The 72089-nt window shown below is 44.1% G+C and overlaps 1 long non-coding RNA gene across 7 annotated transcripts; it reads right to left on the reverse strand.

Annotated features, from left to right (window-relative positions):
- Positions 1-27182: 27182 nt before the first annotated feature.
- On the reverse strand, positions 27183-37030 carry LOC125536884 (uncharacterized). Of its 7 annotated transcripts, none has more exons than XR_007295287.2 (5): positions 36742-37030; positions 36106-36213; positions 35727-36020; positions 34929-35005; positions 27183-34808 (listed from the first exon to the last, which is right to left on the reverse strand). It is a non-coding gene; the product is annotated as an uncharacterized LOC125536884 (long non-coding RNA). The 7 variants fall into 7 exon arrangements; XR_007295289.2 differs by having other exon boundaries at positions 27183-34573; positions 34689-35005; XR_007295288.2 differs by having other exon boundaries at positions 27183-34578; positions 34689-35005.
- Between the last annotated feature and the right edge of the window lie 35059 nt (positions 37031-72089).

Genomic DNA, 72089 nt, shown 5'->3' on the forward strand with positions numbered 1-72089 from the left:
TGGTCATGGATGGAGTTGAAGCGTCCCTTGATGTGTTTTTTGTGAAATCTGGATTCCTTCGCTAAGGCAATTGCTCCAGTATTCTCACAAAAGATTTCATTGGACCTGATGCACTAGGTATTACACCTAGATCAGATATGGACTCCTTCATCCAGACTCCTTCATTTGCTGCTTCTGAAGCAGCTATGTACTCCGCTTCACACGTAGATCCCGCCATGACGCTCTGCTTGGAACTGCACCAACTGACAGTTCCACCATTCAATATAAATACATATCCGATTTGTGACTTAGAGTCATCCGGATCAGTGTCAAAGCTAGCATCGATGTAACCATTTACGATGAGCACTTTGTCACCTCCATAAATGAGAAACATATCCTTAGTCCTTTTCATGTACTTCAGGATGTTCCTGACCGCTGTCCAGTGATCCACTCCTGGATTACTTTGGTACCTCCCTGCCAGACATATAGAAAGGCACACATCAGGTCTGGTACATAGCATAGCATACATGAGAACCAATGGCTGAGGCATAGGGAATGACTTTCATTTTCCCTCTATCTTCTGCATTGGTCGGGCATTGAGTCTGACTCAACTTAACACCTTGTAACATAGGCAAGAACCCTTTCTTTGACTGATCCATTTTGAACTTCTTCAAAACTTTATCAAGGTGTGTGCTTTGTGAAAGTCCTATTAAGCATCTTGATCTATTTCTATAGATCTTGATGTCTAATATATAAGCAGCTTCACCAAGGTCTTTTATTGAAAAACTTTATTCAAGTATCCTTTTATGCTATACAGAAATCTATATCATTTCCAGTCAACAATATGTCATCCACATATAATATTAGAAATGCTACAGAGCTCCCACTCACTTTTTTGTAAATACAGGCTTCTCCAAAAGTCTGTATAAAACCATATGCTTTGATCACCTCATCAAAGCATATATTCCAACTCCGAGATGCTTGCACTAGTCCATAGATGGATAGCTGGAGCTTGCACACTTTGTTAGCACCTTTAGGATTGACAAAACCTTCTGGTTGTGTCGTGGAATTATCACGGCAGATATCCTAGAGAAAGGACTTAGTCGTGGAGCCATCACAACTAGGAAGCTTAAAGGGGTTAATCGGGACAAAGGACACAAGAGGTTTATACTGGTTTGGCCCCTTGCGGTGAAGGTAAAGCCTAGTCCAGTTGATGTGGTATTGCTAGGTTTCAATGACCAAGGAGCGAAATACGCTAGCTTGGCTCTCGATCTGCTGTTTCTTGCCCTAAGCCACCGCCGGGTCGTCCCCTTATATACACGGGTGGACGCCCGGTGGCCTACAGAGTCCCGGCTGGCTCATACAATGTGTACGGCTCGGTGGCTTCTCTTACATGCCTTTCTTTACAAGTCTTACTTATACATGGCAGCTTACAATTATGGGCCTTAAGCTGCCTCTGGGCTTGGGCCTACTACAAGTCTTATAATAAACCATCGCCTTGTATATTCGCTGGGCTTCTTTTAATAACCCGCCATGAAGATTGACCCGGCCCCTCTTGGGCGGGTCATACCTGGTAGTCATATTCCCAAATTAGGCCCCAGGTTGATTTGAACATTGTTCTTGTCAATCTCCAACACTTAGACGAAATCCATCTTCCGCTGTTTTGTAAAAGCTCTGTAACCCGCCATGACGTCATCTTCAGAAAATTTGGAGAACCGCCATGACGTCATCTTCAACGGATCCTTATCTTAAATGTTTTCCAAAAATCGAGGCGTCCATTTAGCTGGATAATCATTACTTCGGTCTTCCTCGATTTTTGCGCCTGCGCGTTCACTTATCCCCTTATAAATAGGCACGACCGGTCCTTCCTATTTCTTCTTCTTCCTCCTCTCGCAACTTCTCTGCCGCTCGAGCTCCGCCGCCGCCGCTACGCACCGTCGTCCTCAACTCCGGCCGCTGCATCACCCTGAGGCTGTCCAGAGAACGGCGACGATCTCCCACAGCAGCTCTGCATCCGTAAGCTCTTGCCTTCTCACCCCCATAGATCTGCATTAGGGTTTGTGAGGTTTCTTTCTTGTGTTCTTCGCTGTTCGTCGTAGATTCCTTGTAGCTTCTTCACTGCACCTTCCTTTGATCTAAAAGAAATATAGAATCTATGTGGTAGTTGTTTTACATCCATTTCAGAGGCTAACAGATCCCTTTCTTCTTGTACAAAGGTCTCCTTAGAACTGATGAACTCCTCTGTGCTGGTTTTTAGGTCTAGATTTATTTCCCTTTTTTGAGCCATCTTGATCCAAAATAATAGCAACCACTTGTGAAACCTGTTTATCTTAGTACTTAGCCAATTTTGACACATGCAACCTTTGAGTATTTTTTAGTCATGGCGGCTTATGACTCTGGCTCAGTTTTCCTTTATATATCATTAGCCCTTACTTAAACCGCTATTACTCATCTGTACTATAATCATGAACCTGTAACTCCACCAATAAATTGAACCGGTAAATTACTTTCTTTTTAGTTTGCCCTTTTTTCATCATGCCATCAAAAGCGCCAATAGTATGCAACTGGGCCCCTTCCACAGTTACTGAGGATACCTTGAAAGAATTTGTCACCATTGGATTTTTGCCAAAGAAGAACATTATGTCCCATCGTGCTCCTGACCCGGACGAAGAACGGCCTCAGCCCAAAGATGGTGAAGTTATCGTTTTCACTGATAACATGAACCGGGGCTTCTCACCACCCGGCTCAAAGTTCTTCCGAGATGTTCTGCATTTTTTCAAGCTTCATCCACAAGATATTGGACCCAACTCTATATCCAATATCTGCAATTTTCATGTTCTTTGTGAGGTATATCTTCAAGAAGAACCGACTGTGGAGCTCTTCAGAGAGTACTTTTATTTGAACCGCCAGAATGAGTGCACCAAGGGCCCTAGCTTGGAACTTGGCGGAATCTCGATTCAACGCCGACAAGGTGCTGTCTTTCCTTTAGTGGTCTTACCAAGCCATCCTAAAGATTGGAACCAAACTTGGTTCTACCGCCAAGATATATCACTAGCTGATGAAAAACCACTACCGGGTTATCGCGCAGAGCGTCTTGATTCTAAGTCCGTGCTCCCTGACAAGCTTACTACTGCTGAACACAAGAAGCTTATCCCATCTATCAAAAAGGATTCAAGCTTTATTGGGGAATGGCTTAACTGGAGTTGACCTGATCCGTTGCTGGATCGCATGGCGGGTCATCCCTCTAAGCCGCCGGTCCAAGTTAATGTATAAATATGGCGGAGGCCTAGATGATTCTCTATGTTATAGCCCTGTACAACTAACTGAAGAAGGCATTGTTGCAATGTCAACCATTCTCGTGAACGGCAAATATGAAGACTGCAGTAAGGTTGGATTAAACCCCTTCTGCAAACTTAACCTGGCACCAGAGGTAAATCCCCTTGACTTCCTTTTTTGTTTTCCTCAGTAGTTAAATACTTGCATGGCTTTTTAACCTATTTACTTGCTTACAGGCCAAATCTGATTTCTGGAAGGCCAAGTATGATCATGAAGCTGCCAAGAAGGCTAGAGCCGCTGCCATAGCCGCCAGGAGAACGACACGGAATCCCAAGAAAAAGAAGACTACATCTGACATGTTCCAGCTGGATGATGCTTCTGAGTCGGAGGTAGCCCTTGACTCCCTTAGCCAGTTTTTTAACAACCTTATTGACACTGACTATTGCCAGGACGACACAGGGGCCAGCCAGGCTATAGAAGAAGAGGTAACTATTCCCTCTGACTCAGCTCCTTTTCCAAGACAGAAAGTTCGACTGGTAACCAGGAAAGTAAGGTTTTCACACCCTCATTTTCTTTTGAAAAAGCAGCAGCATGAGAGCCGCCGTTAGGCCCGGACTAATGACGATAATGAACCGCCTACCGACTTACAAAAAATTCCTCGGAAACGCCAGAATGAGGTTTCTTTCACCTTTGTCCTTTGTTTTTATCCATGAATCTATTTCCTTATTTTCTTAACTTTATTTTAGCTTTGTAGGAGGTTTCTCGCTCTTCTGGCGACTCGTCACAAACTCAATTTCCGGCTTTCAAGACTGCCCCTGGGTAAGGACAATCATCTTTCTTTTGCATCTTTAAAAACTGCATTATTATACTAACTGTCTCATAAAATCTTTCTTAGTGGTCAAGCAAAATCCAAGAAAGCTAAGGTGACTAAGCCGGCAGAAAACCCAAAAGATCCTGCACCTGAACCGGCAGTCCCAACTCCTCCTGATCAATCTGAAGCACCAGAAGACCCGGCTATCCATGTTCAATCGGACCCTCCTGAGCCGTCAGCTGATGAAACCACTCTTAATCCGGCTATCACTGAACCATCTAGCTCTGCCAACCCGCCGACAACTTCTGACAATGATGCCTTAATTACTGGTAGTCGGTTTATTGAGCCAGGCAACCCCACTGTACTGGCCCGACACTCTGCTAAACAAGAAGCTTTAGAGAGGCAGAAGGTGTGGTTTGATGTCTCTCATTATGCTCATCTGAACGTTAGTGACGTGCTGTCTGGCTACCTCAGTCATGTGCATTCTAGCCGTGACTCGGAAATTGAGATGGTCAAGCAACTTCAGCTGAAATATGAGGTATGTTCACCGACTTTCACCATCTTATATATGCTCTGCCAGCCCCCAAGTCTCTGGATTATGATGAAGCTGAATGATCTGTAGACTTGTGATATAGGTTGATACTCTGTCTTAGATTTTCCTTAAATCCAGCTTAACTTTCATCTGTAGTCCCCAAGGGCCGGCTCAATTTATCACAAATGAGCCAGTACTTAACTTCATAACTGTCTTGAATCAGTCGAAACAAATATTGTGATCAGGCTCAATATGAAAAAACTTTCATAAGATCATGCATTAGCCCCCAAGTGCCAAGTGTTGTTACTTGTAAAATACTTGGGACTTTAAGCCTGGAAAAAAGGAACTTCTTTGGCAGACATTAGCCCCCAAGTGCCAAGTGGTGTTGCATTGCAAAGCATTTGGGACTTTAATCATTATAACTTTTATTTAAATTTTGACACACCTGTGCATGTTTGTAGACCGGCCTAACTGAATTGGGCTCTCAATTGACGGATGCAAAGACCCGGTTGGCGGATCAAGAAGTGGAGATAAAGATGGCTGAATCCAAACTTTAGTTGAGACTCTCTGAAGCTGAAAAATTGAAGACCAGTTTGGATGCGAAGAAGAAATCCTGGGCCGATGAGAAGGCCTTGCTGATACAACGTGCTGAAACAGCAAAGGCGGTTCTCGAGGAAGTTACCATAGAGCTCACCGGCTTAAAAAACCGTGTGTCTCAAATGGTCTTTGCAATCTTTGGTGAGTCATTTGCATTAATCACTTACACTCTATTTTGACCAGGAATATAAGCCGCCTGCTGAACCTTTGTTAAAACACTCACAGGTCCACGGAGTAACAATCTGAGTCAAAATAGTGTGACAAAACTGAAGGCGGTTTATACCTTGGTGGAGCAACTGTACACTGGTGCTCAACGAGCACTTGCAACTATCTCCCCTACCAACCAAGGACCCAACCGTTTGAGTGATGTTTTGAAGAAGCTATCGGTCTTACCCGCCAGATTTCAAGAGGTCAAACGGTCTTGTGCCAGAGCCGGAGCCTTGACTGCCCTGAGCCGCTCCAAAGCCTGGGTGCCGGATTTAGACCCGGTGGACGTGGCTAAGGGGTACCCTACCGTGAAGGAAGACGTGACTCCGTTTGAGCAGGATGACTTTATTGCCTGTGTGAGGGGAGTTCGTCCTCAGGCTACCATTCTTGGCGAGGAGACCAACTTCGATAAATATCAGCCATGTTTTGATATGGAGAATAAAAAGATGATGACTCCCTCTTATAAAGTGACGGATCTTATCCGGATGGTTCGCCAACACACTTTTGCCCCGGAAATTGACCCGGCCAGCCTAATTGACGATGAGGCTGAGTTCATTGCTCTGAACGGCTTTGACTGGTCCAATCCCAGCTTCCAACCAGTGGAGGGAGGTGAGCCAGCAAGGGAGGAGTCATAACCATCTGAATAATCCAGCCTTCAGCTTAATATCCGCTTAAAAGAGAAAACAGTCTAACCTTTTGGGCTCTCAAAGCCTTGTAATAGGTTAGTTTGAAAACTGCATATTTTTCCTATGCCATCTTGCATAGGATGCTGCATATGACCTTTTAGCCGTGATGTCAATATATGCATTATATCTGCCATCGCATCTGCAGTGTTTGAATCTGTTCCTGTATGCAAAAGATAAAAAACTGTCCTAGCAGTTGATCGCTGGACGGGTAAAAAACACCCGATACATAAGTATGAAATCATCATGGTGTAAAAAACAGGACCAGATGTAAGATAAACAAGGCTGAAAAAACCTTTGATTAACAAAAAGATACAGATAAGTCTGTTTATGAATAACAATGTCATACCTATGTTCTTTGATTCTGAATTGCCGGCTCATATGACCCGGACAATAAGGTTGACGACCCTAATGTTTGTAGAAGCCAATACCTTGATATGCCCGATGATTGTTATCCCTTGGCAACTCATTATCAAATAACCGAGCCGGTTCAAATTGAAACCATACGTGCAGTTATCTTTGAGACAACAAAAAACCAGTAAAACAAAATAGGATGTTTGAAAATGATGTAAATCAAGCATTAAGAGTAATTTGGAGGCTTCTGATTCAAATACGATCAGTAAACCAGACCAAAGGGGTTAAGCTAGGATTTGAATACGATCATGTAGCCCCTAGTGGTTTTGGCGTTGCGCCGATCAAGAGGGTACCGACAACTATGTTCTCTTTGGTTCGAATACGACCTATGTTTGAACAGGAAGCCCCCAAATGACCTTGAGTGGTTTTTAACGACCCTGATTCGAATACGATCCAAGTCGGACCCAAAAGGGGTGAAGCTATGATTCAAATACGATCAAGAAGCCCCCTAGTGAGTTTGGCTTTGCGCCGATCAAGAGGGTTACGACAGCTATGTTCTCTTTGGTTCGAATACGACCTATGTTTGAACAAGAAGCCCCAAGTGACCATGAGGTTTACGGCTAGATTCGAATATGATCACGAGCCGTACCAAAAGGGTTAAGCTAGATTCGGATACGATCAGCCCCCTAATGGTCGTTTAAATTATGAGAATAATAAAAATATATGACCATGGAGGAGGAAAACGACAGAGGTCCTGCTTTATTACTTATCATAACATATCAAAGTATGTACATGGTGAGAGCCGGTGGCTCAAGTATAGTATGGCCGAAGCTGAGCAATATTCCACGGCCGGCGGTTCTCCTCCTCCGACTTACGTGAGTCTTTATGCTCTCGAACGTCGATAAGGTAATATGACCCGTTGTTTAGGTTCTTGCTGACCACAAAGGGTCCTTCCCAAGGCGGGGATAGCTTGTGTGCATCGGACTAATCCTGGATGAGCCGGAGCACCAGGTCACCTTCTTGAAAGGTTCTGGACTTAACCCGGCGGCTGTGATAACGGCGCAGGTCCTGTTGGTAAATTGCTGATCGAGCCGCTGCCGAATCTCTCTCCTCATCTAAAAAGTCAAGTGCATCCTGTCGGGCTTGTTCATTATCAGCTTCAACGTAAGCTACCACGCGAGGCGAGTCATGCCGGATGTCACTAGGAAGGACTGCTTCTGCTCCGTAAACCATGAAGAAAGGTGTATAACCTGTAGACCTGTTAGGAGTGGTATTGATACTCCATAGCACCGAGGGTAATTCCCCTACCCAACAACTCGACGTCCGTTGTAAAGGAACCATAAGCCGAGGCTTGAGACCTTTTAAGATTTCCTGATTTGCTCTCTCATCTTGACAATTGGATTGGGGGTGAGCTACTAACGAAACATCAAGCCGGATATGCTCACATTGACAAAACTCCTCCATATCGCCTTTGGATAGATTAGTACCATTGTCAATTATAATGCTATGTGGAAAGCCAAAATGAAAGATCACCTTTTTCATGAACTTAGCCGCCATGGCTGCATCACACTTACTAACCGGCTCTGCCTCAACCCATTTTGTAAATTTGTCAAATGCCACCAAAAGATGTGTCTTTTTATTCTTGGATCTTTTAAAAGGTCCAACCATGTCAAGCCCCCAGACTGCAAATGGCCAAGTGATTGGAATCATCCGCAATTCTTGAGCCAGCACGTGCGCTCATCGTGCAAATTTTTGACACCCATCGCACCTATGGACCAGATCCTTTGCATCAGCATGAGCCATTAGCCAGTAAAAACCATGACGAAAAGCTTTAGCCACAAGAGATTTTGAACCGGCGTGATGGCCACAATCCCCTTCATGGATCTCACGAAGAATTTCTTGACCTTCTTCAGGAGAGACACAACGCTGAAATGCTCCAGTGACGCTGCGATGATACAACTCACCGTTGGAAATTGTCATTGACTTAGACCGCCGGGTTATCTGTCGAGCCAAGGTCTCATCCTCTGGCAACTCACCCCGGGTCATATAAGCCAAATACGATACTGTCCAATCTGGAATGACATGAAGAGCCCCACTAACTGTGCCTCCGGGTCTGGAACGGCAAAATCTTCCTCTGTAGGCAATTTGACAGAAGGGTTATGCAGAACATCTAGAAAAGTGTTAGGTGGCACCGGCTTACGCTGAGATCCCAACCGGCTTAAGGCATTAGCCGCTTCGTTTTTTCTGCGGTCAATGTGCTCCACCTGATTACCTTTGAAATATCCGGCAACAACATCAACTTCCCGAGGATAAGCCGCCATGAGAGGGTCCTTGGAGTCCCACTTGCCTGACACCTGCTGAGCCACCAAATCTGAGTTGCCAAGGCACCGTACCCGGCTTAAACTCATCTCCTTAGCCATTCGAAGACCATGGAGTAAGGCCTCGTATCCTGCTGCATTGTTAGTACAAGGAAACATTAATCGCAACACATAACAAAACTTGTCACCTCGTGGAGAAGTTAAAACAACTCCAGTCCCCGAGCCTTCCAACTGTCTGGACCCATCAAAATGAATCGTCCAATATGTGTTGTCTGGATTCTCTTCAGGTGTCTGCAACTCCGTCCAATCGTTAATGAAATCGACCAACGCTTGAGATTTGATCGCAGTACGTGGCACATACTTTAAACCATGAGACCCAAGTTCAATGGCCCACTTGGCGACTCGTCCTGTGGCTTCTCTATTTTGAATAATATCTCCTAACGGAGCAGAGCTAACCACAGTGATAGGGTGACCCTGAAAGTAATGCTTGAGCTTCTAGCTTGCCATGAACACCCCATAAACCAGCTTCTGCCAATGTGGGTATCTTTGCTTAGATTCAATGAGCACCTCACTGACGTAGTAAACCGGCCACTGAACCGGATGTTCCTTGCCAATCTCCTTGCGCTCCACCACAATAGACACACTGACAACATGTGAGTTAGCAGCCACAGATAACAGCATCGGCTCTTTATCAATGGGGGCAGCCAGAACCTGTGGCTCAGCGAGCTGCCTCTTTAGATCTTCAAAGGCAGAATCAACAGTGTCACTCCAGACAAAGTCATCCGTCTTTTTCATCATCTGATACAACGGCATAGCCTTCTCACCTAGCCGGCTTATGAACCGGCTTAAAGCTGCAACCCGACCCGCCAGCCTTTGAACGTCATTGATACACGCCGGCTTAGCCAAAGATGTTATTGCCTTAATTTTCGCCGGGTTAGCCTCAATGCCTCTGTTAGACACCCAAAAACCCAAAAGCTTGCCAGCGAGGACTCCAAACACACATTTTGCTGGGTTAAGCATCATCTTGTAGACCCGAAGGTTATCAAAAGTCTCCTTTAGATCATCTACCAGAGTTTCCTTTGCTTTGGATTTAACCACTATATCATCCACATAAGCATGAACATTACGTCCAATCTGGTCATGAAGACAGTTCTGCACACATCGCTGATAAGTCGCCTGGGCGCTCTTAAGCCCAAAAGGCATAGACACATAGCAGAAGGCTCCAAATGGAGTGATGGAAGCTGTCTTCTCCTGGTCCTTAACTGCCATCTTGATCTGATGATAACCAGAATAAGCATCCAAAAAACTCAAACGCTCACATCCCGCCGTAGCATCAATGATTTCATCAATACGAGGGAGAGCAAAAGGATCAGCCGGACAAGCCTTGTTTAAATCTGTGTAATCCACACACATACGCCAGGTGCCGTTCTTTTTTAGTACAAGCACTGGGTTAGCCAACCACTCTGGGTGAAAAACTTCAACAATAAACCCGGCAGCTAAGAGCCAGGGTACCTCTTCTCCAATAGCCTTACACCTTTCTTCATTAAACCGTCGAAGAAACTGCCTGACCGGCTTAAACTTTGGATCAATGTTGAGAGTGTGCTCAGCGAGTTCCCTCGGTACACCAGGCATGTCAGAAGGTTTCCATGCAAAGATGTCCCGATTCTCACGGATGAACTCGATGAGCGCGCTTTCCTATTTTGGATCCAAATTGGCACTGATAATGAACTGTTTGGATGAGTCGCCAGGCACAAAATCAATCATCTTAGTATCATCAGCTGACTTAAATTGCAGTGCCGACTCATGCTCCGTGGTTGGTTTTTTCAAAGATGTCATATCTGCCGGGTCAACGTTATCCTTATAAAACTTCAATTCCTCCGTTGCGCAAACAGATTCGGCATAAGCCGCATCACCTTCTTCACATTCCAGGGCTATCTTGTGGCTTCCATGTACTGTGGTGGTGCCTTTATAACCCGGCATTTTGAGCTGTAGATAAACATAACACGGCCGAGCCATGAACTTAGCATAAGCCGGCCGACCAAACAGAGCGTGATATGGGCTTTTGATTTTAACCACTTCAAAAGTTAAATTCTCAGCCCTAGAATCATACTCATCCCCAAAGGCTACTTCTAGCTCAATCTTACCAATTGGGTACGCCGACTTACCAAGTACCACCCCATGAAAAACAGTGTTGGATGTTTTAAGACTCTTATCAGTCAACCCCATGTGACGGAACATCTCATAATAAAGGATGTTGATGCTACTGCCTCCGTCCATGAGCACTTTAGTGAACTTATATCCACCAACCTGAGGTGCCACCACCAAAGCCAGATGACCCGGATTATCGACCCGGGGAGGATGATCTTCCCTACTCCATACAATAGGCTGCTCAGACCATCACAAATAATGTGGAACCGCCGGCTCAACAATATTTACAGCCCTCTTATGAAGTTTCTGGTCCCTCTTGCACAAACTGGTGGTGAACACGTGATACTGCCCACCGTTCAGCTGCTTTGGGTTACTCTGATACCCGGACTGCTGCTGCTGACTGCCCTGACCGGATTGCTGATTATAGCCGCCTTGACTACCTTGATGGCCCTGGCCATGAAAACCGCCACCGCTTGAGTCGGTGCCCGGGCCATGGAAGCCGCCACCGCCTGAGCCGCCGCCAGGTCCGTGGTTACCATCGAATATGTTAGAATTCTTAAAAGCCTTCCTGATCGTATAGTCTTTCCATAGATGGGTAGCGGGCTTCTCCTGGGTGCCGTGTCTTGGAGAAGGTTCGTTTAGCAGCTGCTCAAGGGTGGGACCTGACCCGCCAGACCGAGGAGGTGGCCTCCCCTTGCGTCGTTGATTGTTGCCCTGTGCATTGGTGCTAGCCACAAACTCCAGACTACCGTCAGCCTTACGTTTATTACCTCCTTGATTCACCGGGTTGTGCTGGTGACCTTTGCCATTGCCGTTCTTCTTTCCCTTCCATGTCTTCTCTTTGTCAGACGCGGGGTCCTTGGTACTGTCAGAATCGGCATACTTGACGAGAGCCGCCATCAGCTGGACCATGTCATTAGAGTCACGCTTGAGCCACCCCAGCTTCTGTTTCAGAGGTTCAAAACAGCAATTTTTCTCCAACATTAAGACCGCGGAGCCGGCATCCATCTTATCAGATGAATGTATTATTTCCTTGACCCGGCACACCCAATGGGTCATGGATTCGCCTTCCTCTTGCTTGCAGTTAGTCAAGTCCACGATCGACATGGGTTGTTTACAGGTATCTTTGAAGTTCTGAATGAACCGGGCCTTTAACTCCGCCCATGAGCCGATGGAGTTGGGCGGCGACCCCTTTAACCAAGTACGAGTTGTTCCATCCAACATCATGGTGAAGTATTTAGCCATTGCTGCGTCACTAACCTCTAATAACTCCATGGCCATCTCGTAACTTTCAATCCATGCTCCGGGCTCCAAGTCCTTTGGCAAACGCTCATTACGCAGAGCCGGCACAAGACAATGGACACCTTCTGTCCTTGTGGCCACCCCTGCTTCAACAGAGGTCGCTGGATAAACTGGAAAAGCTTGGTGAGCCGCCTGCTCAACCGCCAGCTGAACCGCCCGTTCAGCCTCTTGACGGATCCTCTCCTGGTCCACCAAGTTAAGGGCTCCGCCCGGGGTCAGGTCACGCTCGCATGGTTATGGCGCTGGGCGTTGCTTGACATGGCCGCTGAGTCCATATGCCTGCTATAGCTTGGGCTCCGGCTTGGGCGAGGGGTTGAATGGATTCTATCTCGACTATAATAATATGCATCCTATTGTGCCAGAGCCGTCTGAAGAAGTTTTCTGACCCGTCGCGTTTCGATCGCTGTCAGAGAGTCGCCTTCCATCGGGAGAGCCGCCAAATGAGCCGACGCACCGACAAGATTCTCCAAAGGGTTAGAAAAGTGACCCGATGGTATTGGTGTGGAATGAGGCGAAGCGGTATTTACATGGGGGGGTTCCATGGCCCACGGTTGAACCAGCGCTTTGGTCTCGGGTGTTATGATCCGATTTGCCTTCGGCGGGTTATTGGGACCAGCTCCAGGTGTGTGGAAGAGGTTCCTAGGATCATAAGTCAGAGGCAGACGTGATTGAGCTTTTTGGTGCCTTCTCCTCATGACCTCATTTGATGCATTTAGATCCACCGAGAGCCAGAAAGTCTCTGCTTGAAGCTGCTAAGCACGAGCATCTAGAGCTGCCCGCTCTGCAGCCATCCTTACCTCCTCCGCTGCTAAATTCTCCTTAGCTTGTGTTACCTCCCCACACGACTGTGCCACCTCTGCATCATGCTGAGCCTTATCTGCTGACTCACCCACGGCAATCAACAAGGTCGTCATCCTGTCCATGAGATCCATCAACACCTGAGCCAGCGGACGCGCGGGGTCTCCTGACCCGGCCGCCGTCGACCCGGTGGTTATTGCAGCCGCAGCCGTAGAATTCTGCCTGGGTTGAGTGCCAGCCATGAAGATGAAGACTCTGGCTCGATTTGGCGGCTCAAAGGGGTCCGGAATACTGCTACCATTGGAACAGCCCCCAAGCCCGCCATCTTGCAGTTGATACAAAGAATCTGTCTCGCCTGTGGACGAATCATCGTCGGAGTGAATAGCTGTCTCACTGCCATCCACCAATCCTTCAGAAAGTTCCCCTCCATGGATGCAACCCATGAAGGCATGTCGCACGGCGGGTCGAGCTCGGGCGGGTTTCGCCCACTAAGCCGTGTCGATGAGGTCGGCGCAGATGTCCGGCTCAGGGACCGGCTCGCCGATCTGACCGATGAAGACGTGGATTCCACCGATGGGGACCCAGTACCCGTACTCGATTGAGCCGGCCTCGGGGCCCCAGCCTGCGTCGTCGATGTAGAGCTTACCGCAACGACTCTTGGTCATCCGGCCCATAGTGTATCCCTTGAGCCCTTTGAAGCTGCCCTTCAAGAACTCAAATCCACCGTGCGCTGGCCCCACGGTGGGCGCCAACTGTCATGGAATTGTCACGGCAGATGTCCTAGAGAAAGGACTTAATCGTGGAACCATCGCAACTAGGAAGCTTAAAGGGGTTAATCGGGACAAAGGACACGAGAGGTTTATACTGGTTCTGCCCCTTGCGGTGAAGGTGAAGCCTAGTCCAGTTGATGTGGTATTGCTAGGTTTCGATGACCAGGGAGCGAAGTACGCTAGCTTGGCTCTCGACCTGCTGTTTCTTGCCCTAAGCCGCCACCGGGTCGTCCCCTTATATACACGGGTGGATGCCTGGTGGCCTACAGAGTCCCGACCGGCTCATACAACGTGTCCGGCTCGGTGACTTCTCTTACATGCCTTTCTTTACAAGTCTTACTTATACATGGCGGTTTACAATTATGGGCCTTAAGCTACCTCTAGGCTTGGGCCTACTACAAGTCTTATAATAAACCATCACCTTGTATATTCGCTGGGCTTCTTTTAATAACCCGCCATGAAGATTGACCCGGCCCCTCCTGGGCGGGTCATACCTGGTAGTCATATTCCCAACAGGTTGCATCATATACAACTCTTCTTTAAGAAATCCATTAAGGAATGCAGTTTTGACGTCCATTTGCCAGATTTCATAATCATAAAATGCAGCAATTGCTAACATGATTCGAACAGACTTAAGCATTGCTGCGGGTGAGAAAGTCTCATCGTAGTCAACTCCTTGAACTTGTCAAAAACCTTTTGCAACAAGTCGAGCTTTGTAGATAGTAACGTTACCATCAGCGTCAATCTTCTTCTTGCGGACAAGTCTATGGCTTGCCGATCATTGGGCAAGTCCACCAAAGTCCATACTTTGTTCTCATACATAGATCCTATCTAAGATTTCATGGCGTCAAGCCATTTATCGGAATCTGGGCTCATCATAGTTTCTTCATAGTTCATAGGTTCGTCATGGTCTAGTAACATGACTTCCAGAACAGGATTACCGTACCACTCTAGTGCGGATTGTGCTCTGGTTGCCCTACGAGGTTCAATAGTAACTTGATCTGAAGTTTCATGATTATTATCATTAGCTTCCTCTCTAGTTGGTGTAGGCATCACGGGAATGGTTTTCTATGATGAGTTACCTTCCAATTCGAGAGAAGGTACAATTACCTCATCAAGTTCTACTTTCCTCCCACTCACTTCTTTCGAGAGAAACTCCTTCTCTAGGAAGTTTCCATTCTTGGCAACAAATATCGTGCCTTCAGATTTGTGGTAGAAGGTGTACCCAATTGTTTCCTTAGGGCATCCTATGAAGACACACTTCTCCAATTTGGGTCGAGCTTATCAGGCTAAAGCTTTTTGACATAAGTGTCGCAACCCCAAACTTTAAGAAATGACAGCTTAGGTTTTTTGCCAAACCATAGTTCATACGGTGTCATCTCAACGGATTTAGACGGTGCCCTATTTAACATGAATGCAACTGTCTCTAATGCATAACCCCAAAATGATAGTGGTAAATCGGTAAGAGACATCATAGACCGCACCATATCTAATAAAGTACGGTTATGACGTTTGGGCACACCATTACGCGGTGGTGTTCCAGGTGGCATGAGTTGTGAAACTATTCCACATTGTTTTAAATGAAGAACAAACTCATAACTCAAATATTTGCCTCCGCGATCAGATCATAGAAACTTTATTTTCTTGTTACGACGATTCTCCACTTCACTCTGAAATTCTTTGAACTTTTCAAATGTTTCAGACTTGTGTTGCATTAAGTAGATATACTTATATTTTCTTAAATCATCTGTGAAGGTCAGTAAATAACAATACCTGCCGCAAGCCTCAACACTCATCAGACCGCATACATCGGTGTGTATTATTTCCACGCTCCATTGTTCCGGAGAACGGAGTTTCAGTCATCTTGCCCATGAGGCATGGTTCACTAGTACCAAATGATTCATAATCAGGTGATTCCAAAAGCCCATCTGTATGGAGTTTCTTCATGTGCTTTACACCAATATGACCTAAACGGCAGTGCCACAAATATGTAGCACTATCATTATCAACTTTGCATCTTTTGGCATCAATATTATGAATATATGTATCACCACAATCGAGATTCAATAAAAATAGACCACTCTTCAAGGGTGCATGACCATAAAATATATTACTCATATAAATAGAACAACCATTATTCTCTGATATAACCGTCTCGCACTAAACAAGATATAGATATAATGTTCATGGTCAACGCTGACACCAAATAACAATTATTCAGGTCTAAAACTAATCCAGAAGGTAGATGTAGAGGTAGCGTGCCGATGGAGATCACATCGACATTGGAACAATTCCTGACATGCATTGTCACCTCATCCTTAGCCAATCTTGTTTAATCCGTAGCCCCTGTTTCGAGTTACAAATATGAGCAACCAAACCAGTATCAAATACCCAGGCGCTACTATGAGCATTAGTAAGCTACACATCAATAACATGTATATTAAATATACCTTTGTTCACTTTGCCATCCTTCTTATCCGCCAAATACTTGGTGCAGTTCCGCTTCCAGTGACCAGTCCCTTTGTAGTAGAAGCACTCAGTTTCAGGCTTGGGTCCAGATTTGGGCTTCTTCTCGGGGGTGGCAACTTGCTTGCCATTCTTCTTGAAGTTCCCCTTCTTTCCCTTGCCTTTTTTCTTGAAACTAGTGGTATTGTTAACCATCAACACTTGATGCTCCTTCTTGATTTCTACCTCCGCAGCTTTGAGCATAGCGAGGAGCTCGGGAATTGTCTTATCCATCCCTTGCATATTATAGTTCATCATGAAGCCTTTGTAGCTTGGTGACAGTGATTGAATAACTCTGTCAATAACACTATCATCCAGAAGATTAACTCCTAGCTGAGTCAAGTGATTATGATACACAGACATTTTGAGTATGTGTTCACTGACATAACTGTTCTCCTCCATCTTGCAGGTATAGAACTTGTTGGAGACTTCATATCTCTCAACTCGGGCATTTGCTTGAAATATTAACTTCAACTCCTAGAACATCTCATATGGTCCATGACGTTCAAAACGTCTTTGAAGTCCCGATTCTAAGCCGTACATCATGGCACACTAAACTATCAAGTAGTCATCAGGTCGAGCTTGCCAGACGTTCATAACATCAGCATCTGCTCCTACAGCAGGCCTTTCACCTAGCGGTGCATCAAGGACATAATTCTTCTGTGCAGCAATGACGATAATCCTCAAGTTACGGACCCAGTCCGTGTAGTTGCTACCATCATCTTTCAACTTAGCTTTCTCTAGGAACGCATTAAAATTCAAGGGAACGGTAGGATGGGCCATTGATCTACAACATAGATATGCAAAAACTATCAGGACTAAGTTCATGATAAATTAAGTTCAATTAATCAAATTACTTAAGAACTCCCACTTAGATAGACATCCCTCAAGTTATCTAAATGATGCGTGATCCAAATCAACTAAACCATGTCTGATCATCACGTGAGATGGAGTAGTTATCAATGGTGAACATCTCTATGCTGATCGTATCTACTATATGATTCACATTCGACCTTTTGGTCTCCAGTGTTCCGAGGCCATGTCTGTACATGCCAGGCTCGTCAAGTTTAACCCGAGTATTCCACATGTGCAAAACTGTCTTGCACCCGTTGTATGTGAACGTGGGTGTTGGTCGCATGACGATGTGAACTATGGGTGTTAATCACATGGTGATGTGAACTATTGGTGTTAAATCACATGGTGATGTGAACTAGATTATTGACTCTAGTGCAAGTGGGAGACTGAAGGAAATATGCCCTAGAGGCAATAATAAATTTATTATTTATTTCCTTATATCATGATAAATGTTTATTATTCATGCTAGAATTGTATTGACTGGAAACATAATACTTGTGTGAATACATAGACAAACAGAGTGTCACTAGTATGCCTCTACTTGACTAGCTCGTTGATCAAGGATGGTTATGTTTCGTAGACATTGACATGAGTTGTCATTTTATTAACGGGATCACATCATTAGGAGAATGATGTGATTGACTTGGCCCATTCCGTTAGCTTAGCACCCGATCGTTTAGTATGTTGCTATTACTTTCTTCATGACTTATACATGTTCCTATAACTATGAGATTATGCAACTCCCGTTTACCGGAGGAACACTTTGTGTGCTACCAAATGTCACAACGTAACTGGGTGATTATAAAGGTGCTCTACATGTGTCTCCGAAGGTACTTGTTGGGTTGGCGTATTTTGAGATTAGGATTTGTCACTCCGATTGTCGGAGAGGTATCTCTGGGCCCTCTCGGTAATACACATCACTTAAGCCTTGCAAGCATTGCAACTAATGAGTTAGTTGCGGGATGTTGTATTACGGAATGAGTAAAGAGACTTGCCGATAACGAGATTGAACTAGGTATTGAGATACCGACGATCGAATCTCGGGCAAGTAACATACCGATGACAAAGGGAACACAGTATGTTGTTATGCTTTCTGACCGATAAAGATCTTCGTAGAATATGTGGGAGCCAATATGAGCATCCAGGTTCCGCTATTGGTTATTGACCAGAGACGTGTCTCGGTCATGTCTACATAGTTCTCGAACCCGTAGGGTCCGCACGCTTAACGTTTCGATGATAGTTATATTATGAGTTTATATGTTTTGATGTACCGAAGGTTGTTCGAAGTCCCGGATGTGATCATGGACATGACGAGGAGTCTCGAAATGGTCGAGACATGAAGATTGATATATTGGAAGCCTATGTTTGGATATCGCAAGTGTTCCGGGTGAAATCGGGATTTTACCGGATTACCAGGAGGTTACCGGAACCCCCCGGGAGGTTAATGGGCCTTAGTGGGCCTTTATGGAGAAGAGGAGAGGCGGCCAGGGCTGGGACACGCGCCCCTCCCCCTTAGTCCGAAAAGGACAAGGAGAGGGGGCGGCACCCCCCCCCCTTCCTTCCTCTCTACCCCTCCCAAGTCCTAATTCAACTAGGAAAGGGGGGGAGTCCTACTCCCGGTGGGAGTAGGACTCCTCCTGGCGTGCCCTCTCTCCTGGCCGGCCGCACCCCCCCCCCCTTGCTCCTTTATATACGATGGCAGGGGGCACCCTAGAGACACAACAATTGATCAGGTGATCTTTTAGCCGTGTGCGGTGCCCCCCTCCACCATAGTCCACCTCGATAATATTGTAGCGGTGCTTAGGCGAAGCCCTGCGTCGGTAGAACATCATCATCGTCACCACGCCGTCGTGCTGACGAAACTCTCCCTCAACACTCGGTTAGATCGGAGTTCGAGGGACGTCATCGAGCTGAACGTGTGCTGAACTCGGAGGTGCCGTGTGTTCGGTACTTGATCGGTCGGATCGTGAAGACGTACGACTACATCAACCGCGTTGTGCTAACGCTTCCGCTTTCGGTCTATGAGGGTACATGGACAACACTCTCCCCTCTCGTTGCTATGCATCACCATGATCTTGCGTGTGCGTAGGAATTTTTTTGAAATTACTACGTTCCCCAACACCCTCATGTAAACAATCGCAGCTGTTATCCTTTCGTGCTAAATTGAGTTCGTGTCTTCATGAGCTTTAGTACGTCGGGGCAAGGGTGTCATTGCGGTTTTACATTAGCTTGGACAAGCCCAAAACTGGCCCGAGCGATCGCGGATTTTTGAGGAGCTCCTGATGAATTCGTCTCCACGCCCAAGAGGGCCGTGTGATAAGCGAGCGGCCGCCACGGCTCGACACGCGTGTGGCTCGTGTGCTTCATGCCCAGCCCGGCTCGCGAGGGGCCCGCGAGGGGGGAGCGACCGGCGCGAACTCCGAAATAAGGCAAGAACGAGACTGTGAGAAATAACTCGAACAAGAAAAGGCATCCCCCCCCCCCCCCGCGTGCATCAAATGAAAATTCGACTTCAACTTAAATCCAAATCCAGAAGGCAGGATTATAGAAAAGAGATCCAAAGCAAATGGCCGCGTCCGGCGCCTAGTCTAGTCTTCGAAGTCTTCTCACCAGCGCAGAGCTAATTGCTGCCATTGGGCGTGGGAGGGAGCCCCGAGGCCCGAGGGCGGCTCTTCGGAGACTCTGGGGCGTGTACAGCCCCACTCATTATTATGTGAGAGTGTCATGGGCGGTGATCTTCACAGGCACTAGGCCTTGCTTCACAGGTACCAAGGTTGTCAGAATCGCGATTCTGTTATACGATTCTACGACTTTACGATCCAAACTAACCCCTATGATTCTGCGATTTTAGTTCTTAGAATCTACGTTTCTATGATCCTGATAGTGGAGATTCTACGATTTGCGATCCTACCATCAAAGCTCCGATCCGATTCAAAATTGCGATTCTGACAACCTTGCACTCCTCTTCATATTTTCATAAGAAAGAAAGCTAACATTGGAAGGGATAACTGAGTTTGGAATAGCTGAGCTTTGTAGTTCCCCCATCGTGAACCCAGCTCGGAAGCGAGAGGTGACTTCTTGATCCTCCGTGGCATCTACCCTCATTAAGTCAGCCTCCATCTCTTCCTCCGTTGCTGGACCAAAGTGGTCAGGGTCGCTGTTTGCCCTTGGTTCCGGTGCCGAATTAGATACCCGGCTCTCCCCAACTGACTTTTGAGAAAACATCTTGCTCTAATCTGCAGCAGCAACAGCTCGAAACAAAAACAGAGGATATTTGCGTGATATGGGAGTGAAAACCTTCAGGAGAATATATAGTGAATTTTTACCAACCAAAATACGTATCGTGCAAGAAAACGGAGTCCGGAAGGCACACGAGGTAGGGGGTGCGCCCAGGGGGTAGGGCGCGCTCTCCACCCTCGTGGGGCCCTCGTGTCCTTCCCGGACTACTACTTAATTTTCTATTTTTCTAAATATTCCAAAACGGAGAAATATTGCCTTAAAAACTATTTTGGAATCGGTTTACTTACCGTACCACATACCTATTCCTTTTCGGAGTCTGAAACGTTCTGGAAAGTGCCCCTTATGTATTCCTCCGGGGTTACGGTTTCAATAATATTGGTTTCAATATTTATGGGATTACCTGAGATGTAATGTTTAATTCTCCGACTTTTACCACCTTCGAAGTTGTTGATTTTTATGGCACCGGAACGATAGACCTCCTCGATAACATAGGGGCCTTCCCATTTAGAGAGAAGTTTTCCTGCAAAAAATCTTAAACGAGAGTTGTATAGCAATACATAATCACCTACATTAAACTCACGCTTTTCTATCCTTTTGTCATGCCATCTTTTAACTTTTTCTTTAAACAACTTGGCATTTTCATAGGCTTGGGTTCTCCATTCATCAAGTGAGCTAATATCAAATAGCCTCTTCTCACGGGCAAGTTTAAAATCATAATTGAGTTCTTTAATGGCCCAATATGCCTTGTGTTCTAGTTCAAGAGGTAAGTGACATGCTTTTCCATATACCATTTTATACGGAGACATACCCATAGGATTTTTATATGCAGTTCTATAGGCCCATAATGCATCGTCAAGTTTCTTGGACCAATTCTTTCTAGACCTATTGACAGTCTTTTGCAAAATTAATTTGAGTTCTCTATTACTCAATTCTACTTGACCACTAGACTGTGGGTGATACGGAGATGCAATTCTATGATTGACGTCATATTTAGCAAGCATTTTACGGAAAGCACCATGAATAAAATGTGAACCACCATCAGTCATTAAATATCTAGGGACTCCAAACCTCGGAAAAATAACTTCTTTAAGCATTTTAATAGAAGTGTTATGATCAGCACTGCTAGTTGGAATAGCTTCTACCCACTTAGTAACGTAACCAACAGCAACTAAAATATGTGTATATCCATTAGAGGCAGGAAAAGGTCCCATATAATCAAAGCCCCAAACATCAAACGGTTCAATAACAAGTGAATAATTCATAGGCATTTCTTGACATCTACTAATATTACCAATTCTTTGACATTCATCACAAGATAGGACAAACTTACGGGCATCCTTGAAGAGAGTAGGCCAATAAAAACCGGATTGCAATACCTTATGTGCAGTTCTATCTCCCGCGTGGTGTCCTCCATAAGTTTTGGAGTGGCACTTGCGTAGGATCTATTCCTGTTCATGCTCAGGTACGCAACGTCTAATAACACCATCTACTCCTTATTTATAAACATGTGGGTCATCCCAAAAGTAATGTCTCAAATCATAGAAGAACTTTTTCTTTTGTTGGTATGTGAAGCTAGGTGGTATAAATTTAGCAACTATGTAATTAGCATAATCAGCATACCAAGGGGTACTACGAGAAGTACTTATGACATTTAATTGTTCATTAGGAAAGCTATCATCAATAGGTAGTGGGTCATCAAGAACATTCTCTAACCTAGATAAGTTGTCTGCAGCGGGGTTCTCAGCTCCTCTTCTATCAACAATATGCAAATCAAATTCTTGTAGCAAGAGAACCCATCTAATAAGTCTAGGTTTAGCATCTTTCTTCTACACAAGATATTTAATAGCAGCATGATCAATGTGGATAGTTACTTTAGAATCAACGATATAAGGTCTGAACTTATCACAAGCAAATACAACTGCTAAAAGTTCTTTTTCAGTAGTAGCATAATTTCTTTGAGCATTGTCTAGGGTCTTACTAGCATAATGGATAACATTTAATTTCTTATCAACTCTTTGGCCTAAAATAGCACCTACAGCATAATCGCTAGCATCACACATAATTTCAAAGGGTAAATTCCAATTAGGTCGCTGAACAATAGGTGCAGAGACTAATGCTTTCTTAAGTATTTCAAATGCTTCTACACAATCATCATCAAAGACAAATGGTATATCTTTTTGTAATAAATTAGTCAGAGGCCAAGAAATTTTTGAGAAGTCCTTAATGAACCTCCTATAAAATCCGGCGTGACCAAGGAAACTTCTTATACCTTTGATGTCCTTGGGACATGGCATCTTTTCAATAGCATCAACCTTGGCTTTATCAACTTCAATACCTCTTTAAAAAACTTTATGCCCCAATACAATACCCTCATTAACCATAAAGTGGCACTTTTCCCAATTCAAGACAAGATTAGTTTCTTCACATCTCTGCAAAACTCGATCAAGATTGCTCAAGCAATCATCAAAATAAGATCCATAGACGGAAAAGTCGTCCATGAAAACCTCACAAATCTTCTCAAAAAGTCAGAGAATATAGCCATCATGCATCTTTGAAAGGTAGCAGGTGCATTACATAAACCAAAAGGCATACGTCTATAAGCAAAAGTACCAAAAGGGCATGTAAAAGTAGTCTTTGATTGATCTTTAGCCGACACAGGTATTAGAGAGAAACCAGGATAACCATCTAGAAAGCAGTAATGTGTATGTTTGCATAATCTTTCTAGCATTTTATCGATAAAAGGTAAGGGGTAATGATCTTTCTTAGTAGCCTTATTTAATTTGCGGAAATCAATTACCATCCTATAACCTGTAATAATTCTTTGTGGAATCAATTCATCTTTATCATTAGGAACAACAGTAATACCTCCCTTCTTAGGGACACAATGAACAGGACTTACCCACTGGCTATCAGCAACGGGGTAAATTATACCTGCCTCCAGAAGCTTTAGTATTTCTTTTCTTACCACTTCTTTCATTTTAGGATTCAGACGTCGTTGAGGATCACGAACTGGTTTGGCATCTGCTTCCAAATTTATTTTATGTTGACATAGAGTGGGACTAATGCCCTTAAGATCATCAAGAGTATATCGAATAGCAGCACGGTGCTTCTTCAGAGTTTTCAATAATCTTTCTTCTTCATGCTCTGAAAGATTAGCACTAATAATAACAGGATATATCTTCTTTTCATCAAGAAAAGCATATTTAAGATTATCAGGCAACGGTTTAAGCTCAAACACGGGATCACCCTTAGGTGGAGGGGGATCCCCTAGGATTTCAACAGGCAAATTGTGTTTCAGAATAGGTTCCTGTTTAAAGAATACCTCATCTATTTCCCTTCTTTCATTCATAAACATATCATTCTCATGGTCTAGCAAATATTGTTCTAAAGGATCACTAGGAGGTACAGCAATAGAAGCAAGACCAATAATTTCATCCTTACTAGAAAATTCTTCTTCATGGTGGTGTTTACTAAATTTAGAGAAATTAAACTCAAGAGTCATATCATCTAAGCCGACAGTAACAACATCCCTTGTGCAATCTTTGGTAGCATTAACAGTATTTAAGAAGGGTCTACCAAATATAATTGGACAAAAGCTATCTTGTGGGGAACCAAGAACAAGAAAATCAGCAAGATATTTAGTTTTCCCACACAAGACTTCAACATCTCTAACAATTCCCATTGGTGAAATAGTATCTCTATTAGCAAGTTTAATAGTTACATCAATTTCTTCTAACTCAACAGGTGCAATATCATGCATAATTTCTTTGTATAAGTCAATAGGTATTGCACTAGCACTAGCACCCATATCACATAAGCCATGATAACAATGATCTCCTATTTTAACAAAAACAACAGGCATGCCTACCACAGGTCTAGGTTTATCTGTATCACGGGGTTTAGCAATTCTAGCAGTTTCATTACAGAAGTAAATAACATGCCCATCTATATTATCAGACAAGAGATCTTTAACAATAGCAATATTGGGTTCAACTTTAACTTTCTCAGGAGGTGTATATGTTTTAATATTGCTTTTACGAACCACAGTTGAAACTTTAGCATGATCCTTTATCCTAATAGGGAAAAGTGGTTTCTCAACATAACAAGTAGGAACAATAGGATCGTTATAAGTGACAGTCTTTTCTTCAACTTTAATAGGTGCAGCTACTTTTACTTCTATGGGAGGATGATATTTAAACCACTTCTCCTTAGGGAGATCAACATAAGTAGCAAAAGATTCACAAAAAGAAGCTACTATCTCAGAATCAAGTCCATATTTAGTGCTAAACTTACGGAAAATATCGGTATCTATAAAAGATTTAACACAATCAAACTTAGGTGTCATACCTGACTCCTTACCTTTGTCGAGATCCCAATCTTCAGAGTTGCGTTTAATTCTATCCAATAAATCCCATCTAAATCCAATAGTCTTCATCATAAAAGAGCCAGCACAAGAAGTATCGAGCATGGTGCGATTATTTTCAGAAAGCCGAACATAAATTTTTGAAGAATTGTTTCTCTTGGGAGCTCATGATTGGGGCATGAATATAACATTGATTTAAGCCTCCCCCAAGCTTGAGCGATGCTTTCTCCTTCGCGAGGCCAAAAATTATATATATAATTGCGGTCACGATGAACAAGATGCATAGGGTAATACTTTTGATGAAATTCCAATTTCAATCTTCTATAGTTCCATGATCTCGTATCATCACATAGCCTATACCATGTCAATGTGTCTCCCTTCAAAGATAAAGGGAAGACCTTCTTCTTAGCAACATCATCGGGTATACCTACAAGCTTAAATAATCCACAAACTTCATCCACATATATTAGGTGTTCAACAGGATGCTTTGTTAGGTGTTCAACAGGATAATTTGACATGTGGGTGGACCGGTGCTTGGGTGCTGTTCTTACTTGAACAAGCATCCCACTTATGATTAACCTCTATTGCAAGCATCCGCAACTACAACAAAAGTATTAAGGTAAACCTAACCATAGCATGAAACATATGGATCCAAATCAGCCCCTTATGAAGCAACGCATAAACTAGGGTTTAAGCTTCTGTCACTCTAGCAACCCATCATCTACTTATTACTTCCCAATGCCTTCCTCTAGGCCCAAATAATGGTGAAGTGTTATGTAGTTGACGTTCACATAACACCACTAGAGGCTAGACAACATACATCTCATCAAAATATCGAACGAATACCAAATTCACATGACTACTAATAGCAAGACTTCTCCCTTGTCCTTAGGAAAAAACGTAACTACTCACAAAGCATATTCATGTTCATAATCAGAGGGGTAATAATATGCATAAAGGATCTGAACATATGATCTTCCACCAATTAAACCAACTAGCATCAACTACAAGGAGTAATTAATACTACTAGCAACCTACTAGCACCAATCCTGGACTTGGAGAAAAGAATTGGATACAAGAGATGAACTAGGGTTTTGAGATGAGGTGGTGCTGATGAAGATGTTGATGGAGATTGCCCTCTCCCGATGAGAGGAGCGTTGGTGATGACGATGGCGATGATTTCCCCTCCGGGAAGGAAGTTTCCCCGGCAGAACAGCTCTGCCGGAGCCCTAGATTGGTTCCGCCAAGGTTCCGCCTCGTGGCGGCGGAGTTTCGTCCCGAAAGGTTGCTTCTGGTTTTTTCTCGACGAAAGACTTCATATAGCAGAAGATGGTCATCGGAGAGCCACCAGGGGGCCCACGAGGTAGGGGGCGCGCCCTAGGGGGCGCACCCACCCTCGTGGAAAGGGTGTGGGGCCCCTGGTCTTCATCTTTGGCGAGGATTTTTCATTATTTATTATAAGGTATTCCGTGCAGTTTCAGGACTTTTGGAGTTGTGCAGAATAGGTCTCTAATATTTGCTCCTTTTCCAGCCCAGAATTCCAGCTGTCGGCATTCTCCCTCCTTATGTAAACCTTGTAAAATAAGAGAGAATAGCCATAAGTATTGTGACATAATGTGAAATAACAGCCCAAAGGAGGTACGTGGATATATATAGGAGGAAGGAGTATGTCGGTGGAGCAACAGGGGGCCCACGAGGGTGGAGGGCACGCCTGGTGGGGGTGGGCGCGCCCCCCTACCTCGTGGCCTCATGTTTCCTTTCTTGACGTAGGGTCCAAGTCTCCCGGGTCTTGTTCGTTGAGAAAATCACGTTCCCGAAGGTTTCATTCCGTTTGGACTCCGTTTGATATTCCTTTTCTTCAAAACCCTAAAACAGGCAAAAAACAGCAATTCTGGGATGGGCCTCCGGTTAATAGGTTAGTCCCAAAAATAATATAAAAGTGGATAATAAAGCCCAATAATGTCCAAAACAGTAGATAATATAGCATGGAGCAATCAAAAATTATAGATACGTTGGAGACGTATCAGTGGGTGGACCGGTGCTTGGGTACTGCCCTTACTTGGACAAGCATCCCACTTATGATTAACCTCTATTGAAAGCATCTGCAACTACAACAAAAGTATTAAGGTAAACCTAACCATAGCATGAAACATATGGATCCAAATCAGCCCCTTACGAAGCAATGCATAAACTATGGTTTAAGCTTCTGTCACTCTAGCAACCCATCATCTACTTATTACTTCCCAATGCCTTCCTCTAGGCCCAAATAATGGTGAAGTGTCATGTAGTTGACGTTCACATAACACCACTAGAGCAGAGACAACATACATCTCATCAAAATATCGAACGAATATCAAATTCACATGACTACTAATAGCAAGACTTCTCCCATGTCCTCAGGAACAAACATAACTACTCACAAAGCATAAACATGTTCATAATCAGAGGGGTATTAATATGCATATAGGATCTGAACATATGATCTTCCACCAATTAAACCAACTAGCATCAACTACAAGGAGTAATTAACACTACTAGCAACCTACTAGCACCAATCCCGGACTTGGAGACAAGAATTGGATACAAGAGATGAACTAGGGTTTTGAGAGGAGATGGTGTTGATGAAGATGTTGATGGAGATTGCCCTCTCCCGATGAGAGGAGAGTTGGTGATGACGATGGCGATGATTTCCCCCTCCGGGAGGGAAGTTTCCCCGGCAGAACAGCTCCGCCAGAGCCCTAGATTGGTTCCGCCAAGGTTCCGCCTCATGGCGGCAGAGTTTCGTCCAAGAAGATGGCTTCCTATTTTTTCCATCGAAAGACTTCATATAGCAGAAGATGGCCACCAGAGGGCCACTAGGGGCCCACGAGGTAGGGGGCGCGCCAGGGGGGTAGGGCGCCCCCCCCCCTCGTGGGCAACGTGTGGCCCCCTGGTGAATCTCTTCCGCTGAATATTTTTTATATATTCTAAAAACGTCTTCCGTGAAGTTTCAGGACTTTTGGAGCTGTGCAGAATAGGTCTCTAATATTTGCTCCTTTTCCATCCCAGAATCCCAGCTGCCGGCATTCTCCCTCTTTATGTAAAACTTGTAAAATAAGAGAGAATAGGCATAAGTATTGTGACATAATGTGCAATAACAGCCCATAATGCAATAAATATCGACATAAAAGCATGATGCAAAATGGACGTATCAACTCCCCCAAGCTTAGACCTCGCTTGTCCTCAAGCGAAAGCCGAAATCGAAAAATATGTCCACATGCTTAGAGATAGAGGTGTCGATAAAAATAAAATACAGACATGAGGGCATCATGATCATTCTTAGAACAGCAAGTTATATAATTCTTGTCATATAATCTCGTATGCTAGAGTAATAATTCAATCACAATTTCAAGTATGAATCGTAAACTTCATTGAAAACTAACAACTATAATCTCAGTCATTGGAGCAATTGCAATTTATCATAATATAGGAAAGAGTCAATGTATAAGAGCTTTTCAGCAAGTCCACATACTCAACTATCATATAATCTTTCACAATTGCTGACACTCACGCAATACTTATGGGTATGGAGTTTTAATCGGACACAGAGAAAGATAGGGGCTTATAATTTTGCCTCCCAATGTTTTACCTCAAGGGTAATGTCAACAATAATAGTTCATGAAAACTCACATCCAATTAGCCATATATACCAGGATCTTTCCAACATACCGCGCTTGCCAAAGGATAAAATGTAAAAGGAAGGGTGAAGATCACCATGACTCTTATGCAAGGTAGGAAGTGAAAGTAAAAGATAGGCCCTTCGCAGAGGGAAGCAGAGGTTGTCATGCACTTTTATGGTTTGATGCACAAAATCTTAGTGCAAAAAATGTCACTTTATATTGCCACTTGTGATATGGACCTTTATTATGCAGTCTGTCGCTTTTATTTCTTCCATATCACACGATCGTATAAAGCTTATTTTCTCCCACGCTAATAAGTCATACATATTTAGAGAGCAATTTTTATTGCTTGCACCGATGACAACTTACTTGGAGGATCTTACTCAATCCCTAGGTAGGTATGGTGGACTCTTATGGCAAAACTGGTTTAAGGGTATTTGGAAGCACAAGTAGTATTTCTACTTGGTGCAATGAATTTGGCTAGCATGAGGGGGAAAGGCAAGCTCAACATGTTGGAGGATCCAAGACAATATAATTTATCTCAGATGTAAGAAAACATAACCCATTACGTTGTCTTCCTTGTCCAATGTCAACTCTTTAGCATGTCATATTTTAATGAGTGCTCACAATCATAAAAGATGTCCAAGATAGTATATTTATATGTGAAGACCTCTCTTTCTTTATTACTTCCTATTAATTGCAACGATGACCAAAACTATGTTTGTCAACCCTCAACAATTTTTATTCATCATACCTTTTCTATGTGAGCTCATTACTCTCCATAAGATTCACATGATCTCTTTGTTTCTTTTTATTTCTTTCTCTTTTCTTTTATTCCCTTAGGATCATGGAAAAATAATCAAGCCCTTGACTCAACACTAATTTTATTATATAGCTCAAGGACTCGATTACATAGAAGGATTATAAAGCAAAACTCACAACTAGATCATACTAAGAACTTTTATTCTACTAGATCAAGATATTACCAAAAGGATCGAACTAAGAAAAACGGTAAAGATAAAAGTGATGGTGATACGATACCGGGGCACTCCCCCAACAGTTGCCAAGGGGAGTGCCCATACCCATGTGATTATGTCTCCTTTGTTGGTGAAGAAGGTGGAGTTGTTGATGATGGATAGTCGCACATCGAGCGTAGGAGGTCTTCTAACTTGCGTATAATGCCCTTGAGTGCGATGATATGCTCCTTCAACAAAATATTTTCACGTGTGAGATACTTATTTTGTATACGAGCTAACTCAATCATTTTGAAAGCTTCGATCTCTGTTGGGGTAAGAAGATTGTGATCAAGTTGAAGGGTGTCTTCTGTTGCCGGAACTTGATCCCCCATGGATTTCTTGATCCCTTCATCCTTGTTGATCTCCATGGGTTCTTCTCTCTTCAGCTCTATCTTCATTAGCCAAGCATCGTTGCCCTCATGGTTGGAGGAGGAGGGAGACGACATAGTGCTTGGCCTTGACAACCCTGACAGAAAACAGCTCAAAACAAAGACAGGAGATTTTTGTGTGATACAGGAGTCAAAACCTCCGGGAGTATAATGAATTTTTGCCGACCAAAATATGTGTCATGTACGAAAACGGAGTCCAGAGAGCACACGAGGTGCCCACGAGGTAGGGAGGCGTGCCCAGGGGGATAGGGCGCGCCCTCCACCCTCGTGGAGCCCTCGTGTCCTTCCCGGACTTCTTCTTATTTTTCTGTTTTTCTAAATATTCCAAAACGAAGAAATATTGCCTTAAAAACTGTTTTGGAGTCGGTTTACTTACCGTACCACATACCTATTCCTTTTCGGAGTCTGAAACGTTCCGGAAAGTGTCCCTTATGTATTCCTCCGGGGTTACGGTTTCAATAACATTGGTTTCAACATTTATGGGATTACCTAAGATATAATGTTTGATTCTTTGACCGTTCACCACCTTCGGATTTGTGCCTTCAAAGTTGTTGATTTTTATGGCACCGGAACGGTAGACCTCTTCGTTAACGTAAGGGCCTTCCCATTTAGAGAGAAGTTTTCCTGCAAAAAATCTTAAATGCGAGTTGTATAGCAATACATAATCACCTACATTAAACTCACGCTTTTGTATCCTTTTGTCATGCCATCTTTTAACTTTTTCTTTAAACAACTTGGCATTTTCATAGGCTTGGGTTCTCCATTCATCAAGTGAGTTAATATCAAATAGCCTCTTCTCACCGGCAAGTTTAAAATCATAATTGAGTTCTTTAATGGCCCAATATGCCTTGTGTTCTAGTTCGAGAGGTAAGTGACATGCTTTTCCATAAACCATTTATTACAGAGACATACCCATAGGATTTTTATATGCAATTCTATAGGCCCATAATGCATCGTCAAGTTTCTTGGACCAATTCTTTCTAGATCTATTAACAGTCTTTTGCAAAATTAATTTGAGTTCTCTATTACTTAATTCTACTTGACCACTAGACTGAGGGTGATAAGGGGATGCAATTCTATGATTAACATCATATTTAGCAAGCATTTTACGGAGAGCACCATGAATGAAATGTGATCCACCATCAGTCATTAAATATCTAGGGACTCCAAACCTTCGAAAAATAACTTCTTTAAGCATTTTAATAGAAGTGTTATGATCAGCACTACTAGTTGGAATAGCTTCTACCCACTTAGTAACGTAATCAACAACAACTAGAATATATGTATAACCATTAAAGGAAAGGGTCCCATATAGTCAAAGCCCCAAACATCAAACGGTTCAATAACAAGTGAATAATTCATAGGCATTTCTTGACGTCTACTAATATTACCAATTCTTTGACATTCATCACAAGATAGGACAAACTTACGGGTGTCCTTGAAGAGAGTAGGCCAATAAAAACCAGATTGCAATACCTTATGTTCAGTTCTATCTCCAGCATGGTGTCCTCCATAAGCTTCAGAGTGACACTTGCGTAGGATCTATTCCTATTCATGCTTAGGTACACAACGTCTAATAACACCATCTACTCCTTTATAAAGACTAGTACACTGCCCGTGCGTTGCCACGGGCTTTTTCAAATTTGTACTGATTGCATATATAAACACGATGCATGTGAAATTTGACATGTATAGAAAAGATAGACAGTAACAAATGAAAAATAGTTGAAATCCACTCCACTTGCAATAATTTCGATAAAAATGTAATTAGCCGACTTGTACTATGAGATCTGATCCACAAAGTAGAAAAGTGGTACAAAAACATACACCCTCCACCTGCAAGTACTTGTCTGAGAAATGGATTATCCATTCTCCGAGAAGTATTTCTGAACGGAGAGAGTACAACTATTTGTCGTGCACTATACTTTAATTGATGGATATCACTTGCATGTCTTTTTATGCTTAAGACCAATAGTCTCACAAAGCATGTCCATTGTTATTGTTCAATAATTGAATACCACACATGGGAGGATTTTGTTCCCTCAAAACAAATGTTCGAAGATACTACAACCAGAAACTTGATTGCATTATGAACTTGCCTGGAAAATTATTACATATGAAATTAGGCACTTGGAGGTTACCATTTAGGAACTACTGCAAAAAACACATGATTCCTACCATTTAGTAACCATTGTTGCATAAAATATTTCAACCCTTTCCCATCTACTATTCATATCTCAAATGATTTAGGACAGTCCGCATCTACTTTTCTTGGCTCAAATGGATTGACGTCCGTCCAGCTGCACTCAACTTTTAGGATATTTCTTTTTTGAAAGTCATGAAAACAATCATACAGTAAGACCAATGGTGATCATAAATGTCACTTGTAATTAAGTGATACTACATCCGTCCGGAATTACTTGTCGCTCAAACGATGCTAGAACATGATATTATTTACAATAGGTTCTCCTCTCAGCATGTAACCACTCCGCCGACTATTGCACACAAACTTTGGCCTTTCTCTCCTCATAAAAACATATGAGCTCTCAAGGCAACATGGTGAGTGCCTATTTCTTATGGATATCACAACTGTTGTAATTTAACATGTTGACACATTTTCTTTTCAATGGAGTGGTGTCTAGCCCACACAAATGCAACACTTTTAAAGAACTAATGCTCTTGTTATCCATAGAGCTAGAACAAATAAACAAATAATTTGAGGTATGGCTCTCTAACATTAGATAACCCCATGTAAATTACATATATGTAATCCTTCTAGATATTTTGCTTCTAATAAATTTGCAGTATGCTTTTAACCTACTATTTTAGATCTCTCATAGAAAACACGGAATCATGTGCTTTGGTAACCATGCCGAAAATAATATACCTTACATAAAGGAATGGAGGTAGTATAACATTATGATCCTCATGTACAGTAGGGGGCCTTGTTGACTTTTTGTTACCACTAACTCACTCTTCTTACATGGATGAAAAGTGATTCTTTTTCTTTCTTAGATGGATGAAAAAAGACATTGGGGAGAGGATGTAGTGGAACTGGGAATGCTATGTTTAGTAGCACAAATAGTTACCAGCTTTAGCATGATGTGGGAAGGTCCAAGTCTTGAAACTCTTTGACACAGTACGCAAAGTTGAATGCCAGCCCGTACTGACAACATTTAGTACAAGCTCAATTAAGAAGACAACATATTAATGTATTGAAAATTATAATCCTGCCAATAAATGTAGACCTTCATTATTATTCACCCAGGGTCTGTTTATGTTTTACCTGTGAGGCATTACATTTGTCATCACTTTAATATTTTTCTTCATGCAAAAAAAATTGCCTTTCTATTTAGTCATATACACTGCTGCTAGTCGACTCAGCTTAATGCATACAATCAACGAGAATTGCTTTGCATGCCATTAACTAACTATCACCAATAAAAGAAAGCTTTTGCTTTGGAATGCAGATTTTAGGCTCAAGGACCTCCAGCTCTCGGCCACCATGGTACAAGAGATGCTGAGAGTATGCTCTTTAGTGTATGAGAAAGTGTGAAATTATCTAGGGAGACTTAGTAAATTTTTCTCTGCCATAGTGTTACTCCAATCAAAATCAACCTATATGGTATATAAGGCAAAATGTCATATGAATTGGGATGTCCCAAGCTGATGTTCTTTGATAGTACTGTAGATGGTAACCCTGTTGCATGTAAATTTGGGCCTCTGTGTAATCTGGACTTCAGACACTGAATGCCGATTTCAGGGATGATGATACGACGTTTTGAGCAGCATTAAGCACGGACATTTTTTGAGCATCTATAATATAAATGCCCTCAATAAAACATGTCATATTTAATAGGTGATAAGGCAAGTCTGCAATAATAATATCGTAACAAGCTTCAACATTGCACACGCAACTTTTGTTTCTAAACAAAAAAGGTTATATAAAGATGATACAAATACGACACCGAACCCTAAAGCATAGCTCTTAAAAGTAAATAAATAAAATGAAAGTGGAATGTGATATGCTTAAATGAGGGTTGAAATACACTGAGAGCAGATTGTTACCCTTGCTCGGATTTAACTTTTTTGCAAAGAAGATCGCCGGCACTCAGATGGGCAAGCCCAAACTGGTTCAAGATCTAAACACACTGACTACCTTTGCCACTGCCTCGCCCTCCTGCTCTAGCAATATCAGCCATGGACTGATTATCTCAAAGATATATACGGCTTCTATGGTGTATGCAAATCTTAGGCTTATGAACAAGATATACTTGGTCAATAATACAACTTATCGTCCACTTCACCCTCAAGCTTAAGTAGAGTAGTAGACAAATTATCGTAAACTGCAGTGAGTAGAATAGTAGACAAGTTACCATCGGCCTGGTTATGCATGCATGAGACGAGACAGATGGATGGATTTTGTATAGATCGGATGTTGTCTGATGCTGGCTCTTGCAGTAGCAACTATGCTTGGACAACAACCTGCTTGTTCATGTGGTCCTGCCTCCTGCAGTGGATATAAATTACGAATATAAGTTTTACATTCGCTGTGGAATCGAACCAGGAAGATCTGAACCAAGTTTATATATTTTGTGCCTGCAATTCAATAGTAGTAAGGAATACATTCAATTTTTATGTTGCTTGAGAAAAAAGAAAAAACAGGGAAACAATAAAGTTATTCTTGCCTTGTTGATCTGAAAATATACAACCCCCATTTCTTCAGTATTTAACATGGAGGCATCATATCTGTGATTAAATGTTTTCTCATCTAATCTACGTCGCACATTAAAAAATCGTTAGAACTGTCGTACTCATGAGATATTTTTGCTCCGAACACAACTCATAGTAGTAGAGAACAGTAAGCAAATTTGCATTGAACTTACCAAAGTGACTGAGGCACTGTATCTATGGAAGACCTTTGTAGTAAAGCAAGACATTAAGCATTAGGTGAGCATTCACTGTAGTATCAAGCTTGCCAACAACACAACATCCCTTATTTTTATCTAGAAAAACCAGTAAACAAAGCATATGTAGTTCAACCAACATTGGAAGGTATCAGCACATAATTCTTTAATCGTCATGTATACAGGTAATTCAACATCTACACTATTCAAGTATCTTACCGAATCTTTACCGAGGAATTTAAACTGAGAGGCAAATATTCTTCATAGTGACAGCCTCAGTATCAACCTTCAGCATACTGAAAAGGATCGAAGTAATTAACATCATAACTGACGAAAGTTGGTTCATCGAACATAACTCTGAAAATTTAAAACAAATAGAAGCGTTGTTGCGGCAAAGAAATGATGTCATGAACACAGACAAGTTTTGACTGGAAATTTCTCCTTAGTGCTAACTATAACTTTCTGGAGCAACTAATAGTAGTTTTTATAAAAGATAAACCCCAGCCTCCTCCAAAGCACTCAAGCTAGTTATTGGTTATACACCAGGCAAATAATTTGTGTCCTGATATCTTCCCAATCCGTACTTGGATTCTTAATTGGGTTTTGAACAATCACATATAAAGAATAATGATTCAACTTTCCCAGCAAGATCCCAGAATCTACAAAATACGAACCCCCTGACAATTTGCATACTGGAATAACCAGGACCCCTTATCCCGGAATCTACAAAATACGAATCCCCTGACAATTTGCATACTGGAATAACATATTATAAGAATATATTACCACCCCCAGAGGACAACCCCTAAGATTATGCACGGTAAAATCAAGGAAGAAATAGGTGGAAGTAGAACACAATTAGTGCACCTACTAAACACCTTTTACTTCTATTATATGTACCTAACTAAACCACTGATTACTCCACCACTAGCTGCCCCTGCAAGCCTTTAAAACCAACATCTTCCACATTGTGTCAGAGAGGAGCAGAAAACATAGAAAAACAAGAGGCACACATACATTATGCATATCTTTTGGAAGCTCGAGTTTGGGCTCTCAGGAGTATTCTTCCTTCATCCCGAGTTCCCAACCCACCATGTTGCAGAAAACAAAATATGCCATATTAGTTCCTCGGGTAATGGAACTGGAGTACATCAGTTAATGCATCGATTGAGTGGAACCTTTGGGTGAGAGGTAGACCATGGTACTGAAGACGTTCTCGCAGTTGGCGCCCTTTCCCAACCTCGTCATCTGCAGCGTCGGGTGGTACTTGTTCCTCAGGTACACGTGCATCCTCAGCAACTTCATCCTACCCTGCGAACGAGGAGACATAGATATTGTATTTGGTTCATGCAATTTTTCTCCATTTTTCCGTATTCAATCCAATGGCGATGAGAACCTAGCAACCCGTGCAAGTGTACCATATGTCCATATGTGCAAGCTCCACCTCGTTGGGAAAAGTGAAAGAACATGTTTGTTCAAACGTACTTCATCTCCTATCGTCAACCTGTTCACAAAGATAGTAGCAACGTTCCTCATGCTAGGAGAGATGCAGTATCCAGCATTCTAGCCTCATCTTCTTTGAAGGCAACTATAGTACAGATACTCAAATAATTGGAATTTCGCGCAACACAACTATTGGAAAGAATCCAAGATCCGCCTTCAAAATAAGCAAACACAACTACTGGAATTCGTGCTAAAAAATATCTGCTGTTGTATGAACAATTGACTTCAATAACCAACAAACGTATATACTCAAATAGAAGTCCTGGATTCAGAAATTCCTTGCACGTTCATCGGATCGATGTCGCTCCCAACTCAGACTTGGATCCATGCAGGTGTACTTTCTCATCAGGACTTGGGAACTCGGGATCAGATTAGATCAGTTTCGTCTACTGCATCCAGCAGCGTGAGATCCATGTCGATTTGGGGAGGGAGAGGAGCAGCGTGTGGGAGGAGGGAAGCACACCGCGCGGCTCATGGAGGAGGAGGGATTCAGGGAGAGATACGAATATCGGGGGTTGGTTAGGGTTACCTAGGCTGCCACGTGATCCAGCGCAGCGGGAGGGGCTGGCCCTGAGGAGCGACGATCCGCCGCGTCCATCGACCGGGGGCCTGGCCAGCGCCAGTGGCTTCCTCCATCGTCGCCGCCGTCCGGGGAGGGACGTAGGCACGGCGAGGCAGACGAGGCTGGTAGTGCGATTGATTCGGTGGGCGGCTGCATCTAAGGGAGACGACAGTGGGGTTCTCGCTCGAGGGCTCTCTAGGTGCCTCGCTGCTCACTCGCTCGTGCGAGCAGTGGAACTTTTTTGGCTGGTTTTATTTTGTCTGTTTTTCTGGCATGCGGGAGAACTATGTGGACGTGGTTTTGCTTGGATTTTTTGGAATTGGGAGGTGGGAACAAGGACGAAAATCGTCTCTGGTGGGACGAAAATTGACCGGCAGAGACTACCAACTGCTCCATTAGGAGTAGAGATGTGGGTCATCCCAAAAATAATGCCTTAAATCATAGAAGAACTTTTTCTTTTGCTGGTATGTGAAACTAGGTGGTTTAAACTTAGCAATAATGTAATTAGCATAATCAGCATACCATGGAGCAGTATGAGAAGCATTTATGACATTTAATTGCTCATCGGGAAAACTATCATCAATAGGAAGTGGTCATCAAGCACATTTTCTAACCTAGACAAGTTGTCTGCAACGGGGTTCTCAGCTCCCTTTCTATCAACAATATGTAAGTCAAATTCTTGTAGCAAGAGAACCCATCTAATAAGTCTAGGTTTAGCATCTTTCTTTTCCATAATATATTTAATAGCATCATGATCAGTGTGAATAGTTACTTTAGAATCAACAATATATGGTCTGAACTTATCACAAGCAAATACAGCTGCTAAGAATTCTTTTTCAGTAGTAGCATAATTTCTTTGAGCATTATCTAGAGTTTTACTAGCATATTGAATAACATTTCGTTTCTTATCAACTCTTTGTCCTAGAATAGCACCTACAGCATAATCACTAGCATCACACATAATTTCAAAGGGTAAATTCCAATCAGGTGGCTGAACAATAGGTGCAGAAATCGATGCTTTCTTAAGTATTACAAATGCTTCTACACAATCATCATCGAAAACAAATGGTATATCTTTTTGTAATAAATTAGTTAGAGGCCGAGAAATTTTCAAGAAGTCCTTAATGAACCCCTATAAAAACCGGCGTGACCAAGGAAACTTCTTATACCTTTGATGTCCTTGGGACATGGCATCTTTTCAATAGCATCAACCTTGGCTTTATCAACTTCAATACCTCTTTCAGAAACTTTATGCCCCAAGACAATACCTTCATTAACCATAAAGTGGCACTTTTCCCAATTCAAGACAAGATTAGTTTCTTCACATCTCTGCAAAACTCGATCAAGGTTGCTTAAGCAATCATCAAGAGAAGATCCATAGACGAAGAAATCATCCATGAAAACCTCACAAATCTTTTCACAAAAGTCAGGGAATATAGCCATCATGCATCTTTGAAAGGTAGCAGGTGCATTACATAAACCAAAAGGCATACGTCTATAAGCAAAAGTACCAAAAAGGCAAGTAAAAGTAGTCTTTGATTAATCTTTGGCTGACACAGGTATTTGAGAGAAACCAGAATAACCATCTAGAAAGCAAAAATGTGTATGTTTGGATAATCTTTCTAGCATTTGGTCGATAAAAGGTAAGGGGTAATGATCCTTTTTAGTTGCCTTATTTAATTTGTGGAAATCAATTATCATCCTATAACCTATAATAATTCTTTGAGGAATCAATTCATCTTTATCATTAGGAACAACAGTAATACCTCCCTTCTTAGGGACACAATGGACGGGACTTACCCACTGACTATCAGCAACGGGATAAATTATACCCGCCTCAAGGAGCTTTAGTATTTCCTTTCTTACCACTTCTTTCATTTTAGGATTCAGCCGTTGTTGATAGTCACGAACTAGTTTAGCATCTTCTTCCAAATTAATTTTATGTTGACATAGAGTGGGACTAATGCCCTTAAGATCATCAAGAGTATCCCAATAGCAACACGGTGCTTCTTCAGAGTTTTCAACAATCTCTCTTCCTCATGCTCTGAAAGGTTAGCACTAATAATAACAGGATATATCTTTTTCTCATCAATATAAGCATATTTAAGAGTATCAGGTAACGGTTTAAGCTTAAACACGGGATCACCCTTGGGTGGAGGAGGATCCCCTAGGATTTCAACAGGCAAATTGTTTTCCAGAATAGGTTCCTGTTTAAAGAATACTTCGTCTATTTCCCTTCTTTCATTCATAAACATACCATTTTCATGGTCTAGCAAACATTGTTCTAAAGGATCACTAGGAGGTACGGCAATAGAGGCAAGACCAATAATTTCATCCTTACTAGGTAGTTCTTCTTCACGGTGTTGTCTACTAAATTTAGAAAAATTAAATTCATGAGTCATATCATCTAAACTGATAGTAACAACATCCCTTTTGCAATCTATGGTAGCATTAACAGTGTTCAGGAAAGGTCTACCAAATATAATGGGACAAAATCTATCTTGTGGGGAACCAAGAACAAGAAAATCAGCAGGATATTTAGTTTTCCCACACAAGACTTCAACATCTCTAACAATTCACATTGGTGAAATAGTATCTCTATTGGCAAGTTTAATTATGACAGCAATATCTTCTATCTCAGTAGGTGCAATATCATGCATAATTTCTTTTTATAAGGAATAAGGTATTGCACTAGCACTAGCACCCATATCACATAAGCCATGATAACAATGATCTCCTATTTTAACAGAAATAATAGGCATGCCTACCACCAATCTATTTTTATCTTTAGCACAAGGTTTAGCAATTCTAGCAGTTTCATCAAGGAAATGAATGACATGCCCGTCAATATTATCAGACAAGAGATCTTTAACAATAGCAATATCAGGTTCAACTTTAATTTGCTCATGAGGTGTATAAGTTTTAATATTGCTTTTACGAACCACAGTTGAAGCTTTAGCATGATCCTTTATCCTAACAGGGAAAGGTGGTTTCTCAACATATGCAGTAGGAACAATAGGATCATTATAAGTGACAATCTTTTCTTCAACTTTAATAGGTGCAACTACTTTTACTTCTATGGGAGGATGATATTTAAACCACTTCACCTTGGGGAGATCAACATAAGTAGCAAAAGATTCACAGAAAGAAGCTACTATCTCAGAGTCAAGTCCATATTTAGTGCTAAATTTACGGCAAACATCGGTATCCATAAAAGATTTAACACAATCAAAACTAGGTGGCATACCTGACTCCTTACCTTTGTCGAGGTCCCAATCTTCAGAGTTGCATTTTATTCTTTCCAATAAATCCCATTTGAATTCAATAGTCTTCATCATAAAAGAGCCAGCACAAGAAGTATCAAGCATGGTGTGATTGCTATCAGAAAGCCGAGCATAAAAATTTTGAATAATCATTTCTCTTGAGAGCTCATGATTGGGCATGAATATAACATTGATTTAAGCCTCCCCCAAGCTTGAGCGATGCTTTCTCCTTCACGAGGCCAAAATATATATATAATTGCGATCACGATGAACAAGATGCATAGGATAAAAAATTTCTGATGAAATTCCAATTTCAATCGTTTGTAATTCCAAGACCCCATATCATCACATAGCCTATACCATGTCGATGCATCTCCCTTCAAAGATAAAGGGAAAACCTTCTTCTTAACAACATCTCCGGGTACACCTGCAAGCTTAAATAATCCACAAACTTCATCCACATATATTAGATGCTCATCAGGATGTTTTGTTCCATCTCCTAAAAAGGATTAGCTAGCAGTTTCTCTATCATACCCAAAGGAATTTAAAAGCAGAAATTTTCATTTTCAGTAGGTTCAGTAGGTTGAGGAGCAACTCTTTGCTCTACTGGTCGGGGTGAAGATACCCCGAACAAGCCCCTCAGAGGATTACTTTCCATAGTAACAAGTGACAGTAAATTTCAGCACACTATATAAATTTTTCCTTACCAAATTCCACCTACCAAAGGCGCTTCACTCCCCGGCAACGGCGCCAGAAAAGAGTCTTGATGACCCACAAGTATAGGGGATCTATCGTAGTCCTTTCGATAAGTAAGAGTCTCGAACCCAACGAGGAGCAGAAGGAAATGATAAGCGGTTTCCAGCAAGGTATTCTCTGCAAGTACTGAAATAAGTGGTAACATATAGTTTTGTGATAGGATAATTTGTAACGAGCAACAAGTAACAAAAGTAAATTAAGTGCAGCAAGGTGGCCCAATCCTTTTTGTAGCAAAGGACAAGCCTGGACAAACTCTTATATAGAGAAAAGCGCTCCCGAGGACACATGGGAATATCGTCAAGCTAGTTTTCATCATGTTCATATGATTCGCATTCGGTACTTTGATAATTTGGTATGTGGGTGGACCGGTGCTTGGTACTGCCCTTACTTGGACAAGCATACCACTTATGATTAACCTCTATTGCAAGCATCCGCAACTACAACAAAAGTATTAAGGTAAACCTAACCATAGCATGAAACATATGGATCCAAATCAGCCCCTTACGAAGCAGCGCATAAACTAGGGTTTAAGCTTCTGTCACTCTAGCAACCCATCATCTACTTATTACTTTCCAATGCCTTCCTCTAGGCCCAAATAATGGTGAAGTGTGATGTAGTCGACGTTCACATAACACCACTACAGAAGAGACAACATACATCTCATCAAAATATCAAACAAATACCAAATTCACATGACTACTAATAGCAATACTTCTCCCATGTCCTCAGGAAAAAACGTAACTACTTACAAAGCATAAACATGTTCATAATCAGAGGGGTATTAATATGCATATAGGATCTGAACATATGATCTTCCACCAATTAAACCAACTAGCATCAACTACAAGGAGTAATTAACACTACTAGCAACCTACTAGCACCAATCCCGGACTTGGAGACAAGAATTGGATACAAGAGATGAACTAGGGTTTTGAGAGGAGATGGTGCTGATGAGGATGTTGATGGAGATTGCCCTCTCCCGATGAGAGGAGCGTTGGTGATGACGATGGCGATGATTTCCCCCTCCGGGAGGGAAGTTTCCTCGGCAGAACAGCTCCGCCAGAGCCCTAGATTGGTTCCGCCAAGGTTCCGCCTCGTGGCGGCGGAGTTTCGTCGGAGAAGATGGCTTCCTATTTTTTTCCATCAAAAGACTTCATATAGTAGAGGATGGCCAGCGGAGGGCTACCAGGGGGCCCACGAGGTAGGGGGCGCGTCCAGGGGGTAGGGCGCGCCCCCAACCTCGTGGGCAGGGTGTGGCCCCCTGGTGAATCTCTTCCGCTGAGTATTTTTTATATATTCTGAAAATGTCTTCCGTGAAGTTTCGGGACTTTTGGAGCTGTGCAGAATAGGTCTCTAATATTTGCTCCTTTTCCAGCCCAGAATCCCAGCTGCCGGCATTCTCCCTCTTTATGTAAACCTTGTAAAATAAGAGAGAATAGGCATAAGTATTGTGACATAATGTGTAATAACATCCCATAATGCAATAAATATCGACATAAAAGCATGATGCAAAATGGACGTATCACTGGCTCCAGTCTGGTCCTCCGGGACATGGGCAGAGTGAATGCAATCGACGCAGGAGTTGGTGGCACAGCTGGAGGGACTGGCACTTATGGTTGTCCAGTTGGACCTGAGGCTGGAGCAGTCGACACCAGAGGCTGAGGAGTCGACAGAGGGGCGGCAAAAGAAACACCAGTTCGAGATGAGCCAGCTAGCTCTGGAAGAGCAGGCTCAGGTGGTGTATGAGTCATCTGGCCTGAAGGCACTCTCTTGGTGAAGCTTTCTAAAGTGGTCGAAGCCCTGCTTCTTTCTCCTATGTTCCTCGGAGTCTCCTCCTCCTCATCGTCTGGGAGTTGGATGACGTTGGTTGGCGCTGTAGTCACTCTACAATGAAATCTCAGTCGACCGCCAGGACAAATAGCGAAACAGAACAAGGTGCGACTCGATCATACCTGCCCGAGAAGTGGTTGCGTCCGCAGTCTCCGCGTCTGCATGCTCGTCATCGACCTCCATGTGGGACATCGAGGAAGTAGCAGCCCTGGGATTCAGAATTCCACTTGGTCAGCTAAAAGATTGAGGTCTGCAATAGCAACAAAGAAGAAGAAGAAGAAACACTCACGTTGAAGCAATAGGCACGGTGACCTTTATCCTGGGTAGGGCCTTCCGTGGCTTGGGTGGAACAATCTTAGCTTGCTTGGAAGTTTTTTCAGTTGGGTCAGGAGTTGGCGTCCGAGTGTGCTTCTAGATCCTGGCACTCGACATCGCAGCATTGCTCTGGACAGCTGCCGGATCTTGGGTCTGCTTGGAACGCACTCAGAACATGGAGGCGACTCGACTTCTTCGCTATCTTCAGAGTCGTCGCTATTGTCTTCGATGTTGTCGGCATAGTCGAAGTTAGCACTCCCTCCCTCGCTTTCCGCTCCTCCAACGAACTGTTCCCCGTTCGGCACGGGTGAGTACATCTTCGTGAACACCTGCAAGATACAAATTTCAGGATTAGTCGGGTTCTAGTTCAGTTGCATATTGAAAACCGAAATGATTCACTCGACAATTTATGACTCACCTCTCCTGGGGGTGTTCAGCATCAAAAGGCAGGATTCGCTTGGCTCCGCGTGGGTTATCGCGAGCTCCAATGATGCTCCTAAGCCACTGGGCCACGGTATCCTCACCGACCTCTTCTGGATGTGCCCTCGCGGTGTCGCCTGGACCCGAGTACAACCACATAGGGTGGTCATGCGCCTGCAAAGGATGGATGCGCCGACTGAGGAACACCTCCAGCAGATCCAGGCCCGTCACTCCACCCCGGATCAACTCAACGACTGCTTCGACCAAGATCGCCACCTCGCCCTTCTCCTCCTCTTCAATAGTCAACGAACAAGGGGCACGGAGTCTCTCCAGAGAGAAAGGGGGAAGACCAGTCGATGCACCAGGAGTCCAAACGTCCTTGCAATAAAACAAGGTCGACTGCCATGCCCTAACTGACTCGGGAAAATTCATGGACGAAAAGCACTCTTACCCCTCATTTGGATGCCTAAATCCCCACTCATCTGGATCACGTGGGTTTTCTCGTCACTCGGGTTGGCTTTCTTGACCGACTGGGATCGACAGGTGAAGATATGGTTGAACAGGCCCCAGTGAGGATGGCACCCGAGGAAGTTTTCGCACATCAAAATGAATGCGGCAAGATACGATATGGTGTTTGGAGGAAAGTGGTGGATTTGTGCACCAAAGAAGTTCAAGAAACCACGGAAGAATGGATGTGGAGGCAGAGAGAAACCTCTTTCCACGTGGGTCAGGAGAAGAACTCGCTCACTATCGAGCGGTGCTGGCTCGAACTCTCCTTCCGGAAGCCTCCAAGATCCAGGCACTATCAGGCCGTCGGCGACGAGCCCCTCCAAATCTTCCTCCGTGACCGGAGAGGGGATCCAATCGCCTTGGATCTAGCCCGGCGGCAGAGCGGATCACGAGGTCGACCCCTTCTTGCCCTTGGTCGTCTTACTGGCACGCTCCAGCACCTTCGTCTTGTCCTTTGCCATCTCCGCGGTGGTCGACTAGAACGAGCGGAGTGGCGTTGCACTAGGGCGGGCGGAGCGGAGCAACGAGGAAGAAAGGGGAAAAGTGGTGGAAACTATTGCACACCTCGACCGCATCAACCTTTATACCCACCCGTCTGGGTGACTGACCTGTGGGTCCATGCAATCTCAGCGCATCCCACGACCGGCGCCAGCCCGATACGTGGCGAAAAAGGCGGAGCGAAGCTCAAGGAGTCCCTCCCCACTTGCCCCGCTTACTGTGTTGCGACCGGCCCACGTGCTTCTCCAAATTTCAAATCCCGCAGAATTTGGGTCCAAGGAATCAGTCGATCGCATCAGAGATATCCAAATCCAATCTGCTCGATGCCATGCTATTTATTTCACTTGGACATTCAAGAAGCCAGAATCGATCAAGGCGACTAACGGAGGATTAAACTACCCACATACTTTCAGACTCCCAAGGAAGTGTCTCCGAGACATGGAGGCGGGTCAAAATCAACTTCAATCCTTCTTCACTCGGTCCTCGATCCATTCGGGGCCTAATGACAATGACATGTACATAGGATAGGGTCCTAGGCCTGACCTATGTGCCCTACCCAAGGACACTACCCCAAAGGCCAAGACCTACAAAGACACAAAGAAGATACTGATTGGAATCATCACATAGTGTGATTCACTCGATAGAAGATCCACTCGGATACCCCAGTTCCACTCGACTGCCATCATTCACTTGGACACAAGAATCCACTCGAAGGACATAAGACCTAAGGTCACCTCTAGATAGCAACGGTCGATCATTCACTCTGTCACCTTAAAGATCATTAAACACATGCATTACTAGTAACGTTCGTAACATTATTCCCTCATTGAACCCTTGCGTAACTGAGGACTGTGAGGGGTCGGCGCACCCTATATAAGCCACCCCTCCCCTCTGGCACAAGGGTTTGCACCCCCTGTAACTCAACACTCCAATCAACAAAGCCTCTGCGGCACCGAGACGTAGGGTTGTTACCTCCTCGGAGAGGGGCCTGGACTCATAAAAACTGAGTGTACAACCTCGCCGTAGCTAGGCTCTGCCCTCTCCTACGTACCCCCATCTCTATTGTCAAATCCGTTCCCGCGATACAAACACCTGCAGAAGAGTGGTTTTACGCCCGGTTATACGATGTGGACATTTCATGGTGAGTCTGCCCAACGTGCCAAAGGTGAGGTGGTTCGTCGTCGCACCGACGAGCATGGTATCGGGATGGAATACATGGTGCAAAACTTTGATGATGCTCGGGATTTGGACGATGAGATGGAGGAATCTGCAAAGGCCTTCAATGAAATGTTGGAGTCTTCAAAACGTCCTCTCCACGAGCACACTGAGCTTTGTCAGGTGGATACCATCTCACTAATAATGGCTCTGAAGGCTCAACTCAACTTGGGCAGAGAATGCTACGATGCGATGATGAGATTATTTGGATGCTTTCTACCCAAAGGCCATGTAATGCCTACAAACTTGTACCAGTCAGACAAAAACCTCCGTGCTCTTAAGATGCCCTATGAGAAGATACATGCCTGTGAAAAAGGATGCGCCTTATTTAGGCTTGAGTATGCGGACTTAAACTATTGTCCCATTTGCAACTCTTCCAGGAATGTTATGGTAGATAACGGTATGGGTGAGAAGACGCGGACCAAAATTCCCCTTAATGTTCTTTGGTATATGCCAATCATACCAAGACTTCAACGTCTTTTCATGGTCGAAGAGATGTCAAGACAGATGACATGGCACAAAACGGGCAAAGAACCTAACAAGATGCAGATGGGAATCTGATGATGGTACACACATTGGATGGTGAAGCGTGGAAGCGCTTCGATGCATTACATGCGCAAAAATTGGCAGATCCAAGGCATCGTCGAGTCGCCATTAGCATAGATGGGTTCAATGTGTTCGGTCTGATGGCAACCCAATACAGTTGTTGGCCCGTATTTGTCATTCCACTCAATCTCTCCCCCCCAGACAAATTATGCAAAGAAAGAACATTTTCCTGACGTTGATAATTCCAGGGCCAAACTATCCGGGGAAGAATATGAATGTGTACATGCAGCCGCTTAAGGACAAATTGCAAGAAGCTTGGGATAATGGGTTCAAGACATATGACGCCTTTAGCAAATAGAACTTCATAATGCATGTCTGGTACATGTACTCGACGCATGACTTGTCGACGTATGCGTTATTCATTGGCTGGTGTGTGCATGGAAGGTTCCTGTGCCCCACATTCAACGCAGCTCTTGAGTTTCGTTGGTTGCAGGCGGGTCGCAAGTTTTCTTGCTTCGACTTGCATAGACAGATCATGAATCCTCGCCATTAGTTCAGAAAAGACAAGAAGAACTTCATGAAAGGTAGAGTTGCCAAAAACTCTGCACCACCTCTGTTGACAGGCCAAGAGACCCTGGATCAGTTAAATGCTCTCGAGCCGGATCCAGAGCATCCAGGGTATTTCAAGGGGTATAATTCGGAACACGCCTGGACTCACAAGACATGTGCTACCTCTTGAGCACTACGTTGGATTTCCCCGAAGAGGACAGGATGATGCAGCAAAGTAGCATAAGTATTTCCCTCAGTTTTTGAGAACCAAGGTATCAATCCAGTAGGAGGCTACGCGCGAGTCCCTCGTACCTACACAAAAACAATAGCTCAACGCAACCAACGCGCTTAGGGGTTGTCAATCCCTTCACGGTCACTTACGAAAGTGAGATCTGATAGAGATGATAAATAATATTTTTGGTATTTTTGGTATAGAGATGCAAAGTGAAAAGTAAAAGGCAAAGTAAAAAAGCAAAGCAATAATAAAGTGATGGAGATTGATATGATGAGAAAGAGACCCGGGGGGCCATAGGTTTCACTAGTGGCTTCTCTCAAGAGCATAAGTATTCTATGGTGGGTGAACAAATTGCTGTTGAGCAATTGACAGAATTGAGCATAGTTATGAGAATATCTAGGTATGATCATGTATATAGGCATCACATCCGAGACAAGTAGACCGACTCCTGCCTGCATCTACTACTATTACTCCACTCATCGACCGCTATCCAGCATGCATCTAGAGTATTAAGTTAAAAACAGAGTAACGCCTTAAGCAAGATGACATGATGTAGAGGGATAGTTTCATGCAATATGATAAAAACCCCATCTTGTTATCCTCGATGGCAACGATATAATACGTGACTTGCTGCCCCTTCTGTCACTGGGAAAGGACACCGCAAGATCGAACCCAAAGCTAAGCACTTCTCCCATGGCAAGAACAACCAATCTAGTGGGCCAAACCAAACTGATAATTCGAAGAGACTTGCAAAGATAAGCAATCATACATAAAAGAATTCATAGAAGATTCAAATAGTATTCATAGATAGACTTGATCATAAACCCACAATTCATCGTCTCAACAAACACACCGCAAAAAGAAGATTACATCGAATAGATCTCCACGAGAGAGGGGGAGAACATTGTATTGAGATCCAAAAAGAGAGAATAAGCCATCTAGCTACTAACTATGGACACGTAGGTCTGAAGTAAACTACTCACACTTCATCGGAGGGGCTTGGATGATGATGTAGAAGCCCTCCATGATCGATGCCCCCTCCGGCGGAGCTCCGGAACAGGCCCCAAGATGGGATCTCGTGGATACAGAAAGTTGCGGCGGTGGAATTAGGTTTTTGGCTCCGTATCTGATCGTTTGGGGGCACGTGGATATATATAGGAGGAAGAAGTACGTCGGTGGAGCAACAGGGGGGCCACGAGGGTGGAGGGCGCGCCTGGGGGCAGGCGTGCCCCCCTACCTCGTGGCCTCCTGTTAATTGGCTTGACGTAGGGTCCAAGTCTCCTGAGTTGTATTCAGTGAGTAAATCACGTTCCCGAAGGTTTCATTCCGTTTGGACTCCGTTTGATATTCCTTTTCTTCGAAACCCTAAAACAGGCAAAAACAGCAATTCTGGGCTGGGCCTCCGGTTAATAGGTTAGTCCCAAAAATAATATAAAAGTGGATAATAAAGCCCAATAATGTCCAAAACAGTAGATAATATAGCATGGAGCAATCAAAAATTTTATAGATACGTTGGAGACGTATCAAGCATCCCCAAGCTTAATTCCTGCTCGTCCTCGAGTAGGTAAATGATAAAAACAGAATTTTTGATGCGGAGTGCTACTTGGCATAATTTCAATGTAAATCTACTTAATTGTGGTATGAATATTCAGATTCAAAAGATTCAAGACAAAAGTTCATATTGACATAAAAATAATAATACTTCAAGCATACTAACAAAGCAATTATGTCTTCTCAAAATAACATGGCCAAAGAAAGTTATCCCTACAAAATCATATAGTCTGGATGTGCTCTATCTTCACCACACAAAGTATTTAAATCATGCACAACCCCGATGACAAGCCAAGTAATTGTTTCATACTTTTGACATTTTCAAAACTTTTTCGATCTTCACGCAATACATGAGCGTGAGCCATGGATATAGCACTATATGTGGAATAGAATGGTGGTTGTGGAGAAGACAAAAGGAGGGGAAGATAGTCTCACATCAACTAGGCGTATCAACGAGCTATGGAGATGCCCATCAATAGATATCAATGTGAGTGAGTAGGGATTGCCATGCAACGGATGCACTAGAGCTATAAGTATATGAAAGCTCAACAAAAGAAACTAAGTGGGTGTGCATCCAACTCGCTTGCTCACGAAGACCTAGGGCATTTTGAGGAAGCCCATCATTGGAATATACAAGCCAAGTTCTATAATGAAAAATTCCCACTAGTATATGAAAGTGACAGAATGAGAGACTCTCTATCATCAAGATCATGGTGCTACTTTGAAGCACAAGTGTGGCAAAAGGATAGTAACATTGTCCATTCTCTCCTTTTCTCTCATTTTTTTGGGCCTTCTCTTTTTTTATGGCCTCTTTTTCTCTTTTTTTTATTTTTCATCCGGAGTCTCATCCCGACTTGTGGGGGAATCATAGTCTCCATCATCCTTTCCTCACTTGGGACAATGCTCTAAAAATGATGATCATCACACTTTTTATTTTTCTTACAACTCAGCAATTACAACTCAATACTTAGAACAAAATATGACTCTATATGAATGCCTCCGGCGGTGTACCGGGATATGCAATGAATCAAGAGTGACATGTATGAAAGAATTATGAACGGTGGCTTTGCCACAAATACGATGTCAACTACATGATCATGCTAGCAATATGACAATGATGGAGCGTGTCATAATGAAAGGAACGGTGGAAAGTTGCACGACAATATATCTCGGAATGGCTATGGAAATGCCATGATAGGTAGGTATGGTGGCTGTTTTGAGGAAGGTATTTGGTGGGTGTATGATACCGGCGAAAAGTGCGCGGTATTAGAGAGGCTAGCAATGGTGGAAGGAAGGAAAGTGCATATAATCCATGGACTCAACATTAGTCATAAAGAACTCATATACTTATTGCAAAAATCTAGAAGTTATCAAAGCAAAGTATTACGCGCATGCTCCTAGGGGGGTAGATTGGTAGGAAAAGACCATCGCTCGTCCCTGACCTCCACTCATAAGGAAGACAATCAATAAATAAATCATGCTCCGACTTCATCACATAACGGTTCACCATACGTGCATGCTACGGGAATCACAAACTTTAACACAAGCATTTCTCAAATTCACAAATACTCAACTAGCATGACTCTAATATCACCATCCTCATATCTCAAAACAATTATCAAGCATCAATTTTTTCTTAGTATTCAACGCACTTCGAAAGAAGGTTTTACAAATCTTGAATACCAAGCATATTATTATTAAGCAAATTACCATGCTATTAAGACTCTCAAAATAATGAAAGTGAAGCATGAGAGATCAACAGTTTCTATAAAACAAATCCACCACCGTGCTCTAAAAGATATAAGTGAAGCACTAGAGCAAAATTATATAACTCAAAAGATATAAGTGAAGCACATAGAGTATTCTATCAAATTCCAAATTATGTATGGCTTTCTCAAAAGGTGTGTACAGAAAGGATGATTGTGGTAAACTAATAAGCAAAGACTCAAATCATAAAAGACGCTCCAAGAAAAACACATATCATGTGGTGAATAAAAATATAGCTCCAAGTAAAGTTACCGATAGAAGTAGACGAAAGAGGGGATGCCTTCTGGGGCATCCCCAAGCTTTGGCTTTTAGGTGTCCTTAGATTATCTTGGGGGTGCCATGGGCATACCCAAGATTAGGCTCTTGCCACTCCTTGTTCCATAATCCATCAAATCTTTACCCAAAACTTGAAAACTTCACAACACAAAACTTAAAGTAGAAAATCTCGTGAGCTCCGTTAGCGAAAGAAAACAAAAGACCACTTCAAGGTACTGTAATGAACTCATTATTTATTTATATTGGTGTTATACCTACTTTATTCTAACTTCTCTATGGTTTATAAACTATTTTACTAGCCATAGATTCATCAAAATAAGCAAACAACACACGAAAAACAGAATCTGTCAAAAACAGAACAGTCTGTAGTAATCTGTAGCTAGCGCAAGATCTGGAACCCCAAAAATTCTAAAATAAATTGCTGGACGTGAGGAATTTATCTATTAATCATATTCAAAAAGAATTAACTAAATATCACTTTCCAAATAAAAATGGGAGCAGTTCTCGTGAGCGCTAAAGTTTCTGTTTTTTACAGCAAGTTCAACAAGACTTTCCCCAAGTCTTCCCAACGGTTCTACTTGGCACAAACACTAATTAAACACAAAAAACAAAATCAAAACAGAGGCTAAATAATTTATTTATTACTAAAAAGTGGCAAAAAGCACGGAATAAAAATAAAATTGGGTTGCCTCCCAACAAGCGCTATCATTTAAATCCTTAAAGCTAGGCATTGATAATTTTAATGATGCTCACATGAAAGACAAGAATTGAAGCACAAAAAGAGCATCATAAAACATGTGACAAACAAATATAAGTCTAACATACTTCCTATGCATAGGCATCTTATAGGCAAACAAATTATCAAGGCAAGCAAAAACTAGCATATGCAAGGAAGCGGAAAGAAACAATAGCAATCTCAACATAACGAGAGGTAATTTAGTAACATGAAAATTTCTACCACCATATTTTCCTCTCTCATAATAATTACATGTAGGATCATAAGCAAACTCAACAAAATAGCTATCACATAAAATATTTTCAACATGATCCACATGCATGCAAAGTTGACACTCTTCCAAAGTAGTGGGATTAACATTAACTAAAGTCATGACCTTTCCAAACCCACTTTTAGCAAAAATTTCATAAGATTGAACATTCTCCAAATATGTGGGATCTAAAGTTGACACTCTCCCAAAACCACTTTCAATAATATTGCAAACACTATTATCAATCTCATATTCATCATGGGGATTAAATAGATTTTCAAGATCAAAAGAAGAATCACCCCAATCATGATCATTGCAATAAATAGTAGTCATAGCAAAACTAGCATCCCCAAGCTTAGGTTTTTGCAAATCATTAACACAATTGACATTAAGAGAATTTATAATAACATCATTACAATCATGATTTTCATCGAATGAACTATCAAGTATGGGTGCAATAGCAACGATCTCATGTGTAACATAAGGAACTGTAGTAGATTCATCTTCATAAATATTGGCATCATGGCCACAAGCATAGCAAGCATCATGTTCATCAAGGGATATTTCAACCAAACCATCGGAATCATCATTATCTATAGATTCATGCATATCATTATTTTCTTCCGAAGCAACGGACATTCTTTCAATAAATTCTTGGACATAGACATTATGGGCAAGGTTTTCATTGCAATATTTAAGTATGACGGAATTTTCAGATTTATTGAGAGTGAAATCATACTTTTAAATCAAAGAAGCAACTTCATGAGCACCCTTAAAAACAACAAATTCTTCAATTTGTTCAATATCATAGTAACTATAAACACCCTTTGCATAAGAAGATAAGATTTCATTATCATTGAACTCACATAGGTAGGGAAGGTGTTTTTAGGGTTCTTAGAGCAACAAGTAAAATCACAAATATCACAAAGATTCCAAGCATAGCATAGCAAACTATTTACATGATACCATAAGAGCTTCCCCTTTTCAGACAAACGGTGACGCACAAAATGAGCATGCTCATCTAAAGATTTCCCATCAACTAGGCTAGTTGGTGTTTAGCACGAGCGCATAAGGATCGAAGATGATCCAAGTAGAACACTTTAAGTGGATTCATAACAATAGATTATTAGCAAGCAAAGATGCAAGCAAATGGAAGGCACATGGTAACACGAGCAAACAAGCAAAAGAGGCAAGTAGAGAAAGAGAGGGAGGATAGAGAGAGAGGGCGAATAAAACGGCAAGGGTGAATTGGGGGAGAGGAAAACGAGAGGTAAATGGCAAATAATGTAATGCGGGAGATAGGGATTGTGATGGGTACTTGGTATGTTGACTTTTGCGCAGACTCCCCGGCAACAGCGCCAGAAATTCTTCTTGCTACCTCTTGAGCACTACGTTGGATTTCCCCGAAGAGGAGAGGATGATGCAGCAAAGTAGCAGAAGTATTTCCCTCAGTTTTTGAGAACCAAGGTATCAATCCAGTAGGAGGCTATGCGTGAGTCCCTCGTACCTACACAAAAACAATAGCTCAACGCAACCAACGCGCTTAGGGGTTGTCAATCCCTTCACGGTCACTTACGAAAGTGAGATCTGATAGAGATGATAAATGGTATAGAGATGCAAAGTGAAAAGTAAAAAGGCAAAGTAAAAAAGCAAAGCGATAATAAAGTGATGGAGATTGATATGATGAGAAAGAGACCTGGGGGCCATAGGTTTCACTGGTGGCTTCTCTCCAGAGCATAAGTATTCTACGGTGGGTGAACAAATTACTGTTGAGCAATTGACAAAATTGAGCATAGTTATGAGAATATCTAGGTATGATCATGTATATAGGCATCACGTCCGAGACAAGTAGACCGACTCCTGCCTGCATCTACTACTATTACTCCACTCATCGACCGCTATCCAGCATGCATCTAGAGTATTAAGTTAAAAACAGAGTAACGCCTTAAGCAAGATGACATGATGTAGAGGGATAGTTTCATGCAATATGATAAAAAACCATCTTGTTATCCTCGATGGCAACGATACAATACGTGCCTTGCTGCCCCTTCTGTCACTGGGAAAGGACACCGCAAGATCGAACCCAAAGCTAAGCACTTCTCCCATGGCAAGAACAACCAATCTAGTAGGCCAAACCAAACTGATAATTCGAAGAGACTTGCAAAGATAACCAATCATACATAAAATAATTCAGAGAAGATTCAAATATTATTCATAGATAGACTTGATCATAAACCCACAATTCATCGGTCTCAACAAACACACCGCAAAAAGAAGATTACATCGAATAGATCTCCACGAGAGAGGGGGAGAACATTGTATTGAGATCCAAAAAGAGAGAAGAATCCATCTAGCTACTAACTATGGACCCGTAGGTTTGAAGTAAACTACTCACACTTCATCGGAGGGGCTTGGATAATGATGTAGAAGCCCTCCGTGATCGATGCCCCCTCCAGCGGAGCTCCGGAACAGGCCCCAAGATGGGATCTCATGGATACAGAAAGTTGCGGTGGTGGAATTAGGTTTTTGGCTCCGTATCTGATCGTTTGGGGGTAAGTGTATATATATAGGAGGAAGAAGTACGTCGGTGGAGCAACATGGGGCCCACGAGGGTGGAGGGCGCGCCTGGGGGGGCAGGCGTGCCCCCCTACCTCGTGGCCTCCTGTTAATTGGCTTGACGTAGGGTCCAAGTCTCCTAAGTTGTATTCGGTGAGAAAATCATGTTCCCGAAGGTTTCATTTCGTTTGGACTCCGTTTGATATTCCTTTTCTTCGAAACCCTAAAACAGGCAAAAAACAGCAATTCTTAGGTTAGTCCCAAAAATAATATAAAAGTGGATAATAAAGCCCAATAATGTCCAAAACAGTAGATAATATAGCATGGAGCAATCAAAAATTATAGATACGTTGGAGACGTATCAACATGCTTGTGGGATATGCCTTACTTCAAAGACCTCCTTTTCCCACACAACATCGACGTGATGCACACTGAAAAGAATATCGCCGAGGCCCTATTTGGTACATTGTTCGGCATAGAGGGGAAGTCAAAATATAATACTAAGGCTAGAGTCGATCAAGAGATGATATGTGATAGACCGTTACAAAACATGAAAGAACCAAAAGGAAAGCAGAATTGGACGAAGCCAAAGGCATGGTTCAATCTTGGAAGGCTAGCTATGAGGGAAATTATCTTGTGGGTGAAAATGCAGTTGATGTTCCTCGATGGGTATGCAACGAATCTAAAGAGGGGAGCGAGTCTTGAAAAATTGAAAATATTTGGTCTCAAGAGTCATGATTGGCGCATATGGATTGAGCGGGTAATGCCGGTGATGTTGCGTGGCTTTATCCCTAAGGATGAATGGCTAGTACTGGCAAAGCTGAGCTATTTCTTCCGTGTTCTTTGTGCGAAAGAACTATCACCTTCCGTGCTAGAAGAAATGGAAGAGTTGGCGCCGGAGTTGATCTGCAAGTTAGAGAAGATCCTTTTGCTAGGCTTCTTTAATCCAATGCAACACTTGATTTTTCATCTCCTGACCGAGGCAAGATTGGGGGGCCCGTGCAAAATCGTTGGTGCTACACAACTGAGAGGATGCAGAAAACGCTCCGATGAGGGTAAGTTTTGTCTAGTGTTTTGCTTAACAAATGCATACTTAGCTTCGTACATGCTTGTTAGCCCTATTATGCCACATACTTAGCTTATTTTCCCCAAAAAAGATGTACTTAGCTAATTATCCTCCAAAATGACATAATTAGCTTATTTAGTTCATTTATGACATAAGTAGCTTATGCATTTAAAAATGCATAATAACCTTGGTTCTCTCATAGATGTCATATACTTAGCTTTTTTCCTCCAAAATGGCATAATTACCTAAGTTAGATAAAAAATGAGCTATACTTACATAAGTTGGATCAAAAATGGCATCATCACCTAGGTTGGCACAAAAATGACCTATACTTACCTTATTTTCCTCCAAATTGACATAATAAGCTTAGTTAGCTAAAAATGGCATAATTACCTAAGTTAGCTCTAAAATGCCACAAATAAGGAATAATAAGAAGAAAAACAAGGAAGAGGAGAAAAATAAAGAATAGAAGAAGAAAGAGAAGAAAAAGAAAGAATAAAATAAGAAGAATGAGAATGAGGAGGAAAAGGATAAAAAGATAGAAGAGAAGAAGAAAGATGAGAAAGGAAGAAGAGAAGAAGAAGAAAATATCTTCTTCTTCTAGTCTTCTCTCTTCTTCTTCTTCTTCTTCTTCTTCTAGTCTTCTTCTTCTTCTAGTCTTCTTCTTCTTCTAACTTTCTTACTCCCATTTTTGCAGGTTTGATTCACTTCATGGAAGCAACATTGATGGACTGCTAGTGTTTAGTTCTTGTTTTCATTTGTATTGATGAACAATGTGAAACTATGTATGTGTATATGGATGAACTCTGTGAAACTATGTATGTATTGGATGTCTTAATACCCTATGTGTTATGTTGCATTGATGGACTGCTAGATGTTTGATACATGGGCTATGTTTGAGGTTGAAACTATATATATCATATATATCTTTTGAAAATGCAAGGATATAACAGAAAATAGAAACAATGCAGCCTCTTTGTCGTCTGCCACCGACGGCAAAGGGGTCTTTGTCATCTGCCACAGACGGCAAAGAGGCCACGTGGCAGTGATAACCCACAAGTATAGGGGATCGCAACAGTTTTTGAGGGTAGAGTATTCAACCCAAATTTATTGATTCGACACAAGGGGAGCCAAAGAATATTCTCAAGTATTAGCAGCTGAGTTGTCAATTCAACCACACCTGAAAGATTTAATATCTACAACATAGTATTTAGTAGCAAAGTAGTATGGAAGTAACGGTAACAGTGACAAAAGTAACAGTAGCAGTTTTGTATCAATCGTAACAGTGGCAACGGAAAAGCAACTTAGCAAAGATCAATATGTGAAAAGCTCGTAGGCAATGGATCAATGATGGATAATTATGTCGGATGGCATTCATCATGCAACAGTTATAACATAGGGTGACACAGAACTAGCTCCAATTCATCAATATAATGTAGGCATGTATTTTGAATATAGTCATACGTGCTTATTGGAAAAGAACTTGCATGACATCTTTTGTCCTACCCTCCCATGGCAGCGGGGTCCTATTGGAAACTAAGCGATATTAAGGCCTCCTTTTAATAGAGTACCAGACCAAAGCATTAACACGTAGTGAATACATGAACTCCTCAAACTACGGTCATCACCGGGAAGTGTCCCGACTATTGTCACTCTGGGTTTGCCGGATCATAACACATAGTAGGTGACTATAACTTGCAATATCAGATCAAGAACACAAATATATTCATGAAAACATAATAGGTTCAGATCTGAAATCATGACACTCAGGCCCTAGTGACAAGCATTAAGCATAGCAAAGTAATGGCAACATCAATCTTAGAACATAATGGATACTAGGGATCAAACCCTAACAAAACTAACTTGATTACATGGTAAATCTCATCCAACCCATCACGGTCCAGCAAGCCTACGATGGAATTACACACGCACGGCAGTGAGCATCAAGAAATTGGTGATGGAGGATGGTTGATGATGACGATGGCGACGATTTCCCCTCTCCGAGCCCCGAACGGACTCCAGATCTGCCCTCCCGAGGAAGAACAAGGCTTGGCGACGGCTCCGTATTGTAAAACGCGATGAATCCTTCTCTCTGATTTTTTCTCCCCGAATGTGAATATATGGAGTTGGAGTTGAGGTCAGTGGAGGTCCAGGGGGGCCACAAGGACGGAGGGCGCGCCCAAGGGGGTTGGGCATGCCCCTACCCTTGTGTCCAGGGTGTGGCCCCCCTTTAGTTGATTCTTTCGCCAATATTTTTTATTAATTCCAAAAATCATCTCCGTGAATTTTCAGGTCATTCCGAGAACTTTTATTTCTGCACAAAATAACACCATGGCAATTCTGCTGAAAAAGTGTCAGTCTGGGTTAGTTCCATTCAAATCATGCAAATTAGAGTCCAAAACAAGGGCAAAAGAGTTTGGAAAAGTAGATATGATGGAGATGTATCAATTCCCCCAAGCTTAACCCATTGCTTGTCCTCAAGCAATTCAGTTGACAAACTGAAAGTGATAAAGAAAAACTTTTATAAACTCAGTTTGATCTTGTTGTTGTAAATATGTAAAGCCAGCATTCAAGTTTTTAGCAAAGATTATGAACTAACCATATTCACAATAACATTTAGGTCTCATATTTACTCATATCAATGGCATAATCAACTGGCGAGCAATAATAACAAATCTCGGATGACAACACTTTTTCAAAATAATCATGATATGATATAACAAGATGGTATCTCGCTAGCCCTTTCTGAGACCGCAAAGCATAAATGCACAGCACCTCTGAAGATTAAGGACTTACTAGACATTGTAATTCATGGTAAAAGAGATCCAATCATAGTCATACTCAATATAAATTAATAACAATGCATACAAATGACAGTGGTGCTCTCTAATTGGTGCTTTTTATAAGAGGATGATGACTCGGTAATAAAAGCAAATAGATAGGCCCTTCATAGAGGGAAGCAGGGATTTGCATAGGTGCCAGAGCTCGAGTTTTGAAATAGAGATAAATAATATTTTGAGCGGTATGCTTTCATTGTCAACATAACAACCAAGACATCTCAGTATCTTCCATGCTACATACATTATAGGCGGTTCCCAAAGAGAATGGTAAAGTTTATACTTCCCCACCACCAACAAGCACACTCCACGGCTGGTCTGAAACAACGGGTACCGTCCAACTAACAACAGTCCTGGGGGAGTTATCTTTGCAATTATATTGATTTGATTTGAGCATGGGACTAGTGAGGGAGTCCTGGATTAGGGGGTCCCCGGGCGTCCGGGCTATGTGATATGGGCTAGACTAATGGGCCAAGAAGATACAAGATAGAAGGCCTTCCCCCATGTTCGGATGGGAGTCTCCTTTGCGTGGATAGCAAGCTTGGCGTTCAGATATGTAGATTCCTTTCTTTATAAACCGACTTTGTACAACCCTAGGCCCCTCCGGTGTCTATATAAACCGGAGGGTTTAGTCCATAGAGGCGATCATAATCATATAGACTAGACATCTAGGGTTTAGCCATTACGATATCGTGGTAGATCAACTCTTGTAAACCCTATACTCATCAAAGTCAATCAAGCAGGACGTAGGGTTTTACCTCCATCAAGAGGGCGCGAACCTGGGTAAACATCGTGTCCCCTGCCTCATGTTACCTCCGATCCTTAGACGCACAGTTCGGGACCCCCTACCCGAGATCTACCAATTTAGACACCGACATTGGTGCTTTCATTGAGAGCTCCCTTGTGTCGTCGATGAAGGATTCTATGGCTCGTTCGATCATCCACAATGATGTTGTTTTGGGGGAGATTTTTTCCCCGGGCCAAATTTTCGTGTTCGGCGGCTTCGCGCTGCGATCCAACTCGATCGGCTGCCTCGAGCAGATCGACAGTTACGCCCCTGGTCATCAGATCAATTTCGGAACTTAAACTATGTTGCCGATATCCGAGGAGATTTGATCCTCGAAGGGTTTGCGACCCCGATTACTGCTCTGACCTTAGATCCAAAGCAAGCCGTCAGGTCCTAAGACGAGAGTCTAGAGCCCACCGGACCCTCTGCACTTATGGAGCTTGCAAACCGGAGAAGCACCGGACACTCCACCGGACTCTAAGTCTGAACTCTCGAGGTCCATGCCAAGTGGGTGCCGCCAGGAGGCTCCAACTCCGGACGACCCCACGGACTCTCGCTTCTCTATCCAACCCTTGCCTTTAGACGAGGCTCCGGACTTAATGCGATCACTCGCCATTGCAGAAGGATCGCTTCTGAATTATGCCCAGCCCAGACTAGGGGCTGAGAGCGGGGAATTTTACGTCCCACCCACCACCCACTTCATAGCCACTGTCAAGGATCTAACCGACATGCTGGATTACGCCTCCGAAGACATTGACGGTATGGATGACGACGCTGGAGACGAACAAGGCCAAAACCCTCCGTTTACCGGATGGTGGACGGCCACCTCCACATACGACGTGTACATAGTGGACACACCCAAAGGGGATAGCGACGATGGCAAAGAGTATCCGGTTGAGGACAAGCCTGCCGAAGCACCCCCAAAACATCAACGTCAACGGCGTCGCTCAAAATCGCGTCGCCAAAAAGACAGCAATACCGGCACCGAAGAGAATAACACTCCGGAGAATGCCGAAGACCCCGAAGCACCTATAGAGCCCACATTAGAACAGGATGATTGGGAGGATGGGCAAGTAAACCCCGACGATCCTGTCAGGAACGAGGACTCGGAGGACAGTAATTACCTACCGATCTCCAAAGAGGATGTGAGCCTCGACGACGAAGATTTCATCGTACCAGAGGAACCCCTCGAACAAGAGCGCTTTAAGCGCCGGCTAATCGCCACTACAAGAAGCCTCAAAAAGAGGCAGCAACAGCTTCAAGCTGATCGGGGTTTGCTCAACGGCAGATGGACTAACGTCCTGGCAGCCGAGGAATACGGCCTCGCACCCCCAAAGAGCTACCCGAAGCGCAAGCTACTGCCACGATTTAACAACAAGGCCCCAGAGCCCATACCACCCGCGCGTAATGCGGCTGACGGACCTGATCGACCACCACGTGGCCAGGACAGAATGACAACTCAAGCCGAACACCAGCCCGCACCACCTCGCCATAAAAGCAGAGAAACAAAAGTTCAGGGATACACATGTGACCTACGACAGGACTTGGAAAATAGAGCAGGTCAGACCAGATCAATCTACGAATCGCGGGGGCGTGCCCCGGCGCGAGAAGACGGCTATCAAGCCTGGCGTGACAAGCACAATCACGCCCGAGCCGAAAACCGCATATGGACTTCGTCCGAACTGCGTCGTGACATGGCCCCATACAGAGGCGCTGCACACCCCCTATGCTTCACCGATGAGGTAATGGAGCACTAGTTCCCAGAAGGGTTTAAACCCGTCAACATTGAATCATACGACTGTACAACAGATCCCGCAGTATGGATTGAAGATTTTGTTCTCCACATACACATGGCTCGCGGGGACGATCTACACACCATCAAATACCTTCCCCTAAAACTTAAGGGACCAGCTCGGCACTGGTTAAATAGCCTCCCAGAAAACTCTATTGGAAGTTGGGAAGACTTGGAAGATGCCTTTAAAGACAACTTTTTCCAAGGCACTTATATCCGGCCTCCGGATGCCGATGACCTCAGTCATATAGTCCAGTAGCCGGGAGAGTCAGCCAGGAAATTTTGGACCAGGTTCCTAATTAAAAAGAACCAGATTGTTGACTGTTCGGATGTCGAAGCCCTAGTGGCCTTTAAGCACAGCATCCATGACGAATGGCTCGCCCGACACCTTGGCCAAGAAAAGCCGAAGTCCATGGCAGCCCTTACAGCACTAATGACCTGCTTTTGCACGGGCGAAGATAGCTGGCTAGCCCATAGCAGCAATAGTACCAGTGAACCTAGCACTTCTGAAGCTAGAAACGGCAATGGAAGGCCCCGACGCAACAAACATAAGCGTCGAAGCAACAATGATAATACATAGGATACGACGGTCAACACCGGATTCAGTGGCTCCAAATCCGGTCAACGGAAGAAGCCATTCAAACGAAACAAAGACAGTTCATCAAGCCTGGACCGAATACTTGACCGACCTTGCCAGATTCACGGCACTCCTAACAAGCCTTCCAACCACACCAGCAGAAGTCGTTGGGTCTTCAAACAGGCCGGCAAGTTAAATGTCGAACATAAAGAGAAAGGGTCGCCCAGTGAGGATGACGATGGGGAACCTCGCGCACCGAGCACAGGGGGACAAAAGAAATTTTCCCCCAAGGTCAAAACAGTGAATATGATATATGCTACTCACATCCCCAAGAGGGAGTGCAAGCGCGCGCTAAGGGACGTCTACGCGATAGAGCCAGTCGCCCCAAAATTCAACCCATGGTCGGCCTGTCCGATCACCTTTGATCGCAAGGACCATCCGACTAGTATCCATCACGGGGGTTCGGTCACACTGGTCCTCGATCCAATCATTGACGGATTCCACCTTACGAGAGTCCTCATGGATGGCGGCAACAGCCTTAACCTGCTCTATCAGGACATAGTCCGTAAGATGGGTATTGATCCATCAAGAATCAAGCCCAATAAAACTACCTTTAAAGGAGTAATACCTGGTGTAGAGGCCCGCTGCATGGGCTCAATCACACTGGAGGTTGTCTTCGGGTCGCCGGACAACTTCTGAAGTGAAGACTTGATCTTCGACATCATCCCTTTTCGCAGTGGCTACCATGCGCTACTCGAACGAACCGCGTTCGCTCGTTTCAACACGGTCCCACACTATGCCTATCTCAAACTCAAGATGCCCGGACCCCGCAGTGTTATAACAGTCAATGAAAACATGGAACGCTCCCTCCGCACTGAGGAGCACACCGCGGCCCTGGCAGCAGAAGTACAGAGCAGCCTTATCATAACAAATACATCGGCAGTCAAGCCCCCGGACATTATGAAACGAGTCCGGACTACCCCGCAGCACGACAATCCAGCTCGTCAGGAGCTCGACTAGCAATTTGGCCTCCATCTCAGTCCTTACCAAATTGTGGCATATGTACCAAGCGTACATAATTACGCACTAAAGATACCATGGGAAAGGATGGAGGCATAATAAAGATAAAGTCCACAATACGGCTAGACCCTATCTGGACACTCATATTTCCTTTTTCTCTTCCTTTTATTTTTCCAGGTTCCTTACAACCCACATCACCTTTTCGACGGTACCAAGGCCTCTTTTCGAGGCCTATCATGCAAACACCAATCGATGATCCTCTTGAAGGACAATACACCAAGGATAAAAGCAGCGTAGACGCGGGGAAGAGTACCTAAAGGGTCTTTAAAGATCACCTCGTCCGTTTTCAGGACACATACACAGCTTTCCCTTGTGCTCGGCATGTAAAATAGCCTTGTTGCTGACCGCACTATTTATACCAATACATTTTGACGTACCAATCAAACTATAATGGAAACAGTTTCTAGCCCAACCTATGCGGTACTGGCCTACCTCTTAATCTGTACTTCCCTATTTTTGTCCAATTGTCATGTACACCTCGGTACGACTTAAATCGCTAGGGGCTCTTGTCGGTGTCAAAACCGGCGGATCTCGGGTAGGGGGTCCCGAACTATGTGTCTAAGGCGGATGGTAACAGGAGGCAGGGGACACGATGTTTTACCCAGGTTCGGGCCCTCTTGATGGAGGTAATACCCTACGTCCTGCTTGATTGTTCTTGATAATATGAGTATTACAAGAGTTGATCTACCACGAGATCGTAGAGGCTAAACCCTAGAAGCTAGCCTATGGTATGATTGTCTGTTGTCCTACGGACTAAACCCTCTAGTTTATGTAGACATCGGAGGGGGCTAGGGTTACACAGAGTCGGTTACAAGGGAGGAGATCTACATATCCGTACTGCCAAGCTTGCCTTCTACGCCAAGGAAAGTCTCATCCGGACACGAGACGAAGTCTTCAATCTTGTATCTTCATAGTCCAACAGTCCGGCCAAAGGATATAGTCCGGCTGTCCGGAGATCCCCTAATCCAGAACTCCCTTAGTAGCCCCTAAACCAGGCTTTAATGACGATGAGTCCGGTGTGTAGTTTTGTCTTCAGCATTGCAAGGCGGGTTCCTCCTCCGAATACTCCACAGAAGATTTTGAACACAAGGATAGTGTCCGGCTCTACAAAACAAGTTCCACATACCACCGTAGAGAGAATAATATTTCCACAAATCCAATCTGCTGACACGTTTGACAGCATGACATCATGTCATGGCCCGATCATTATTCGAACCGTTTTTCTCAACCAGCACCGCATATATCGCGGGACGGTTTTCTTGACATGTCTTGTCAAAGCAGAGATCGTGTCCCCCTTATTACGGGATTCTCATCAATACGGACGTGGGTAACCCAACCCCGCCATCAATTACGGCGCCTGGGGAATAAGCGATTTTACCAGGCAAGTGGGGAGGCGCATTGCCTCTTCCGCCCTTATAAAGGGACAAGGATTCACCCCTTTTACTCACGCCTTCTACCTTCTTGCTTATCCATTCTCACGCACTCGAGCTCCAATGCCCAAGTTCGCGTTCTTCTTCTCAAACCACTCCAAGCATGTCTGGAGCAGGAGGCAAGTGGATGGTCTCCTCCGTCACGTAGGAGCACATCGCAAACTTACGGGTAGCCGGATATCTGGCCACGGATATCGCGCACCGGCTGCCAGATGCGGGGCAGATCATCCCTACGCCCGAACCCCATGAGACGGTAGTTTTTCTTACCCATTTTGTCAGCGGACTGGGATTTCCCCTCCACCCGTTTGTCCGCGGGCTCATGTTTTACTACGGGCCGGATTTTCATGATCAGGCCCCCAATTTTCATCCTCAACATCTCGGCGTTTATCGTCGTGTGCGAGGCCTTCCTCCGCATCAGGCCCCACTTCGGCCTGTGGCTGAAAACCTTCAATGTTAAACCGAAGGTGGTGGTCGGCCAGCAAGCAGAGTGCGGAGGCGCCATGGTGGGAAAAATGCCTAACGTCACCTGGCTCGAGGGCACCTATGTGGATACCATAAAGGGGTGGCAATCGGGGTGGTTCTACATCACCGATCTGCACGACACCAACTGGGTGGCGGCCCCCAAATTTCGATCCGGAATCCCCACGTGGCTCACCTCCTGGAAAGAGAAGGGCCTATCCTGGGGTTCTTCGGTAGAGCTGACCGGACTCCAGACCTGCATCAGGAACATGATGAGCAAGAAAATCAAGCTCGTCAACGTGGTCCAGGTCATGCTCTTCCGCCGGATCCTCCCGTGTCAACGACGGGCATTCAATTTGCGGGAGTTTGACCCGGCCAAGCACCAGACGCTGCGAGAGCTCTACGACACGACGCACGAGGATGTCTGGAGGGTGCCGTTCAAGGGCGCCGAGGTACCTCCTTCCCTCACCGAGGACCGCGGACTTAGCGCAAAGCGCTGTGCCAATCCGATAAGTTTTATATCTCCCAGGGTATTTATTTGCCCCAGTTAAATCATGTGCGGGATCTAAGCTTCCATGTCATTAACATGACTGGATAAAGACAGCAAAGTAGCTCGATTTCCCAGCCCCCTTGCCTGAATATCCTGCAGATGCTCTCCTGACGGAGATGCTGGCTCCGGCACCTTACGAGGTGCCGGTGAAGAAGACCAAGAAGAAGGCCACGGGGACCCGAAAGGGTCTCCGGCGCAAGGTTGTATCGGACTCATCGTCCGATGACTCCGACGCGCACTCCTCCCACGAAAACAAGGAGGAGGAGGAGGAGGAGGGAAGTTCTCCCCCCCCCCAACCGGGGGAGACAAGAAAAGGAAGGTCAACCCAACCGGGGAGGCCGAAGGGTCCAAGAAGGGAAGGACCCTCCCTCCGGACTGCTCCACGACGGCCGCCTATAGCGGCGATGAGTGGTTACCCAGGGAGAAGCCCCTGGCGAAGTCGTAAGTATTCGGACACCATAGTAATTCATGGTATGCCTTATTACGTTGTTTCTCATTACACCGCATATGATTATGCAGTCTGTCCCGAGCTCATCTCGACGTAGATTCGTCGGACGGTTCATTGGACTCGTCGGATATGAATAGTGATTCACTTCTGACCGCCTCCACCCCTTGCCCTACGGACAACGTCGAGGTGTTGTCCAGAAAGGCACCGAGCCGAGGGGAGGTAGTCTTGGGGGCGCCTCAAGGCGACCTTCCGGACCCTAGGCGCAAAGGGAGCAAGACTCCCACAGGCTCCAAGTTCGGCCCCTAGCCGAATACTGCCCCGGAACCTTCGGTGGTTCCGGACTCCAGCAGGCGATCCCCCATAAAGGGGGGCAAGCCGCCCATGCCGGTGTCCTCTGTCCATCCAGAGGCACCGGACAACTTGCTAGAAGTGCTTCGCGGTGCTTCCATCGACGAAGAGCACTGCACTATCATGAGTGCGGTGATCGAGAAAGTTCAGTCCGCCAAAAACGGACTGACCGAAGCATGCGCCAGCCTCCTAACAGGCTTTGAGGTAAGCAATCAAAATATAAGAAAATATTACCGCATGGACAATAGCCCCTGATGCTCTGTTCGGCATACGCGAAGAAAGGCCGAATAGAGGATCAAATGATAACTCGGGAATCTAATCAGAATATGTCTATGTGTATGTGGAGGCTTCACTGCTGGTTGATGTCTACTACACAACCTTCTTCTTGTAGACGTTGTTGGGCCTCCAAGTGCAGAGGTTTGTAGGACAGTAGCAAATTTCCCTCAAGTGGATGACCTAAGGTTTATCAATCCGTAGGAGGCGTAGGATGAAGATGGTCTCTCTCAAGCAACCCTGCAACCAAATAACAAAGAGTCTCTTGTGTCCCCAACACACCCAATACAATGGTAAATTGTATAGGTGCACTAGTTCGGCGAAGAGATGGTGATACAAGTGGTATATGGATGGTAGATAATGGTTTTTGTAATCTGAAAATATAAAAACAGCAAGGTAACTACGGATAAAAGTGAGCGTAAACGGTATTGCAATGTGTTGAAACAAGGCCTAGGGTTCATACTTTCACTAGTGCAAGTCCTCTCAACAATAATAACATAATTGGATCATATAACTATCCCTCAACATGCAACAAAGAGTCACTCCAAAGTCACTAATAGCGGAGAACGAACGAAGAGATTATGGTAGGGTACGAAACCACCTCAAAGTTATTCTTTCCAATCAATCCGTTGGGCTATTCCTGTAAGTGTCACAAATAGCCCTAGAGTTCATACTAGAATAACACCTTAAGACACAAATCAACCAAAACCCTAATGTCACCTAGATACTCCAATGTCACCTCAAGTATCCGTGTGTATGATTATACGATATGCATCACACAATCTCAAATTCATCTATTCAACCAACACATAGAACCTCAAAGAGTGCCCCAAAGTTCTACCGGAGAATCACGACGAAAACGTGTGCCAACCCCTATGCATAGGTTCATGGGCAGAACACGCAAGTTGATCACCAAAACATACATCAAGTGAATCACGTGGTATCCCATTGTCACCACAGATACGCACGCCAAGACATACATCAAGTGTTCTCAAATCTTTAAAGACTCAATCCGATAAGATAACTTCAAAGGGGAAACTCAATCCATTACAAGAGAGTAGAGGGGGAGAAACATCATAAGATCCAACTATAATAGCAAAGCTCGCGATACATCAAGATCATGCCACCTCAAGAACACGAGAGAGAGAGAGAGATCAAACACATAGCTACTGGTACATACCCTCGGCCCCGAGGGAGAACTACTCCATCCTCATCATGGAGAGCACCAGGATGATGAAGATGGCCACCGGAGAAGGATTCCCCCTCCGGCAGGGTGCCGGAACGGGTCTAGATTGGTTTTCGGTGGCTACAGAGACTTTTGGCGGCGGACTCCCGATCTATTGTGTGTTTTGGAAGTTTTAGGGTACGTGAGTATATATGGGTGCAGGAAGTACATCGGTGGAGCTTCGGGGGGCCCACGAGGCAGGGGGCGTGCCCCCTACCCTCGTGAGCACCTCCCTTGGCTCCTGACGTGGGGCCCAAGTCCATCTGGTAGCTTTCCTTCCAAAAATAACTTCTCCAATTGATTTTGTTCCGTTTCGACTCCGTTTGATATTCCTTTTCTTCGAAACACTGAAATAGGCAAAAAAAATAGCAATTCTAGGCTGGGCCTCCAGTTAATAGGTTAGTCCCAAAAATAACATAAAAGTGGATAATAAAGCCCAATATTGCCCAAAACAGTAGATAACATAGCATGGAGCAATCAAAAATTATAGATACGTTGGAGACGTATCACTGGCCGTTGCCGCATGTACTGCGGAGGTCTCTGCACTGAAGCAGGACCTGGAGCAGTCCGAGGACAAGCTCGGCCTTACCAAGAGGCAGCTCGAGGAGAGCAAAGGTAAGCAATACCTTGTCTATATATTTAAAAAGAAGTTCGGGTGTAAAGTAATAGGATCATCATGAATTTGCCAGGGGCCACGACCGAAGTGGCGACCCTGAAGAAGTCATTGTCCGAGGCCGAAGACAAAGCGGCCAAGGAGCACATTGAGCGGGAAAAGCAAGAAGCTCGAGTAGGCGAGGTGCAGCAAGAGCTCGAGGCTCTTGCCAAAAAACACGAGTCCTTGGAGCTTGACTCTAAGACACGAGAGTCCGAGCTTGCGAAGGCGCTCGAAAGCACCCGGAGCGCCAAGGCTGAAGCCCACAAGGCCCTCCAGGAGATTGATGCGGTGAAGAAGATAGCAGCAGGTAAGGCATTCATTATGCAAAGCAAGCATGTGAAGGAAACTTTCCTTTTACTTACCCGAGTTTGGAGCTCTCCAGGAGCGTTCGCAGATCTTCCCCGCAGTGTACTGGATGCCGTGGAGTTTTACTGAGCTGAGGAGGGGAGCTCGACGGAAAAGTTGTTCTGGTCTCAGTATACTGGGACCGAACACCCAATGCCCGTGAGCGACCAGCTGAAGCAATTGGTCGAGCTTCACAAGGCGACCGAACAGGCCATGAGGGGCCTTATAGTCCGGATGTGGCCTGGCGAGCCCCTGCCCGGCAGCTACTTCAGTCTGGTGAGGTGGCATGTGGATGTCTGCCCACGGCTTGAATTCATAAAGCGGTCCGTCTGCATTGAGGGTGCGCACAGGGGTTTTGCCCGGGAGAAGGTGCACTGGGCGAAGCTGTACGCCGTGAAGCTGGTGAAGGAGGGGCCGCCGGAGGGCAAGGAGCATCGCTGCCCCGAAATGTATTATGAGAGTGTCCTGAAGGGTTCCCGCCTTGTGGCGGATGAATGTGCCAGGGATGTAATTTTTGAATGAACATGCTCATGTGATCATGTAATGTGAAACGAGTTCATTTGCGCTATGCAACGCTTTTTTAATTTAAAATATTACCTTCTGTGCGGCCGTTTATAAAATTTGAGAGTTGGCCAATCGTCGGCTTCTGCCCCCATGTAACGAGTACTAGGGTGTTCGGGATAAACCTGAGCACTCTTTACCCCAAGTTTGGGTCCTTCAAGGGAGGTGTTCAGCGCAACAAATCAGGCAATCGGACTATAAGGCTTTATCACTCTCACTTAGCCATAGAAGTCTACAATTTTAAATTCTGGCGAAGCCCCTAGTATTCGGAAGGCCAGATTTGGGGCGCTATACACGCCTAAGTCGGGCAAGGCCGACTCCTCGCCCGAAGCGGAAAAAGTCTTTAAGGACTTGAGACCTCTCGAACAGCGACCAGCTCTCGCCTTATCATGACAGTCAGTTTTTGGCTTTCTCTATTGAGGTGCTCGTCCGAAAGAACCGGGACACAATCGCAGTAGTTCTCCCACCGCTACCTTAGCCGATATAGCGGAACATAAGGTACCAAAGCATGGGAGCCGGGCAAACCAACTATTGACTCAAGACATGATTCGGAGCTGATGCATATAATGTTATAAGTTCGGGGTGCCGCACTGTCGAAAGTGTTCGGACTTCTCGCGTCGTATTATGGGGTAAACGAAAGCCCCTGGCGTACTGACCATACCCAAATGTACGGGTGCAGATTGTCGTAAATGAACATATAAGAAAAGGGGGATGAATAATGCAATAATAGACTAATGCTATGCATTGTTATTTAAATAATACGTCGAAGCGTACTGATACAAGTAGTGCAATAAGCAGAAAGTAGGACTATTTGACATGTCCTATCCAAGGGCAAGCTGCGTATGGATAGTAGAAAGCGGGTATATCGATTATTATTAGAGACCACCTGAGGGTTCCTGTGTACATCTTAGCTTCTTGCCTCCTTGGTTGTTCCTTCCCGTAATGTGTCCGACAATCATACTGCCCGAAAGGGCTTCCAGAGAGTTAGGTCCTAAAAGAGAAAAAATGATAAAGGTATACTGCCCCTAAGATGGTTAAGCCACATTGCGGGACGTGCCCTGATCGTGCCCCCGCCAACCTCCATGGTATTTGCAATGCGTAATTATGTACGCGTGGCATGGATTTCATCGCTCGACTGGGACTGGGACGGGGGCCGAATTGCTAGGCGAGCTCTGAACGTGCCAGGCGATCCTGTTGCAGTTTACTCCGGACTCGCTTGAAGGTGTCTGGGGGCTGTATCGCCGAATTAGTTGTTTGCCTTAAAAGGCTGCTTTGTGCTTCTACTGCGAGGGCTGCAGTGTGCTCTTCCATGCGGAGCGAGCGTTGTGTATTTCCATTCACTGTTATGACTCCCCTAGGTCCTAGCATCTTGAGCTTGAGGTATGCGCTATGCGGTACCGCATTGAATTTTGCAAATGCGGTTTGCCCGAGCAGTGCGTGATAGCCACTTCAAAACGGGACGATGTCGACGATTAACTCCTCGCTTCGGAAGTTGTCCGGTGATCCGAAGACCACTTCTAGTGTGATTGAGCCCGTGCAATGGGCCTCTACACCTGGGATGACGCCCTTAAAGGTGGTTTTGGTGGGTTTGATCCTCGAGGGATCTATACCCATTTTTCGCACTGTATCCTGATAGAGCAGGTTCAGGCTGCTGCCGCCGTCCATAAGGACTCGAGTGAGGTGAAATCTGTCGATGATGGGGTCTAGGACCAGTGTGGCGGATCCGCCATGACGGATACTAGTGGGGTGGTCCCTGCGATCAAAGGTTCGGACAAGCAGACCATGGGTTGAACTTTGGGGCGACGGGCTCCATCGCATAGACGTCCCTTAGTGCACTCTTCCGTTCCCTCTTGGGAATGTGGGTTGCGTATATCATGTTCACCGTCTTCACTTGTGGGGGGAACCCCTTCTGTCCTCCCGTGTTCGGCGTCCGGGGCTCCTCCTCGTCATCACTATGCAGCCCCTTGTCCTTGTTTTCGGCATTTAACTTGCCGACCTGCTTGAACACCCAGCATTCTCTATTGGTGTGATTGGCTGTCTTGTCGGGGGTGCCGTGGATTTGACATGAGTGATCCAGTATGCGATCCAAACTGGACGGAGCCGGAGTACTTCTTTTGAATGGCTTTTTCCGCTGACTAGATCTAGAGCCTCTGAATCCGGCATTGACTGCCATATCATCGGTGTTATCGCCGTTGTTGCGGCGCTTTGGTCTGTTACAACGTGGTCTGCCGTTGGCATCTTTGGTATCCTAAGTGCACGGATTCCTTGATGTGTTGTTGCTGCGAGCCAGCCAGCTATCCTCGCCCGCGCCAACATGGGACGATGACCGTCGTGCCGGATACACTAAAGGTCAATCCGGCCGGGCCAAATACAACAAACAAGACTCATATGAAAGCACCAATGTCGGTGTCAAAACCGGCGGATCTCGGGTAGGGGGTCCCGAACTATGCGTCTAAGGCGGATGGTAACAGGAGGCAGGGGACACGATGTTTTACCCAGGTTCGGGCCCTCTTGATGGAGGTAATACCGTATGTCCTGCTTGATTATTCTTGATGATATGAGTATTACAAGAGTTGATCTCCCATGAGATCGTAGAGGCTAAACCCTAGAAGCTAGCCTATGGTATGATTGTTTGTTGTCCTACGAACTAAACCCTCTGGTTTATATAGACACCGGAAGGGGCTAGGGTTACACAGAGTCGGTTACAAGGGAGGATATCTACATATCCGTATTGACAAGCTTGCCTTCTACGCTAAGGAAAGTCCCATCCGGACACGAGACGAAGTCTTCAATCTTGTATCTTCATAGTCCAACAGTCCGGCCAAAGGATATAGTCCGGCTGTCCGGAGACCCCCTAATCCAGGACTCCCTCAGCTCTATTGAGCCATGTACATCTCTTAAATACTAAATAAAGTCCGAACACTTTTATAGTACAATTCAGCGTCCCGAATATAGCATTATATGCATCGGCTCCGAATCATGTCTTTGGTCAATAGTTGGGTTGCCCGGCTCCTGTGGTTATTGCCTTACATTCCGCTTGTTCCGCTAAGGCAGTAAAGAGAGAATTGCTGCGATTGTGTTTCCGGCTCACCCGGATAAACACCTCAGTAGAGAAAGCCGAAAACTGACTGTCATGATGCGGAGAGAGCTCGTCAGCTATTCGGCGGCTAACTACAAGCTCTTGTGATTTTGCCCGCATTATGCGAAGGACCGGTCTATGCCCGGTCAGGCGTCTACAGCACCCAAGTTTGGATAATCGAACAACACCAAGGGCTGCGCCTATAACCTCATCGTCAAACTCCTCTGGCTAAGTGAGAGTGATAAAGCCACATAGTCTGATTGCCTGGTTCGTCGCACTGACACCTCCTTCAAGGACCACGCTGGTTGGGTCAAGTGTGTCTAGGGGCCCTTCCGAACACCCCTGTACTACATATGTGGGGGCTGAAGCCGACGACTAGCCAACTCTCAGATACCATAAATGGTCACACAGGATGAAAGGATTTCAAAGTAAAACAAGCAACACATTATGCATAAGCCTTGTTTTATAATACAAAGTACAGGCATTACAGGTACATTCATTCGAAGGTAATGTCCTTCGAACACTGGCCC

Source organism: Triticum urartu, chromosome 2A (assembly GCF_056163025.1).
Source record: "Triticum urartu cultivar PI428250 chromosome 2A, HENAU_Tu73, whole genome shotgun sequence".
NCBI lineage: Eukaryota > Viridiplantae > Streptophyta > Magnoliopsida > Poales > Poaceae > Triticum > Triticum urartu.